Source organism: Heterodontus francisci, chromosome 19, assembly GCF_036365525.1.
Source record: "Heterodontus francisci isolate sHetFra1 chromosome 19, sHetFra1.hap1, whole genome shotgun sequence".
NCBI lineage: Eukaryota > Metazoa > Chordata > Chondrichthyes > Heterodontiformes > Heterodontidae > Heterodontus > Heterodontus francisci.
In genome coordinates, this window is record NC_090389.1 from 40,821,466 (window position 1) to 40,893,554 (window position 72,089).

Below are 72,089 nucleotides of genomic sequence, written 5' to 3' on the forward strand. Positions count from 1 at the left end.
CTGGATGTTGTTCAGGTCTTGCTGAATTTGGACACAGACTGCTTCAGTATCTGAGGAGTTGTAAATGGTACAGAACATTGTGCAATCATCAGCGAACATCCCCACTTCTGACCTTATGATGGAAGGAAGGACATTAATGAAGCAGCTGAAGATGGTTGAGCCTGGGAACCTGAGGAACTCCTGCAGTGATGTCCTGGGACTGAGATGATTGACCTCCAATATCTACAACTATCTTCCATTGTGATAGGTATGACTCCAACCAGCAGAGAGTTTATCCCCTGATTCCCATTGACTCCTGTTTTGCTAGGGCTCCTTGATGCCATATTTGGTCAAATGCTGCCTTGATGTCAAGGGCAGTCAATCTCACCTCACCTCAAAGCTCAAAGCACTTTTACTTCTCATCCTTTATCCCCTCTTCATTCAGAGACCTCATGCTGTCTCCTGTCTCGATGGCTGAGTTTGCCACTGCACAAGTGCAGATGGAGCATTCTTTGGCAGAGTCCTCACAGGCTCCAAGATCCAGAGGACATCCATCAAGAGTATCGGAGCAGTCACAGCAGGGACAGGAGCAGCCTGGCACCAGCTCTGCTGAAGCCACAGAGGTTGCGTCATATGTGAGTATTAGAAAACGGAAGAGAAAGGGTTTGTCGTTGCACAAGGGTATTCACTCGGATATTCAACACAGTGTTACATTATCACATTTTTGTTTTATGTTTATGAAACATTAAATCATCCGCTGACTTTACTCTCAGGTGTGAATATCTGTGAGTGCCTGGACTGGAGCAGGATTAACACATCGTGGCAGCTCCCTGGGAATCTTTCACAGACATGCATAATGATCTTTTGGTGTTTTCAGACCAGCTGAACATTGATGAAGACTCCTGGGTGATCTGGAGGTGCACATGCCGCATGTGTGCAGTCCATGACTCCCTGGCCCTGTGGGAAGCCAACCAGAGTGGCAAAGCCGAGCATCCACTCATACTAAGTGGCGTCATCAGGAGAAAAGTACACTTAAGTGCTGGCCCTGGCAAACATGGCAATTGTCACCTATGAGATGCACTTCTGGGCAGTACATTGCAAAACTCGACAAATCTCACCAGCAGATCCCTGGAAGAAGCCGCAGGTGAACAAATTAAGGGTTGTGGTAACCTTGACCACATTGGACAATGTGTGCCCACCTGGTCCACTTGGAAGGTGGTCCACTCTTCCAAGAGGCTGCAAATGTCAGCGACCACCTGATGGGAAATTCTGGGTCTGCAGAGGCACTGGTGCTCAGTCATGTCCAGAAAGCTTATCCTCTGCCTGTATACCCTGTGTTGGCGGAATCACCTCATGTGAGCTGGAGATCCGTGGTTATCCCCTCGGTCCTGTGGAGAAGCAGGTCGTTGGGAAGAAGGCTGCTGCTGAGGCTCCAGCTGGTGTTGCTCCTGCTGCTGTGATCCAAGGTACAGCCGCATAAGTGACTCCCTTACTGATCTGAAGGTTGGCAGCTGGGCAGTGCAGATAAAAGGCAAAAAACTCCTAGGTAGTAGAAATGACCTTCTTAGTATTGGGATTCTGCTCCAAAGCAGTGAAAGTACACTCTCAGAACAAATTCTGTGAGCACAAGCCTTTCACTTAGGCAAAGAAGTCGGTGTCAGATCTCATTATTTAAAGAGTTTCTTGCCTGTCAATTGCTCAGCCCCATCAACTCCACTTGTCCTCTCACCTTGATTTACCTGGTGAGTTCACACACTAGTAGGTTACAGCGTGGGGAAAGATAGATTGATTGAGTTAGAGTCCAAAAAAGAGCATACAATCTGTGGATTTTGGTGATTCAGCTGGCTTCTAGCTGAATTCATTGGTGCTGAGGCTTTTAGTTTAAAGAGGTAGATGACTGGTATGGCGAGTCGCTTGGAAACAGCAATGTGGATGATTTCCTGCAACGGGATTTCTGATTGTAGCCGGAGTATGCAAAGGTGCTCAGTCAACAAGTAGGATTTGAAAGCTTTCAAGCTGCAATGGAGAGAGAGAGAGAGGGAGAGGGACCCCCACTTAGGATCTGCTCATATCAGAGTCCAGTGGCTTTTCCTCTGCTGCAGAGAAAACACCAGCTTAAAATCACAGATGGGGAGAGGCTTGTCACAGGACAGTCACTCAATGATTCAAACATACCAGTTAGCAGTAATTCTCTCCTTGCTGAGAGAACAGGTAGTTCCTTTAAACTTCCTGGGTCTTGGTTCTTGCTGGAGACATTTAGTCTCTCTCCTCCCAGTCCTTTGCAATGTAGGGTACAGTGACTAGATGATCATCTTAAGCTTGTCTTTTTAAAATGTCTTTAAAAAAATATAAATTCAGATCTGCAGTCAGTGGACCAAAGAAAATGATCATTCAATAAAACACATTGGTGTAACACCTCTAATAAGCTCACAATGGTAGGCCCAATACAAGCCACGAGCTTGCCCACCATATTTAAATTAAGCTGACTTCATAGAAATCAGGTGGAGTCAGCACCCTAAGAGTGGAATATTTGTCTCAGCTCATCTGCTGGCGAAACCCTAAGTTATACCTTTGTTACCTCTAGTCTTGTCTATTTCCAATGCACACCTGGCTGGACTCCCACATTCTACCCTCTGTAAACTTGAGGTCATCCAAAAGCTCTGCTGCCCATGTCTTAACTTACACCAAGCCCCGTTCACCTATCACCTCTGTGCTTGATGATCAACGTTGACCCTGGTCAGGCAACATCTTGATTTTAAAATTCATATGTCTGCTTCAAACCCCTCCATGGCCTCGCCCCTCCCTATCTCTGTAATCTTGTCCAGCCCCACAACCATCTGAGACATCTGCGTTCATCTAATTGTGGCCTCTTGCGACTGATTTTAATCGCTCCACCATTGGTGGATGCGCCTTCGGTTCCCTAAGCTCTGGAATTCCCTCCCTACACCTCTCTGACTCTCTACCTCGCTTTCCTCCTTTAAGACACTCCTTAAAACATACCTCTTTGAGCAAGCATTTGATCATACGACCTAATATCTTCTTATGTAGCTCAGTGTCATATTTTCCTTTTATAGTGCTCCTTTGAAGCACCTTAGTACATTTTATAACGTTAAATGTGCTATATAAATATATGTTGTTGTTGTTGTAATAATGCCGCTCCTGACTAATACCTGATCAGAAATTACTCGTGTATGTGAAGAGATGCACAAGAGAGAGATAAACAAAGCTGATAAGAGAAGTATGATTTATTTATCTAGACAGGTCATTTGAACCAAATATAGTACATCATCTCTTCCCCAGTATGGACCCATTCTTCACACTCATAGAAATGAATTTTTTTACTAAAAATAAATTTCAATGCAATTAATGAAAAACAACAGCAAAATAGAAGCACAGCTTACATTTGTTACCTTATAGTGCATGTGTTGGTGAAAAATACAACTATAAATTCCAATTGTAGTATTCATGACCATGTGGTATTCAGAAATTTTCTTTACCAACTAAAATACTGTTTTGAAGTATAAGGACAAGCAATTACCATGCTTGTTTGGAATGGAACTTAAATTAGTTTGTCTTTATCCTTAACGTCTGCAGTCTGAGTCAAACTTCTTCCAGTGAGGTGAGCAAGCTCAAAACGTGTATAATAACAAAACAAAACACCAAATCCAAATCACAATAGCCTCCCCTGGGCAGCAGGTTAATGAAATTACCTGGGGTTTTCTGAATAGATTACTGAACATCTGGTATAGGGTGACGGCTAAATTGACCCAATTTACTTTCTGAATGGGCACCAATGAAGCTTGACACAATGGATAGTCCATGAACTTGAATTAGTAGTTCCAGCATGACAGTCCTTATCTTACAGTAATGCAGAAATAATATTTTTTAAACAAATACCAAAATACATTTGCATTCTCAACATTATGTGAATTAATTCACAATCAAGAAATATTTGGTGACATACCTATTTTTAAAACTAGTTGCTTGGCACCGTTAGTCCCTTTAAGTATATCATGTGATTCAGAATTCTGTGGAAATCTTATTTTATACAGCTATTATACTTTAATCTGTTCTGACAACAGTAATTTTATATATCAGTATAACAAGTTAAAAAAGGCACTTTAAAAGCCAAAGACATTTTATGAAGGTTATACAAGAATTCTGAGTTCAGGCCATACAAGGTTAAAAGGAGAATTGGACTTTTAAATGAAGAAATTTGCATATCAAACTATTTTACTGCTGTTTAGTCCTATTAGTTTTTATGTTCCCTATAGATTACTAATATTTAGGAGGGTTGTTCGGAATGTGGCCTGATCTGTTTTAATGTTACCTTATGCAAGGACACTAGAAGGACAGTAAAATGGTGGTTGTTTCAGTGCTGCAAAGACAAGCGTCACTTGTTAGGAGTGATAATCACTCATTTTGGTTTAAATATGTAACTTACGTCGAGGTATATTTCTCTTTAACAATGACTCTATATGCTTCAATGGATTTGCAATCTAGGTCTGTCTTGTCAATTATAAACATATTCCTATGTCGACTCTGTTTTGTTTTAATTCATTCATGGGATGTGGGCATCACTGGCTATGCCAGCATTTATTGCCCATCCCTAATTGCCCTTGAGAAGGTGGTGGTGAGCTGCCTTCTTGAACCGCTGCAGTCCATGTGAGGTAGGTACACCCACAGTGCTGTTAGGAAGGGAGTTCCAGGATTTTGACCCAGCGACAGTGAAGGAACGGCAATATAGTTCCAAGTCAGGATGATGTGTGACTTGGATGGGAACTTGCAGGTGGTGATGTTCCCATGCATCTGCTGCTCTTGTACTTCGAAGTGGTAGAGGTCGCAGGTTTGGAAGGCGCTGTTTGTGCAAGTATACCTCTTGTCATGTTCCTAGTGCTACTCCCTGTACAGTGTCTGCCTTTGCAATGAAAATGTCAAGTAAAGATGGATCATTCATACAGTCACCGTCACTTGCCCTCATTGGGCTGGATTTTGTTCACCCCCAGGTATTGGGTTCTCCCCCACGTGGGGTGGGGTGGGGTGAGGTGGGGTGGGGGGGCCTGAAGATGCCTCTGGGAGAGGCCCGCCATGCACCCCGATGCCGGGAGGGCCCGGCCCAATATTACCGGCAGCGGTGAGGCCTCGTGGCAGCCCCCCTCCCCCGGCGACGGGACCCCAATTAGAATATTCAAATAAATTAAAATGAATTAATTAATGAAATTCACATTGCCACCTGATGTCCCACTGCAATCTTTGGCCCAGTGGCCGGCACACCCACGTCTTCGGATCCCCATCCAGGGAAACAAGGCATCACACTGGTGGGGAGGGGGGCGGAGGTAAGTTTGTCAGTGCGGTGGGAGGGTGGTTGAGGGGGAATGGGGTCAAATTGACATCATGGGTGTAGGGGATGTTGGGAAAGGTTGGAGTTGAAAGTTTATGCAGTTTGTGGGGTAAGGTCATATGGTAAAGGTAAGTGTTTTGGAGAGGAAGGACAAATAATTAATTTAATTGTTATTGGGGGGTGGGAGAGGGGAAAAAGAGATAAATATATATATTTTAATTCCATTTCCCTTTAAATATTTACATTTCCCAGTAGGGCTGACAGCCCTTTAAAAATGGCGTCAGCGCCTGCGCACAGGCAGCTGACGCCATTGCCGGGGACGGACAGTCCGCCCCTTCCACATGATCTGTCGGGGAGGGGGCGGGTGGCCCACCCCGGCTATTTAAATGAGTCGCCGCACGGAAGATTGCGGTAGCTCCGCGACATGCCGTTTTGTTCATCCGCCACCAAAATCGGTGGCGGGTGCAGAAGATTCAGCCTATTGTCAATGTTGGACTTCAGCAATGCAGTGCTCATGTATTGTGCCAGAAAGTGGTAATTATAATGTATATTCTGAACTATAACAGTGCTCCCTGTTGAATACTATGAGTATGGCAACAAAAAGATGGTGCATTTATGTTAATAAGGGAAAATAAGATAGGGAGGTGGTGAATTTCAGGCTGGTAACTCTGGAATAGAATGTTACCATGACTACTGATATTTTAACAGTCACCACCTTATACTGTATGCTTATGTTATATACTGTACGCTGCTATCTGTATACCTTTTATTTTAATGAGTGGCGCTGAGTGAAGGTTTTCTCCAAATTACCATTGAACATCTTCTCCAAGTTAATCCCTCCTATCTACCTTTTATTTTTGAGGATGTATGAATGTCAAGTTTTAAACCACATTATCGCAGCACCATCTCAATGCTCCTTGGGGGTGACTCCACATCATACTGCATTTTTTCTATAGGTGCTGATCACCATTTATCTAGATTCCATAATATAGGAAAAGCAAATCTGGTCAGCATCTCAAACAGGACAATGTTAGGAGTGAGTTCCTGGGTTCTGACAAAAGTCTGCACCTGAAATATCAATCTGACTTTCCAGTATGCACACTTTTCCTTCTTATCCTTGAAACTGCACATTTTTATTTAAAAGAAGAAAGCAAGAATGTAGTATTTTAGTATAGTGGGCTCTCAGTCTGATTTAGACTACAATTAGACAATGCAGGAATTTAAGAAGTTTTCTTAAAAGAAAGCAAAGATTAACAACTGTAACTATTTGCATGCACCAAATTAACAAACTGGCTTCGTTATATGATTTTAATGAAATAATTTTAATTGCAGGGAGGAGAAGGTGTCTGTTGAGAATTCTGCTCAATTTCATTGCAGAGGAAGAAAGGGTGTTTTTGATAGAAGATAAAAGCGTTAAAAACATTTCTAATAAGCTGCCACAAACCACAGCAAAGCTATCCCATATACAATCTCTTGTGATTCATGCTAATGTTACTTAAAAGCAAACAGCAAGGGGCATTAATTGGTTTACTATTCGGGAGATATTTTAACTATGAGGAATGAATAAGCAAGTTCAAATGTACGCAGAAATTATTTTCTCAATCTGTCCGTCACAAACAACATGCAAATAATAATTATACAACAGATATAAACCATCAGACATGTTTTTCATTAGCTTTGTAGATTTCTTTTCAATTGCTTTTATTTAAAGGGTTGGGGGGATACTATCACATAAAATCACAATAAATAAACTTCTGATGCACTTAGGGTATAATAAAAATTTTTGGCATAAAACCCAGCTGCTAATACGCTTAGTTCACCACATGTGTAGGTGGTTATTTTTCAGTCAGAAGTTAGTTAGGTTATGTCACATAGCCTTGGGTAACCTGGATTATGAACATCACAACAATCATTATTTCGGTTGCTAAGTACTATAAATGAGGAAAACAATTTCCAGGCATGAATTTACTTAAACTCACTTTGTAGTCTTATGTTTCAAGTCCCAACAATCACCCGAACCCCAAATCCGTGGGGACAGGGTAATTTGCTTAAAAGAGACAGCTACCTGTGTCATTTATGGCATTTAAGAGCACAGATTCCATAGAATCAGCAGAATTTCAGATCGGTACCGACACTGGGGAGGAAATGCGAGTGGACTGAAGTCTGGTTAAAGCACCTGAAAATCTAAATTTTTCATTGGGGCTATTCTTCTCTTGATTTGCCGCATGCCTAATAACAATTAGGCCTGAACGTTTATAGCTCATTGCTGTTCTTGGCGGCAAGCTTCAAAAAGTGCACGGAGCACCTCCAAGACGTGCGCCGTGGAGCTGCCAACATATTTCGTGCAGCGGCTCATTAAGATGGAGGGGCAGACCACCGACCCCCGATGACGTAGAGGCCCTGACAGGTCATTTACATTTTTTAAGAAAACTGCACGTTGCATTTAAATTTAAAAAGTCAATGAAAGATCGAAGCCCCTCTTCCACCCGCCGCCTCCCCATGACCAAACAAGTTATTTATTTCCCTCTCCCCACCAAAAAAACTTTTTTGCCAGTTCCAAACTTTAATAACTTTGCCTTCAACCCCTTCCCACCATTCCCTCAGCCAATAGTAACAGTTTTCCCTGCTCTCCCCCGCACCCTGAAAATTTCACTCCTTCCCCCGCCCCACCAGTGCCACGCCTCGGATCTGCGAAAAGCGATCCCAAGGTGCGGGAGTTCCAGCCACCGGCTGGAATATCAGCGTGTTACGGCTGTCGGAACCAGGTGTTTATGCATTGATTTAAATTTATTTACATATTTAAATGAAGGCATTGCTGTTGAGCGGTGGGGGAGGCCACCATGAGGCCTCACTGCCACTGGTATAATGGGGTGGGGCCTTCCCAGGGTCGAGGCCCATGGCAGGCCTCTCCCGGAAGTATTTTCCGGGCCCCCCTGCCATGACCCCTGATGTCGGGAGTCTCTTTTAGATCATTGGGAAGTGGCATTGTGGGCCATAGTAATGGCATTTGTACAGCAAGCATATCAGCATTTTTCCTGTTGGTCATATGCTGGGCGGAAATGGCAGGATTTATGGTGGAGATCGTCATCTTGCTAGCTTAATGTCCAACTGTGACATCACGACAGTCAGGACAAGTGGGCAGGAGAAGTTCCTCCCTATCTTCTTTGGAATGTTGCAAAAATATGGAAACCCATTGGACACAAATTCCAACTCCTCTCCAATCCCACCCACACAGATTGCCCTATTTCATATGCACACGACAAGGGAATATACAATGGATGGTAAGACCCTAGGAAGTACAGAGGGTCAGAGGGATCTTGGTGTACGTGTCCATAGATCATTGAAGGCAGCAGCACAGGTAGATAAGGTGATTAGGAAAGCATATGGGATACTTGCCTTTATTAGCCGAGACATAGAATATAAGAACAGGGAGGTTATGATGGAGCTGTATAAAATGCTAGTTAGGCCACAGCTGGGGTACTGTGTACAGTTCTGGGCACCACACTATAGGAAGGATGTGATTGCACTGGAGACGGTGTTGAGGAGATTCACCAAGATGTTGCCTGGGCTGGAGCATTTCAGCTATGAAGAGAGACTGGAAAGGCTAGAGTTGTTTTCCTTAGAGCAGAGAAGGCTGAGGGGAGACCTGATTGAGATGTACAAAATTATGAGGGGTATTGATAGGTTAGATAGGAAGAAACTTTTTTCCTTAGCGGAGGGGTCAATAACCAGGGGGCATATATTTAAGGTAAGGGGCAGGAGATTTAGAGGGGATTTGAGGAAAAAATTTTCACCCAGAGGGTGGTTGGAATCTGAAACACACTGCCTGAAGAGGTGGTAGAGGCAGGAACCCTCACAACATTTAAGAAGTATTTAAATCAGCACTTGAAATGTCATAGCATATAAGGCTACGGGTCAAGTGCTGGAAAATGGGATTAGAATAGTTAGGTGCTTAATGGCAGGCACAGACATGATGGGCTGAAGGGCCTGTTTCTGTGCTGTATAAATCTATGACTCTACGACTATGACACAACAGGTCAGAATTTCAAGATGGTGGGCTGCATTTTAAGATTCTGCTGCCAAAATAGGCGGCGTGCATAAAAAAATGCGGCCCCCATGCGCGGGGACCACATCGCAGAGCCGCCGCGATTTCAAACATGGCGGCTCATTACCATGTCCTGAGCGGCCGCCCATCTGATCACCTGGAGGGAGCGGGACAGCTGTTGCCAGCAACGGTGTCCAGCGCCAATGCGCAGGTGTAGCGCCATTTTTAAAGGGCTTACAGCCCTCAATAAGCATTTGAAATTTAAAGGGCGAGTTACTGTAAAGTTTTGTAAACATGATTAAAATAACCTTTCCATGCACTCTTCCACCCCCCGCCCTCAGTAGGATATCACAACATTCCTGCCCTTTCCCCCCACCCCAGGAATACCGACCTCGACAATTTGGCCTTCCCCCATCCCCCCGCAAAGTTCAGAACCTTTGTCCTTTACCACTTCCCATCACCACCCCTCCCCCGACCAATCTGCATCATTGTAACCCTGATCCCTCCCACCGCACAGAGAAAGTCACCTCCTCCCCCCTCCCCACATGTGTCGCGCCTCGTTTCCCCAAATGGGGATTCAAGGGTGCGGGCATTGCCTGCTGCCACAATAAAGATTACAATACGGTGGTTGAAATGCTGTGGCCTACATGGTAAGCAGGCATTAACATATTTTAATGTGGGTCCTGTTTCCGAGTGGCAGGGCGGCCACCACTAGGCCTCGCTGCCACCGCCGAGATCGGTACGGGGCCTCATGCCGTAGGTGGGCCTCTTCCGTTGCAATCTTCATTGCCACCAACCACCCCCCACCCCCCCACCCCCGCCACCGGCAGTGGAGAGGCTGTAAAATCCAGCCCGGTACGTTTATATCAGTTTTGGGCACAATTTTGCACCATTTTATTAACCATTGTGACTAGAAATTATTTTTTCACTGTGATAGATACAGAAACTATCTGCAGCATGGGAGTTCACTCAGTGAGGCAGACATAACTTTTCTATTTTTCCTCCTAAAAATTAAACTAAAATAAACGACTTGTCAGAAACTGACCAGTTCTATATTTGCATTTACTTTAATTTCTCAAATCTTTCACCAGCTGAGTAAATCACAGATTTAAAAGTAATGTAACTTTCCTTTCTCAACCTTTCTGCTATCTTGAACCGCTTTAAATAATCCGATGTGAGGTGATAACTGCGATGATCAAAAATGGTTTTGAAAGGTGTTATAAACTGCAGGATATTGATGCAGAGTATGACTTGATATTCAGAAGGAGAATCTTGTCAACACTGGAGAATGAGCACAAACCTGAAAAGAAGCTCACTGGCCAAATCTACACACATTCTAAACCAGTGTAACACAGGAAGGATATGTTTCTAATTTTACTCAAGTAAACAACTGCTGGAAATGCATAACACATCAGTCAGCATCTAAAAGAGAATATTACTGCAGAGTTGGGGGAATCATTCCTGCTCCTCTTGGCTCCACATGAAATTTGTTGAAAGTTTTGAAGAAAAGTACATTCAGTTAACGACCACATGGCTACTGCAGGATTTTGAGCTAGGGAGGCCTGGTGCCCAGTGCTCATTCCTGACTACGCATCTAACTATCCCTTAGATAGCGTAGGTCTTTCAAACAGGAAACCATCAATGCTTAAGGTGGGAGGGAGTTCTTGTTAGTTTTTTTTTCATGCTCAATCTTCTTAGCAATAATCCTTTATAAGTATAGAATTGACAATAAAATGGCTGATTTAAAATAAATTAAGTAGCACGGAATTGAATCAAAATTAAAAATAGCAAATAATGGAAATATGAAAGAAAACTGAACTCCAGGAAATGCATGTGATAAAGGATGACATCAAAAATGCTAACTTAATTTTCTCTTTTAAATGATGACTGATCTGCATCTGAACTGGAGGGGCACCAATATCCTGGGCGGGAGGTTTGCTAGAGCTCTTCGGGAGGGTTTAAACTAGTTTGGCAGGGGGATGGGAACCGGAGCCACGGATCAGTGGATGGGGTAGCTGTTGAACAGGCAGATAAAGGGTGCAGAGAGTCTGTGAGGAAGGTTAGACAGTTGACAGGGCAAAGTTGCAGCCAGTATGATGGGTTGAAGTGTGTCTATTTTAACGCAAGAAGTGTCAGGAATAAGGGTGATGAACTTAGAGCATGGATCAGTACTTGGAGCTACGATGTTGTGGCCATTACGGAGACGTGGATATCACAAGGGCAGGAGTGGATGTTGGATGTTCCAGGGTTTAGATGTTTCAAAAGGAATAGGGAGGGAGGTAAAAGAGGTGGGGGAGTGGCATTGCTAATCAGGGATAGTATCACAGCTGCAGAAAGGGAGGTCGTCGAGGAGGGTTTGTCTACTGAGTCATTATGGGTGGAAGTCAGAAACAGGAAAGGAGCAGTCACTTTATTGGGAGTTCTCTATAGACCCCCCAATAGCAACAGAGACACGGAGGAACAGATTGGGAGGCAGATTTTGGAAAGGTGCAGAAGGAACAGGGTTGTTGTCATGGGTGACTTCAACTTCCCTAATATTGATTGGAACCTCCTTAGTGCAAATAGTTTGGATGGAGCAGTTTTTGTCAGGTGTGTCCAGGAAGCTTTTCTGACTCAATATGTAGATAGGCCGACTAGAGGGGAGACTATGTTGGACTTGGTGCTTGGCAACGAACCAGGCCAGGTGGCAGATCTCTCGGTGGGAGAGAATTTCGGTGATAGTGATCACAACTCCCTGACCTTTACTATAGTCATGGAGGGGGACAGGAGCAGACGGGATGGGAAAATATTTAATTGGGGGAGGGGGAATTACAATGCTATTAGGCAGGAACTGGGGAGCATAAATTGGGAACAGATGTTCTCAGGGAAATGCACGACAGAAATGTGGAGGTTGTTTAGGGAGCACTTGCTGCGACTGCTGGATAGGTTTGTCCCGATGAGGCTGGGAAGGGATGGTAGGGTGAAGGAACCTTGGATGACAAGAGATGTGGAACAGCTAGTCAAGAGGAATAAGGAAGCTTACTTAAGGTTGAGGAAGCAAGGATCAGACAGGGCTCTAGAGGGTTACGAGGTAGCCAGGAAGGAACTGAAGAATGGACTTAGGAGAGCTAGAAGGGGACATGAAAAAGTCTTGGTGGAGAGGATTAAGGAAAATCCCAAGGCGTTCTACACTTATGTGAGGAACAAGAAGATGGCCAGAGTGAGGGTAGGGCCGATCAGGGATAGTGGAGGGAACTTGTGCCTGGAGTCGGAGGAGGTAGGGGAGGTCCTAAATGAATATTTTGCTTCAGTATTCACTAGTGAGAGGGACCTGGTCGTTTGTGAGGACAGCGTGGAACAGGCTGATATGATCGAACAGGTTGAGGTTAAGAGGGAGGATGTGCTGGAAATTTTGAATGATTTGAGGACAGATAAGTCCCCGGGGCCAGACGGGATATACCCAAGGATATTACGGGAAGCGAGGGAAGAGATTGCCGCGCCTTTGGCGATGATCTTTGCGTCTTCACTGTCCACTGGAGTAGTACCAGATGATTGGAGGGTGGCAAATGTTGTTCCCTTGTTCAAGAAAGGGAATAGGGATAACCCTGGGAATTATAGACCAGTCAGTCTTATGTCGGTAATGGGCAAATTATTGGACAGGATTCTGAGAGACAGGATTTATGATTATTTGGAAAAGCATAGTTTGATTAGAGATAGTCAGCATGGCTTTGTGAGGGGCAGGTCATGCCTCACAAGCCTTATTGAATTCTTTGAAGATGTGACAAAACACATTGATGAAGGAAGAGCAGTGGATGTGGTGTATATGGATTTTAGCAAGGCGTTTGATAAGGTTCCCCATGGTAGGCTCATTCAGAAAGTAAGGAGGCATGGGATACAGGGAAAGTTGGCTGTCTGGATACAAAATTGGCTGGCCCATAGAAGTCAGAGGGTGGTAGTAGATGGAAAGTATTCAGCATGGAGCTCGGTGACCAGTGGTATTCCACAAGGATCTGTTCTGGGACCTCTGCTCTTTGTGATTTTTATAAATGACTTGGATGAGGAAGTGGAAGGCTGGGTTAGCAAGTTTGCCGATGACACAAAGGTTGCTGGAGTTGTGGATAGTGTGGAAGGCTGTTGTAGGTTGCAACGGGACATTGACAGGATGCAGAGCTGGGCTGAGAAGTGGCAGATGGAGTTCAACCTGGAAAAGTGTGAAGTGATTCATTTTGGAAGGTCGAATTTGAATGCGGAATACAGGCTTAAAGACATGATTCTTGGTAGTGTGGAAGAACAGAGGGATCTTGGGGTCCATGTCCATAGATTGCTCAAAGTTGCCACCCAAGTTGATAGGGTTGTTAAGAAGGCGTATAGTGTGTTGGCTTTCATTAACAGAGGGATTGAGTTTAAGAGCCGCGAGGTTATGCTGCAGCTCTATAAGGCCCTGGTTCGACCACACTTGGAATATTGTGTTCAGTTCTGGTCGCCTCATTATAGGAAGGATGTGGAAGCTTTAGAGAGGGTGCAGAGGAGATTTACCAGGATGCTGCCTGGACTGGAGGGCATGTCCTACAAAGAAAGATTGAGGGAGCTAGGGCTTTTCTCATTGGAGTGAAGAAGGATGAGAGGTGACTTGATAGAGGCGTACAAGATGATGAGAGGCATAGATAGAGTGGATAGTCAGAGACTTTTTCCCAGGGTGGAAAGGGCTATCACCAGGGGGCATAATTTTAGGGTGATTGGAGGAAGGTTTCGGGGAGATGTCAGAGGTAGGTTCTTTACACAGAGAATGGTGGGTGCGTGGAATGCACTGCCAGCGGTGGTAGTAGAAGCAGATACATTAGGGACATTTAAGCGACTCTTGGATAGGTACATGGATGATAGTAGAATGAAGGGAAGGTAGTTACTTAGATCTTAGAGTTGGTTAAAGGTTCGGCACAACATCGTGGGCCGAAGGGCCTGTACTGTGCTGTACTGTTCTATGTTCTATGTTCTATGATGTGTTATACATTTCCAGCAGTTGTTCTGTTTCCTTGAGTAAATTTGAATATGTCAATAAGGCCTAAGGGCCAAATGCTGGTGATCCTCAGGTCTCTTGATTTGGGTATTGCTGCCTCCATATTGCTGTATCTGGACCAGAAAACTGACCTGGATGAAAATCTACCCCACTGGTCCCAAATGAGTCTAAAGAACATAGGAACGGGGAAGGGTCATTCAGCTGCTCGAGCCTATTCTGCCATTCATTAATACCCTTACCCAACAAAAACCTCCCATCTCAGTTTTGAAATTTTCAATCGCCCGAGCTTCAACAGGTTTTGGAGTAGAAAGTTCCAGATTTCCACTACCCTTTTGTGTGAAGACGCTGTTCTGAACAGACCAGCTTCAATTTTAAGGTTATGCCTCCTTGTTATGGATTCCCTCACCAGAGGAATTAGTTTCTCTCTATCTACCTTATCAACTCCTTAAATCATCATAAATACCTCAGTTAAGTCACCTCAATCTTTTGTGGTGTAAGGAGCATGAATTCCTGGAGTATGGAATCCCTTTACCCTAGATTTGCCCCCTTTCCACCTTGCTTTGTAAAGGACAGATGGAGGTTCTTCCCCTTACAAGGCAAATAGAAGATGCCTATAAAAAGCAGAGAGCCAGTGAAATTCTGAAGAATTTTGGAGCCAGTATGTTTTTCTAAGATTCATGCTAAATATTTTTCTGACTCGATTCAGAGATTCCTATTGGAAAAGATGCATGTTTCAAGGTGACATATATCAAATTATTATAAAATTAATTATATTTTATGCAGATAGATCAATATTCTGATTCACCAACTTTGCAGTTTCCTGGTATTTAACAAATACTAGAAATAATATTAACAAAAGTCAGTCTAACTACTGCACAAAGACATTTCTTTCAAATTTAAGGGGAACAAGGCATTCATAACAGAACATAGCTCTGTCATGCTGCCTTTGACAACTCATGTCAACTAAGCAGCAATTAATAGCGCATTTATACTGTAGCTAATGTCTGAGAAAAGGCAAACAGGAAATGGCGGAGACCCAGCACAACCTCCGAGGAATTTCAGGGCCTGAGACTGTCTGAGACTGGTGGTTGCACTATAAGTTTCAGCCATATAGTACCTTGTTCATACTGTCTGATCTCTGCTCTCGACTCCCTGAATTTGAAGTGAATTCTTCTGGGCAAGACAGAGCATGGGAATATACAAACTCTCAATACATGCAGATTAGCTCTGGTTAAGTTTACAAAAGGCACTGAAAACTTCTTAAACTAATTTGATACTTGATTATATGCCAGTGTAGTGTCAAACCCATGTGAGATTGGTTCTCCCCTAAGTTCTCATGCTGCTCTTCTCTGGTTGGGACTTGACTCTTGTTACTTTTGAGTCACTTTGAAGTGGAACAGTGACAGTATAATTGTATTCTAAGGTTGCATTTCTAGATTAATTCATTCCTGATGACAAAGGTTAATTGCATTTCTGCATCTCATCTCATCTCATCTAACTCTGGACAAGCTGAAAAAGGCCATTGGGTCCTTCGAGACGAGTAAACCTCCTGGAAGAGATGAGACTGTGGGACTGGATTGGTCCAGACCAAGTGAAATGTACCAGAGTATGCTTCTGGCCAGCAGCATGCCAGAATCCATAAGGAAAAGCATCATCATTCACATCTACGTGGAAGGAGGAGAGGGAAGAAATCAGAAAATGGCGGCCCATCTCACTGTTTAATGTGGACCACAAAATTCTGTCCAAGATCATCACCAATCATGTCAAGACTGCTCTGGAATTGGTGATTCAACCCGATCAGACCTGCACTGTACCCGGCAGGAAAATCTCCGATAGCTTCATGCTACTCAGGGAGACGATCGCCTATGTACGGTGTTATATGATCGCTTTAAGAGTGATGTCCCTTTAAGAATTCAGTATGCTAATGAGCTAAGTACCAGGATGTAGCCATGTGACTAGAAGTGTTCCGAAGAAGGGTCACTGACCCGAAACGTTAACTCTGCTTCTCTTTCCACAGATGCTGCCAGCCCTGCTGAGTGATTCCAGCAATTCTTGTTTTTGTTTGTGACTAGAAGCCATAGTCACTCTGCACTGTAACACCCTGGACAAAGGTTCTGTATATAGTTTGCTCTCTATTGTGTGTTTTAGTTTAGCTGTCAATAAACCTTCTAGAGGTCTTCAAGGAACTGGAATCCATGTACCTCATTGTGTTGCTTAATATAACACAAAGAAACTCATGATATGGTGGCAGCCATGGTGAAAAGACATGATATAAGCTTGAAGACCCAGGGTAAAACAGCAAACAAAATTTAAAGCAGTACAGTAAACTGGACAGAAAATTTGAAGCAGCAGGTGAAGAAACTTTAAAATAAATAACTGAAAAGAGAGAAAGAAAGCTACAAATCTTAGAAGGCTGAGAAAAGCTCCATAGAATGGAAGCATGAATGAAAAGCATGTGAACGGATAAGTCATTATGCCGTCGATCGAGAAATCCTGGTTAAAAAAAAGCCTTTGAAAAGTTTTTAAAAATCATTCTCTAAAGGATCCGTGTGAGTGAGAGAAGAAAAAGGGGAAAACCCTGACAGCATGCAAACTAAAAAAAAAGTCCAATAGCGAAAAAAGCACGGAAAACCCCCCAACACAGCAGAGTTTCCATTAGTCAAATTGAAAAAAATCATTAAATCAGTCAAGCGTGAAGAAGATAAATAAAAAATCAAAGGGGAAAACCCTTGAACTGTCTATCGAACAGCTGTGCAAACATACAAGCATCATGCTGAAAGAGTAAAAAGCAGAGAATGCTGTCAAGCACCCGTTACACTCCATCAAAGCACTAGCCTGAAAAAATAATTTCTTAAACGGGGAACAGAGTTAATAGAAAAAGTTTTGAAACAAGTTTTAAGCAGATAGAAAACAGTGCTGAAGGTAATTACAGAGCTGAACAAAGTTAAATATAGAGCAGAAAGCAAAAGAATAGCAGAAGGATAGTGGCGCAGTGGTTAACACTGCAGCCTCACAGCTCCAGGGACCCGGGTTCGATTCTGGGTACTGCCTGTGCGGAGTTTGCAAGTTCTCCCTGTGTCTGCGTGGGTTTCCTCCGGGTGCTCCGGTTTCCTCCCACATGCCAAAGACTTGCAGGTTGGTAGGTTAATTGGCCATTATAAATTGCCCCTAGTACAGGTAGGTGGTAGGGAAATATATAGGGATAGGTGGGGATGTGATAGGAATACGGGATTAGTGCAGGATTAGTATAAATGGGTCGTTGATGGTCGGCACAGACTCGGTGGGCCGAAGGGCCTGTTTAAGTGCTGTATCTCTAAACTAAACTAAACCAAACTAAAGGATGGATATCAAATTTCCCAGCATGAAATGGAAGGCCATTGATATTCTATCCGAGTTCAAACTTTTTAAACAAAAAATGCAGTTATGCTTCATAGACCAAGTGGTTGCAGAACCAAAGAAGCAGGCTGTGAAAATACTGATAGCAGTTGGAAATGAGGGGTTATACAGAATCAATACCTCTGACTTATCTGAAGAGGACCAGAAAGATCCCACGAAGATATGGAAAGTGCTAGAAGATTAGCTTCAGGTAAGAGTGAATTTTCAAATTCATCACCTGGAGTAACAGCCACAGGAATCAATAGATCAGTAGATGCCATAGTAAAGGCAACGAATGTGATTTTTCAGAAATTGAGCTGTCAGAGCGAATAATGGAGCTGGTGATTGTCTCAACACCTATTGAGGCATTTCAAAAAGACCTCTTGGGGGAAAAAGAAAGGTCACAGAATTGATGCACTGCTAGAAGATGGCAGGAAATACAAAGTCATTGTCGCTGGACACCAGCATCTGCAAGCACTAGGTGCAGCCAACAGTATAAGCATGGTAACCAGGTCACAAAAAGCAAGAAAGCTGTGTGGTAAGTCTGGTTTGTCCCGTTCACTGCATAGTTGTCCTGAATTTCAATATCTGTGCAAGGCATGCGGTGCAAAAGGACACTGGGCCCACCTATGCCAGAAATCCATCTCCAAAGACACAGCCAGAAATCACAATAGGCCACAGACAAATGGAAGACAGGAGCAGCAACAGAGCAACAGCAACAAGGAGAGCGCCAGAGACCTGCATGAACGCAAGCCGATACACGATGTCCACAGCGAAATAGACCTGAGACAAGACTCAGATGGAGCAATTCTCAGCCACAAGATGAGCAGGCATTTCACATTGTGAACCTAACACATTGGGCTGAATTTTATGCTGCAAATTGCGGTGGTGCGCATTGAAGCCAGCTGCCTTCAGGCGCTGATGCGCCGCCGCTGATCCCACGTGATATTTCGCATGGGGGCCCATTTAAATAGAGGGGACGGAGTGGCCACCCCTGATGACGTAGAGGGGGCGGCCACTCTGTCCCCAGCAATGGTGTCCGGCGCCACCGCGCAGGCGCCAGTGCCATTTTTAAAGGGCTTCAAGCCCTTAACATAAATTTGAATTTTTAAAGTTACATTATTGTTCATTTTCTTAAAAAAATAATTAAAAGCTGGAGGCCGTTTCCCAACCACACCACCACCCCCCCACCACCCCACCAACCCAATGGTTTTTTTATTGGTCTATATATTGAAAATTTATTTTATTCCCAACCCGAACCTTCCCCACAACCTCGTCACATTTGCCCTTCAACTCCTTCCCACCATTCCCACAGCCAATAAGAAGTGTTTTTCCCGCTACACCCCTTCCCCCAACTGATTATTTTGGTCCTCCCCCCTCCCCATCAGTGTCTCGCCTTGAATCCCCAAATGGGGTTCGGAAGGCACGGGACTTTGGCCATTGCCCGCAATATTGGCGTGGGATGGTCGCCCGGTCCAGGTAAGTTCATTAACATTTTTTTGAAAACATTTGAGTAGGTAAATGAAGGCTCCGACTTGATCCAAAATCACCATTGATCTATTTACCAGGAATGGAGATGACTTTATCTTAGTCACTGACTATTTCCCCAAATTTCCAATTGTCAGACAGGTTAAAGACACTTCAGCGCGGTTGTCACAGACACATTGAGTGCCATATTCAGTGTGCTCGGTACACCTGAAGAAATTATTTCTGACAATGGACCACAGTATATGGGCAGACCTTTCGGGGATATGTGTGCCAAATCGGGCGTAAACCATATGATGTCCTCACCACATTACCCTAAATCTAACCGTTTGCTGAGTGAATGGTTTGCACAGTTAAATCACTTATCCTGGTGTAGGACAATGAGACAAGATTTTCATGTTGCTATGTTAGACCTCAGAGCTACACTTATGGATATGGGCTTACCATCACCAGCAGAGATCATGTTTGACAAACAACTGAGAACGATTCTGCCAAACCATCATTTGTCCAAATTCTCCGAGATGCAGGAGACACTGCCCGAAAAACAAGGGAGAGTGAAGATGGTGCATGACCGACATGCAGTGGCGGAACTACTTCAACTACACGTAGGATAAAAGATGACAGTCATACACCCCACAATGAGAACATGGTTACCCGCAGAGATATCCAAAGAATGCAGTGAGCCTCAGTCTTACGAGATTACAACATCTAACGGAGCAGTGTTGAGGAGGAACCGAAGCCAATTAAGAGAAGTGTGTAATACTCCAATTGCATTCAGCAGACTCGAAAAGAATACACTCCGACGATGAGCGTGTGACAGAACAACAGGACAACCAACACATTGACAACATGTCTGCAAACCAAAAACAGCCAAGAGTGAAATCCACATCCCCAGAAGGTTATATCATAACAAGATCTGGAAGAGTTGTCAAACCACTGAAACAATATATGGACTCTTAAGCTTCTGTATTTGTAAATTTCATCATCTCGATCTCTGTATAAATAATTTTGATATTGTCCAATCTTTTGTGTTTTTCCTTGTAGTGTACAAGACTTATCTTTGGAAAGAAAGGGGATGTTAAAGAGCTATGTACCAGGATGTAGTCATGTGATTAGAAGCCATAGTCACTCTGCACTGTAACACCCTGGACAAAGGTTTTGTATATTGTTTGCTCTGTATTGTGTGTATTAGTTTAGCTGTCAATAAACCTTCTAGAGATCTTCAAGGAACTGGAATCTATGTACCTCATTGTGTTGCTTAAGCTGGAGCAGCCTCACAGCTCCAGCGACCCGGGTTCAATTCTGGGTACTGCCTGTGTGGAGTTTGCAAGTTCTCCCTGTGTCTGCGTGGGTTTCCTCTGGGTGCTCCGGTTTCCTCCCACATGCCAAAGACTTGCAGGTTGATAGGTAAATTGGCCATTAGCAATTGCCCCTAGTATAGGTAGGTGGTCGGGAAAGATAGGGACAGGTGGGGATTATGATTAGAGATACAGCACTTGAACAGGCCCTTCGGCCCACCGAGTCTGTGCCGAACATCAACCACCCATTTATACTAATCCTACACTAATCCCATATTTCTACCAAACATCCCCACCTGTCCCTATATTTCCCTACCACCAACTTATACTAGTGACAATTTATAATGGCCAATTTACCTATCAACCTGCAAGTCTTTCGGCTTGTGGGAGGAAACCGGAGCACCCGGAGAAAACCCACGCAGACACAGGGAGAACTTGCAAACTCCACACAGGCAGTACCCGGAATCGAACCCGGGTCCCTGGAGCTGTGAGGCTGTGGTGCTAACCACTGCGCCACATGTAGTAGGAATATGGAATTAGTGTAGGATTAATATAGATGGGTGGTTGATGGTCGGCACAGACTCGGTGGGCCGAAGGGCCTGTTTCAGTGCTGTATCTCTAAACTAAACTAAACTAAACTAGATAAACTCGTGACACATGGGACAGCGAGTGGACACCTGCCTCATCAGCTTGGACCAGGAGAAGGCTTCTGACAGGATATCACACACATACATGATGGACGTGCTCTCCAGAATGGGGTTTGGGATCCAACTGCCCTACACAAACATCGGGTAGTGTTGTTTAATTCAATGATGGGGAATTGGAAAGTTTTCCAATTAAATCTGGAATCAGGCAGGGCTGCCCTTTCTTTCCCTGTCTTGTTCATGAGCTGTATCAAACCATTTGTCGAGTCCATCAGAAAGGAGGCGAGCATAAAAGAGGTAACAATCCCAGGCAGTGGAGGCATTCAGGTCAAAGCCTCCCTGTACATGGATGATGTCACCGTCTTCTGCTCGGATCAGCTGTTGGTACGCAGGCAGATGAGCATCTGCAACAAGTTTAGATTGGTGTTGGCAGCCAAAAGCGAGGCCATATTCATTGGGAACTGGGCCGACCAATCCTTCATCCCCTTCACCATCAGATCAGACTACTTAGAAGTGCTGGGGATATGGTTCGGAGGGGCTGTGGTGTATGCCAAAAACTGGAAGGAGTGAATAGCCATGGTGCAACAGAAACTGGGCATGTGGGAGCGATGCTCCCTTTACATTGCGGGTAAGATCCAGGTCATCAGGTGCGAGGCGCTCTCGTTGTTGCTCTAGGTGTCGCAGGTTTGGCCCATACCTCACCCTTGTGCTGTGGCAGTCACCCGAGCCATCTTCTGCTTTATCTGGAGATCGAAAATGTACCGTGTCCACAGGGACATGATGTTCAAACCTCAAATGAGGGCTAAAACATACCCAATATCGCCCTCATTCTAATGGCCACCTTTGTGTTCAGCTGCATTAAGTTGTGCATTGACCCTTGGTACGCAAACACCAAGTGTCACCATGCGCTGACGTTCTATCAGTCCCTGGTGTTGCAAAGGATGAGTCTGGCCACGTTACTGCAGAATGCTCCATTCAGTTGGTGCTGTACCACCTGTCCATCATGGAAAAATCTGAACAGAAAAACCCCTTTGACCACAGATTCATCAGGCAGTGGTCTGCACATATCATCCTTGAGGCCCTGCGCAAAAAAGAGATGATGGATTCTGCTGGATGGTTCCCCCAAGCAGACTGTTAAACTCATTTGTCAGAATGCCTCATAGTCAGAACTTTCAAACAAGCACCAAGATTTAGCTTGGCTGGTGATGAGAAGGGCCACCCGGCAGATCCTACCTGCACGTCTGGAGTCCAACCACCTCCGCACACTGCCCTCGAGGCAGCTCTGGTGAGGAAGAGACTGTCGCCCACCTCCTTCTGGAATGTGTCTTTGAAAAACAGGTCAGGAAAAAGATGCAGTGTTTTTTGTTGATCCCGGTTCATCCTGAGCAGCTCTGTAACACAGGACTCTGTGCTCTACGGGCTGTTCCTAGGGATGCACACCAAGATGAACATCAATTACTGCTGGAGAACCATCAACTCAGTGAAAGATGCACTTCGGTATGCCTGAAACTTGTTGGTCTTCCAGTGCAAAGAGCTGTTGCCTGACTAAGGTTTGCAGATTGGCACGTTCCAAGGTCCAGGACTACATGAAGGATGCACTAAAGCTTGGGGCAGCCACCACAAAGGCTCAATAAGGAAAGGCCACTGTCTAAGGCCTTCCCATCATAGTATACCAAGGGGCTAGAAACCGTGTAAAACCTCTAGGGCTATATGCACCAGAGAACGTTTGACATGAAATGTGAATGGACATTGTAAATATACCCTGTAATGGTAAGTGTAGTGAGGCATCTCATGTACTATATTGAAAGAAACTGATCTGTATTGCACTTTATGTAATATCAAATTTAAACTATGTAATGCACTTTTACAAATTTTATGCATAAAGTATATTCTTGAAAAAGAAATTCTGCATTTCAGTGAAATCCAGCATGTTAAGCCACTTCATAGAAACATAGAAAATAGGAGCAGGAGTAGGCCATTCAGCCCTTCAGGCCTGCTCCGCCATTCAAAAAAGATCATGGCTGTTCGCCTAATTCAGTACCCTGTTCCTGCTTTCTTCCCATATCCCTTGATCCCTTTGGCATTAAGAAATATATCTACCTCCTTCTTGAATATATTTAATGACTTGGCTTCCACTTCCATTTTGGTCTTTCCTTTAAGATCTACCAATAATCTGACACTAATAACACCAAGATTTGGTGAGGGCAGGAATGGGATTGCCTCTGATGCCAAGAATAAGAACATAACAGAAATGATTTTAACCCTGTCCATCTTGGCAGAAACCACGTGAGTGAGCAGTTAAAATGACCACAGCAAATTACCTCCTCTGATTCTGCTCTTTCAAATAGGCAAGAGACAACTGCAGGAAGACAATGAGGCCCTTTAAATATGCAAATTTGGCTCTGATGATGTTACTGGGGCTGGACTGCAATGTTAACTGAGGAACTATGCAGTGAAATTGTCATAGATTCCTCAGCAGGCCAACCTAGAGGCAAGAGGAGACAGGAGTCAGAAAGGGCTAGAAAGGTAGGTTCCTTTATTAGTTTGTTTGGTTTCTTTGTGGATGAGGAGGAGCAGGAGTGTTCTTGTGTACCCCACAACAAAACTTCCAACTTGGACTGCCTCGGCCTTCTCTCCTCCGACTGTAATGACCTCTCAGCCTTGACCAACCTGTCCCTACCCCCATCCCTTTACTTCTGTTCCCTTGGGTCCCCAACAGTGGCCTTTTGCTGTCTGAAATCCTGCTCGCGGTCTGCTAACACTTCCTGCCAGGTTTGGGCGGGAGACTGACAGGGTCTATGCAGCTGAGGCCCAGGAATGAAAATCTCCTCGACCTCACTCTGTGGAAGACTGGGCAGGTTGCCATCTGCCTTGGCCCCTGGCTGCATAATTCCTCCCAAAGAGTTAAATTTGAGGCATGTGGAAACAAAAAATCAACTGATCATCAAGTGGTGGTGATAGAAACTGAGAAATCGCAGCTGAAGGCAGACAAAGCTTATAACTTTCAGAGGCAGGAAAGCAAATTAATAAAGGGAGTTAACTTTGTACAGGGTACTTGTAATGCATAAGTTTCAATTTAAACCAATCGACTTAGCAAATTACCATGCATCTCTTACATGTGCACATTAAATAGTCCATTGATTTCAATAAGCATTATCAGTGACTTTATTAAATGCCCAGCTGCCTATCAGCTTGTAAATCATTAAAACCATATTAAAGATCTCATTGTGACTGCATTATAACCTAACTATTTATTTATTTCACTGTTAGTAACTGTTGCTGTGACTCCTCTGGGGCTGCAATGCTTTGATTTTTTCTATTAGATTAAAAATTTCAATATAATTGTATACATATATAAAGGCCTGACACAAGAAATGTTTTTTGTTTGACAAAGATTTCTTTTATCAATTGAAGGTCATTTCCTTGGTGAGAAATGAAAAATTAAACTGCTCTTGATGAAACAATGTTCAACAAGATACATTAAAACAGATTGGGTGATGCTGACTACTTACTGAATGTAAAGGCGCAATAACTGCAGGGGGAGGAGTTAAGGGAAATAAGCTACCCCCAAAATACTTTTAGTATGGGTCATTTCTCCACAACCCTCCAAAGCTCAGAACTACCCTGATATCCCCCAACTGTTTAAATGTGGTTTCTTCTCTGAATGGTATATGCTATTTATATTTGCTAATTCATCCCTATATGTTTTGCACAGATACTTTAACATCAAACCCATGATGTAGCCACCATCAAGGCTGCCTCAGGTTAGGTGTGCCTCCAGAATTGCATCTTTATATACAAATTCCACTTGAGACTGTCCTCAGTGAGGTTTCTTGTAAGAAAAAAGATGGTGGAATTTACTTTACAATACTGCATGTGCAGTTGTTGAAATGTTGCATTTACAAATGTAATTTTCTGGTGCAGTCCTGTTCTCAGAGCTCAAATAAGTCATGAGCAGAAATGATGGCAGCAATCAGCATGCAGTGATGCTGAATTTCCTACTGGCAGCACCTCACTTAATTGTTTAAGGTTTATAAAGGTTTACTGCTTTGTAAAACTGTAGCCCACAGTGGTATTTTGTGATGGTATGATGGACATGTGTCTGTGTTGTGTTCTTCCAGGTTTCAGGGGCACCTGCCAAAGATCCATAACACTTTGATGAAGTTTGGAGAGAGTGGGGAGGGGGCTGGGGGTGCCGAGTGGTGATCGATTGCTGGAATCTAATTGGTGTTCTGTTGTTGTGGAAGTTGGGGACATATCTGTTCAAGATATTTGTTTCTGTTGTTATCTAGAAAGTCTTTATGAAATGCGTACATTTCCCTGTTGACCTCAAGTGGTGGAACTCATCTTATTGATTTCCTTCAGTTAAGTTGAGTTAATTTTGTTTATAGTTTCATCTTCAAATTCTGATTCAGACTTTGATCTGCATGCAAATTTTCTGAATTTCAGATGGTCGAAGCTGATTCTGAAACCAAAGTTCACATTGATCCAGATACTGATCACAGGCTATCAATAAAACATTTGACTTAAGTTAAATAGTTTATGGACTTGAAGGTGATGGTTGTTCATCAGCTTTGTATGAATAGGAATAATGATTTGCTATGGCAATTGAATTACTATCAGAAAAGGGTATCAACATCATGGAAATAGCAGCACCTACAAATTCCCTCCCAATCACATACACTATGCTTATTTCAGCATATACTGCTCTTCCTTTATTGTCATTGGGTTAAGCGCCTAGACTTCCCTATCTAACGGCATCATGGGAGTATCATCACCACAAGGACTGCAGCAGTTTGAGCAGCATTCCCACCAAAGTTCCCTCTAAGCTGCATGGCCACACAGCAATCTGGACGTTCCCACGTAGGCCACACACAAGTCAGCCCCTTTAAGTTACTGCACTGTGCACAATGAAAAAATTTAGAGGGGCATTAATGCCTACCACTATCTTCAGAAAATAGCATGTTTGCTACAGCCTAGACTTTTTATGTAAATTGTGATACTTGGATAGCTACATGCAGAACATTGTGGGATGTCTCACTTCAGCAAACCACATACCTGAGGTATGAATGTAAATGCACAAAGTTGGGTGATTTATTTTTTGTTCTGTCCAATATTTATCATCAATCATCAATAAAACAGATTATCTGGTCATTATCACATTGCTGTTTGTGGGAACTTGCTTTGAGCAAATTGGCTGCTGCATTTCCTACATTACAACAGTGACTGCACTTCAAAATACTTCATTGGCTGTAAAGCACTTTGGGACATCCTGTGGTCATGAAAGGTGCTATATAAATGCAAGTCTTTTTCTCTTTCTTGTTTTTGGCAAATGGAGAAAGCAAAGGTTCCTGAGCCAGAAATTCATGGGGTTTAAAGGCCTCATTCATCACTGGTAGAAAAGCTGTTGCAGAAAATGAGGACCAAGGGATTGATTAAGAAGGGGAAAAAAAGAGTATGAGAGCAAGCTTGCGGGGATCATAAAAACTGACTGTCAAAATTTCTATAGGTATGTGAAGAGAAAAAGATTGGTGAAGACAAATGTAGGTCCCTTACAGTCAGAAACAGGGGAATTTACTATCAGGAACAAAGAAATGGCTGACCAACTAAATGCATATTTTGGTTCTGTCTTCACAAAGGAGGACACAAATATCATACCAGAAATGTTGGGGAACACATGACTTAGTGAGAAATAGGAAATGAAGGAAATCAGTATTAGTAGAGACATGGTGTTGGGAAAATTGATGGGATTGAAGGCCGATAAATCCCCAGGGCCTGATGGTATGCATCCCAGAGTACTTAAGGTAGTGGCCCTAGAAATAGTGGATGCATTGATGGTCATTTTCCAAGATTCTATAGACTCTGGAACAGTTCCTACAGATTGGAGGGTAGCTAATGTAACCCCACTATTTAAGAATGGAGGTAGAAAGAAAGCAGGGAATTATAGACCAGTCAGCCTGATGTCGGTAGTGGGGAAAATTCTAGAGTCCATTGTCAAAGATTTCATAGCAGAACACTTAGAGAACACTGGTAGAATCGGGCAGAGTCAGCATGGATTTACGAAAGGGAAATCATGCTTGACAAATCTATAGAATTTTTCGAGGATGCAATGAGTAGAGTTGATGAGGGGGAGCCAGTGGATGTGGTTTATTCGGACTTTCAGAAGGCTTTCGACAAAGTCCCACATAAGAGATTAGCATGTAAAATTAAAGCGCATGGGATTGGGGGTAGTGTATTACGATGGATAGAAAATTGGTTGGCAGACAGGAAACAAAGGGTAGGGATAAATGGGTCTTTTTCTGAATGGCAGGCAGTGACTAGTGGGGTACCGCAGGGATCGGTGCCAGGACCCCAGCTATTCACAATATATATTAACGATTTAGGTGAGGGAATTAAATGTAATATTTCCAAATTTGCAGATGACACAAAACTGGGTGGGAGGGTGAGTTGTGAGGAGGATGCAAAGAAGCTTCAGGGTGATTTGGACAAGTTGAGTGAGTGGGCTAATGCATGGCAGATGCAGTATAATGTGGATAAATGTGAGGTTATCCACTTTGGTAGCAAAAACAGGAAGGCAGATTATTATCTGTACGGCTATAAACTGAGAGAGGGGAATATGCAGCGAGACCTGGGTGTTCTCGCACACCAGTCGCTGAAGGTAAGCATGCAGGCGCAACAGGCGGTAAAAAAGGCAAATGGTCTTCATAGCGAGAGGATTCGAGTACAGGAGCAGGGATGTCTTGCTGCAATTATACAGGGCCTTGGTGAGGCCACACCTGGAATACTGTGTGCAGTTTAGGTTTCCTTATCTGAGGAAGGATATTCTTGCTATAGAGGGAGTGCAGCGAAGGTTTACCAGACTGATACCTGGGATGGTGGGACTGACGTATGAGGAGAGATTGAGTCAGTTGGGATTATATTCGCTGGAGTTCAGAAGAGTGAGGGGGGGGGAATCTCATAGAAACCTGTAAAATTCTAACAGGACTTGACAGGGTAGATGCAGGAAGGATGTTCCCGGTGGTGGGGGAGTCCAGAACCAGGGGTCATGGTCTAAGGATACGGGGTAAACCTTTCAGGACTTAGATGAGGAGAAATTTCTTCACCCAGAGAGAGTGATGAGCCTGTGGAATTTGCTACCACAGAAAGCAGTTGAGGCCAAAACATTGTATGTTTTCAAGAAGAAGTTAGACATAGCTCTTGGGGCGAAAGGGATCAAAGGGTATGGGGCGAAAGTGGGAACAGGCTACTGAATTGAATGATCAGCCATGATCATAATGAATGATGGAGCAGGCTCGCAGGACTGAATGGCCTATTCCTGCTCCTCTTGTCTATGTTTCTGTGTTTCTCCTGCTGGGAAGTGGGTAAAGTTAATCTGACTAGTACTAATAGCGATGGAAACGTAATTTTTTTATTATTCTTGGGATGTGGGCATTGCTGACAAGGCCAGCATTTATTGCCCATCTCTAATTGTCATTGAGAAGGTGGTAGTGAGCTGCCTTCTTGAACTGCTGCAAACTTTGTGGTGTAGGTACACCCACAGTGCTGTTAGGGATTTGACTTTTCTGCAACTGTTTGATACAACTGAGCGACTTGCTAGTCCATTTCAGAGGGCAGTTAAGAGTCAACAACATTGCTGTTAGTCTGGAGTGACATATAGGCCAGACCAGGGAAGGATGGCAGATTTTCTTTCCTAAAGGACATAAGTGAAGCAAGTGGGTTCTTATGACAATCTGGTAATTTCATGGTCACCATTAATAAGACTAGCTTTTAATTCCAGAATTACATAACTAATTGAACTTAAACTCCCAGCTGTGGTGGTGGAATTTGAACACGTTGTTAGAGCTTTGGTCCAGTTCTCTGGATTATTAGTCCAATAACATTACCACTGCATTACCATTCCCATTTGACAACCAACAGCAAGAGTACAACACCAGTTGTTAGTTACACTATGAGTAGACAACTGAAGATATTTGCCTCTGGCTTCCTTTCTTTTAATAAGTTGAATTTAATAGAGGCAAGTTTTACTGTATGTTCTCATCTGTGACAAAATTATGCCATTCACACTGTTTATTAATATTTTAATACATTTAAAGGAATCCACACATGACAATTATAAAGTATAATTCTGTTGATGCTACTGTAGTAATGGTGAATATAGAACTTGTGGCACAGAGTTGAACCATGAGCACCATCTTTCATTGTCCAAAAAAATGCAACTGAACCATTCAATTCTCAAGCATGAGCCTGAGTTCCCAACCACTTGCCATTTTACTTCTCCCTCCAACTCCCACTCTGACCTCTCTGTCTTCAGCCTCCTACACTGTTACAATGAAGCTTAACAGGAGTTAAGGAACAGCACCCGATCTTTCCATTTGGCACTTTACAACCTTCCAAACTTACCATTAAGTTCAACAGTTTTCAGATCATAACCACTACCCCTATTTCTTCTGGGCAGCGGGTGTTAGTCATGATTCTACTGTTTATTTTAGCACTCCTGCCTTCCACCCTATCACTGGCCTTCCCTTTTGTTTTTTGCTCCCCAGCCCCCTTTTTCTGCATGGTTAAAACTTGTCTTTCAGTTCTGACGAAAGATTATCAGCCTGAAATGTTAACTGTTTTTCTCTCTCCACACATGCTGCTTGACCTGCTGAATATTTCCAGCATTTTCTGTTTATATTTCATATGTGGCTCTTGTATTCCTTTCAGTGTATTGTTGGATTTTTGCTTATGTATATTGTTTTGTCTGTAAATAAATAAATTTGACTAAGTAGTATTAACCTGTATGAATTGTCCTGATATGGGTTATTTTCCACTTTTAAAGGTGACAGGAGAATGTGGTGGCCATCTCACGTAGTCTTCAATATGTACTCTACTAGAATTAGGGGCCAATTATTAAAGCTGTGTACCACTATCCCATACATGGTAGAATATAAAGACATGGGCTCCAGTTCATATGAGACTCAGTCTGCCTAAATAAACTGTAGTATAGCCATGAACACAAAAGCAAATGTTGGAAAAAAAGGCCTAATTACTAGAATAATATATAAAATATTGTATGCAAAGATTATTACTTTTAGGGACGGGTAAAAAGAATTTCAATGGAGTGTGTTTTGTCATTGTACATGAATATTTTATTATTTCTTAAGTTAATTAATTGTCCACCCACAAAAAATAATTGACTGGAAGCTGTCTAATAGTTCAAGACATTTTACAAATAATTTTAGGGACCCAATAGTAAAAGATAATTTCCTCGGGGAAATTAATTTGCACAAATATGTATAATAATATGCAAATGGTGGCATGTATTAACTACAGGGGTATTTTAGTACAGAAAACTCAAGAAAGGAGGTAAAATGAAAACAAGCCACCTGATCCCTCACATTATATACCAAGCACACTTTAACTGCCACCTGAGCATTGGATGAGTAAGATCACAGGACCTTCATGGAAAAATCAAAATAGTGTTTTATAATAAATGTCAATGTCTAGTCACAAATAATTTAGTTTTCTATTGCATAGCTTGGGCTCGTGCCAAATTTCCCCTGGGACAGGAAATTAGTACTTGACTGGTCCTTACTGTTCAACTCATTGTCACATACTCCTTTAATGCTATTTGAATCGATCTATGTATGCAAGTGATTAGAAACAAGGAAATGCAGCAAGACAAAAAAGACAGAGCGTTAAGATAAAAGACAGAGTCAAGACAAAAGATGAGGATAAGGTGAAACAAGGAGAAAAAGAAAAAGAGACAAGAAGTAACTAAGGAAAAAGACAGAAAATGAAGAAAAAAGCTGTAGTCACACTGTCTATGACACCACAACATTTCTGCAGCTACTGATTTACTCAACCTCTTCCTCGCCTCCATCTTTGATGCCGTAGTCTCCACTAAAACCATCACTTTATCTCAGCCTGGCCATTTCCCCAGGTACAGCCCTCACCTCCACTACCTTCAGTCCAAGTGATGCAGATTTGAATGGATATGGTGGATAAATGATTTAGCCATTCACTGCCAAATCTAGCTGGATGATGTAAAACACTATTGGGCCCTGCTCTCATCTGCCAATCTGTTCACTCTTTCAGAATCATCCTGGAATGCATAGATAACCCATGGCTTCTTTTTGTACTGCAAACCTTCTTCTTAAACCCTTGAACCCTGTCTCCTCCATCCTCACCTCCAACAAGTGCGAGGAGCTCATGGATTTGTGTGTTACTAAGATTGAGAACATATGAGCAGCTATCTCTGCCATTTCCCTCTGTTCCCCTGGCCCACTGGGCCAAATTTCCTCTAAAGTTCTCTGTGCCCCAGGCTAAACTAGCAGCATTCTCTAGTTTCTATCCTATCTCCCCTCATGCCCTCTCCAAGCCCAGCTTGTCCATGAGACTCTGCTCCCGCTCACTCAACCCTGTTCTCACTAAACTGCTGACCACCCAACTTCCCTTCCTGGTTCCCATGTTAGCTGATATGGTAATTGGTTTTTCAGGTGTTGTCCTGCTCTCCTTTAAACCTAATGTCATCAACTGTCTCCTCAAAATAACAACCCTTGTGACAACTTCCTTGCAAACTATGGCCCCATCTTCAACCTCCCTTTCCTCTCCAAAGGCCTTGACTTGAGGTCATCCAAATTCCTGCTGTCCGTGTCCTTACTTGTACTAAGTCTGGTTCATCCATCACCTCTGTGCTCTCTGACTTACATTGGCTCCTGATTAAACAGTGCCTCATGTTACAAACAGAATCGAGAGAGATCTGAAACTCCAGTTCTTTTCCCTTTTCTGTCTGTGATCAGTGTGTTTTTGAAAAGGAAGATGTGTATGTTTTTTTAACTCCTGAGTGTGTGGCCAATTTGAATAACCAGCAGCACGCTTTCCGTGGGTTTAAATAAAGAGCATTATTTTTATTTGAACTTTCACCCCAAAAATCTACCGCTATGTCACACACTCACCACTCACGTTTGCGCGCACACACACACACACACACACACAAATACGAGAAAGAAAGCTGTTAAAAGGGTAGTGCTTGTAACAAATTACAAGCGTAGGAATAGTGCATAAGTCACATGATTTGGTTCATTTTGGGGAAAAAGGAATGCGTTGCTGGCCTGGTGAAGAAGGTGTTTTCATTCCTGTGGTGTACTTAGGTGGATTCAATAGCCTGAGTCATACATCAAAGTCGTTGCAGGATTCTCTCGAAGAGGTGGATTTTCAGCAGGTCATGAAGTTAGTTGCTTGTAGATTCATTAATAGGAGGTTGGTTTTCTGTATTGATGGACTTGAAAAGGAACAGGTTTGGAGACTCTCAGATGTTCTAGTCTCCGGTTCCTTTAAGGCACGATGGTGCTGCCTTGTCTGTTTGCTGCTTTTTTTGCAGTCTGTATTTTAAAACTTTTAAAAGGAGATCAACATGGATGCCCCACCATGTGTCTTCTCAAAGTTCCTTTTCCAAATATGGTGGGGGTCTGGGTTGATTCGCCTCATCCTGTTCATTGCTCTAAGACATTCCTCATGAAGATGGTTAAGACAATCACCTTCTTTGTTTCAGGAGAAAACTATTCAATTCAAGAATGTCTCCCCATGGTTTCAGGATGGGCGTTGATGACACCTCTTAGTCCGGAAGGTATTCTTCTATCCTCTCAGGCAGTGAGTCAGTTCTTGAATACACAAGTCAAAGACATCTGACCTTCAGTGGCCATTTTTGCAGCCCATGTCCACTTTTAATGTCCATTGTAGTTCATATAAAACAAAGGGAAAATTCAGTTCCAGAAGATGCCACGCTGAATATAGTCCATGTTTCAAGTTATGAGTAGGACATGCCTGTACTGGGCATGGCACTCAATTTTTAAATTTTCCTCCTTGTTTTCAAATCCCTCCATGGCCTTGCCCCTCCTTATCTCTGTAACCTCCTCCAACCTCACAACCCTTTGTGATATCTGTGCTCCTCTCATTCTGGCCTCTTGAGCATCCTCAATTTTATAAGCTACACTATTGGTGTCAGTGTCTTCAGCTGCCAAGGTCCTATGCTCTCCAATTCTCCCGCTAAACTTATCTGTCACTCTACCTCTCTTTCTTCCTTAAAGATGTTTCTTAAAACCTACCTCTTTGACCAAGCTTTTGGTGATCTGCCCTAATGTTTTCTAATGCAATTTGGTGTCAAATTTTGCTTTACAATGCTCATGTGAAGCATCTTGGGATTTTTTATTACGTTAAAGATGCTATATAAATACAAGTTGTTGTTGTTATTAGTAGTAATAGGAAAGGGTTGAGGGAGTGCATTTGGCTAGATCTGCTCTTTCATTTCTAGGCCTTGGATTTAACTTCAGCTCAGAATGGTGAGGTGAAAGTTTTAGGATAAATTTTGTCAGTCTCTGCTTCAAATGCGAACCTTGCTTGACAGAAACATACATCAGGGAATCAAGTGCAGAAGTTAGCATGCTTGATTTGTGGAACTAACCATTTCTGCTGATCAATTTAATCTGATCACGGAAAAATTGGGAGCTTTGTGAATCAAGCCTGCTGATCATTACCCCTGGTTCTCTGCTTCACGACTTCATCAAGCAAGGCTCTGTATTGGAAGTCTCACTTGGAAAATTTCACCTTCTTATTTGAGAGATCCCTAAAAGTTCTAGTGAAATAGACTTAACCAATTTCAACTCAGTTCCCATTGGCCTTAAGCCACATTATAAAGCAATCCCTAATTTGGTACTATTTAGCATGAAATTGGCAGGTTCATGCATACTGCCGTAAAATATAGTGCTGCTACCAGAGGCAGTCACCAACTCCACCGATAGCACTGGAAGATGAATGAGATAGAGACAACCTCAGATGGGTTTTCTCTGTGCTATTTGATGCACCCTACTACTAGCAACAAACATGAAGCAGCAGTGGTGCTGGTTGGTTCAAGCTGTCATTCTTTTTCTGAACACAAGCTGGCTGAAGACTCAAAACAGGTCTGCAGCCTGAAAATTAAATTCACTTTCATCAACTGTGTGTGTACACAGTTATTTCCTTTTTTCCTCCATTGCTCTGAATTCTGTAGTGCAATGTAAAGGGGATGAATCGGGAGCACTAGAAGCCATACCTCTGTTCACAACTTAAATACTACCCTATTAAGCTGACAGGCCCTGCAAATATTCTTTTCATACAGCTGGATAGCATTCAAGAAATAAGCTCATCATCTGATTGGCAGTTTCACTCTCACCTCTTGCCTCCAATTTCACTCTCTATTGCAAACTTTCTGTCTCTATGTTATCAGTTCTACTATAATTATTACTCCTCTGAGCTTACCTTTCTTGTTCCTCATTTCATTTCATTTAGGCTGTATTCTTCCACTGTCGGATGTAGCCCTGCTCATGTTTTTTCCATTTAACACTATCCTCTGCTGTTCTCACCCAGAATAGTTGCAAGGTATGATATGTCCTCTCTCCATCTTCTTCTCGGTCTCCCCTTTCTTTCTCCTGTTCTCGGCTGCCACTCCATTAGCCTTTTTATCCACTTATCATTTCTTTGAGCAACATGCCCAGCCCATCTCCATTTGGCTTCTTTTATTTTTTGAATGATGTCCTTAACTCCGGGTTATACCTGATTTTATCACAAGTGGAGATGTGTAACATTTGCCTTTCCATTGCTCTCTGAGCGGCACACAGTTTTTGTTCTATATATTTTCTTGTTGTCCATGATTCCATCCCTTATGTAATGGTCAGTAGCACCCACACTCTGCTCCTTAATGACAGTGGTATTTTCTTATCAGACCGAATATCTCGGTATCTCCTGAAACAACTCCATCCTGCCCTAATCCCACTCAGTACCTCTTCATTTCTACAATCCTCCACCCTTAATGTTTGGCCCTGATATTTGTATTCAATCACTTTTTCAATTTCTTGGTCTTCAATTTGTATGGTATCTTCTGTCTTAAAGTTGCTCATATACTTTGTTTTTCCTTTGTGCATTTTCAGTTCAATATTTTTACTCCCTTTGTTTAAGTTATTTAGTTGTACTTCCAAGTCTTCAACAGATGATGTAACTAGTGCAACATCATCTGCAAAGCCTAAGTCTGTTAGTTTTTCTCCCTCTAAATGCCCTCTCTGATCTTCATACATTCTTCATTTATTCCTGTTTTCCTTAAAGCTATCAATAAATCTCTGTGTTCCACTGAATCGAATGCCTTCTCATTGTCAATAAATCAATATGTGAAGATTTTGTTCCTCCCAAGCTGTAAATATGCTATTCCTACATTTTCACTGTAATGAAGCTTGGACTATGGTTATTTGGGTACTCATTAATTTTCAAATGGGTAATTACCCACCCTGTAAAAAAGAATCCAATTTTAAGAAGCTGCATCAGTTTAATGATGAAGGTGAAAAGTAAAACAGGCAAAAGCAGACAAGAGCAATGCTTACCCATTGTTTGCCTTCATTAATCAAGTTATATTTTCAGTTCAACAGTTCACTAGATATATCAGTACAAGTAACTTTGCACAAGACCATAATGTCACATCCTTTTGAAAGCACTAGAAACGTTGTGGGCTTCTAACTTAATATCATGCTGGGCACAAAACAATGGCCCCATTTCTGAAACTTGAGACTGAGAACATCACTAGTTATCACTGGTTTGCTTAGAGCTGATCAGGCATCTAGAAAGCAGCTTGTTGTAACTGAAATATTGTAATAGATTCCAATTCATTTGATTTCCATAACACTGGCATCATTTTAAGAGTTTTGATTAAAGATTTCTTGGAGATAGCCTAGATGTTTGCTGCTTTGCACTGAATTTATACAACACTGTTTCTCACAAATGGTTGAAATGAATAAAGAATGCAGATAATCTCTAAACTCTTTACAGCCCAAGATTGAATTGTTGTATTTTGATGTAATTAATAGTGCCGGATCTTAATAGTGCATTTATGCTGCAGCTAACAGTCGGTGAGGCACCCAGTAGCTGCAGTATCAGTTCTAGCCAACCAGAGCCCTGTTTATACTGGTATTGAACTCCAAGAGCCCTGCCCTGGTGATTGCTTTGGGCATCTGTGCTTATTCATCGATACAAAGTTCCTCTCTCAGTGGTTAAAATTTAGATGTTTTTAACAGGGCAGTTGGAAACATCTGCATTTTCACTAAACATTTAAATCAACTAGAGGACTGACCTCTAAGCATTTTTTAAAGTAGGTTTAACACCATACTGGGTTTACATTGCATGTGATGTCAAATCCAAGAGGTGTAAAATTACCCTCTCCAATGAATCTCACAATGCTTCTCTCTGGACTAATGCTATAACTTCAGTGTCCTGTTGAAACAGAAAATGACAGAATGGTGGTGAGATGGAGATCACTAGATAAATATTGCCAAAGCAGGTTATTAAGCCCATCCAAAAATATTATCCCATCAAACTATCTACCCAATTTTAAATGAACATATGATTTCAGCCTTCAGTACCTGACATGGAAGACCATTTCAAGTATTGATCCCACTTCATAGTCCTTTCACCAGTTTTACCCGAAACCTCTTGTTCTGAGGGAAAGATTTTCCTAAGCTTACTGATGCAGCGAATATTAGATAATCGAGTGGATTGGTGTGCACTCCTGTATGTTCCAGCCACGGCTCAGTGGGTAGCACTCTCATCTCTGCATCAGAAAGTGGTGAGTTCAAGTTCTACTCCAGAGACCTGAGCACACAAATCTATGCTGATGCTCCAGTGCAGTACTGAGGGAGTGCTGCACTGTCAGAGGTGCTGTCTTTCAGATGAAAATGAGGCGCCTGTCTACTCTCTCGGGTGTCACAAGATCTCATGGTACAAGAAACAATGGCATTATTTCAAGAGAAGCAGAGGATTTATCCTCAGTGTTCTGGACTATATTTATCCCTCAATCAACATAACTTTAAAAAATGAGATTATCTGCTTATTATCACATTGGTGGTTTTGAGAGTTTGATGTGTGTGAATTGGCTGCCTAGCGTGTCCTACAATACAACAAGGACTACACTTCTAAAGTACTTCATCAGCTGTAAAGTACTTTGGGACATCCTGAGCTTGTGAAAGGCATTATTTAAATACAAGTCTTTATTTCTTGTAAAGGAAAATGCTTGATTTTCCGATATTTAATTATGGGTACAGACCCAGTAAATCTCTCTTCTTATGTCTTGTCTTACCTTGAAGTAAAGTTTTGGATTAATAATGTGAGATATTACTCGTTCTTTTGATATGCAAACTATTGTAAGACTCACAAGACAACAAGTAATATCCAAAAAAAAACATGCATTTTATTATAACTTAACGAGAACATATATATACAAATAGTTATTGCAAGAGCCACATCAAAACATATCTAACTCTGTTGTGCTACATTCACAACTCCCTGGCTATGTGTGACACAAAATCACTTCCTCTTAGTGACCTTCACTTACAGCTTGTTAAGGTGGCCCACTCTTAAGGTTGTCCCACAATGTATACACTTGCACTTCTACAAGGTCTTCTCTCAATCATCCGTTTTCAAGGATAAAAGCTCTCTAGTCTTTTCTTGTAACTCATCTGTTGATACGAGGGATCAGTCTCATAGCTACTTTCAGCATTGCCTCCATGACTTCAATGTTTCCTTAAGACATTGGTACCAATGGCATAGGCAGAAAGAGGGATGAGGTCCTGCAAAAAGAGTTTAGGGAGCTAGGTAGCAGATTAAAGAGTAGGACCTCAAAGGTTGTAATCTCTGGGTTTCTCCTGGTGCCACCGGCTAGTGAGTATAGGAATAGGAGGTTAGAGCAGATGAATGTGTGGCTGAAGAGATAGTGCAGGAGGGAGGGCTTTAGTTTCCTGGATCACTGGGCCTGTTTCTGGCGAAGGTGGAATCTGTACAAGTTGGACGGGTTGCACCTGAACTGGAATGGGACCAACATCCTTGCTGGGAGGTTTGCGAGTGCTGTTGAGGGGTGAGGGGGGTTTAAACTAATTTGGCAGGAGGATGGGATGCAGAGTGGAGGTACAGTAGGGGGTGATGTTCAATCAAATATAGAAGAAAAACTAAGTCAGTCTGGAGGGCAGAGTAAATATAGATCTGTTAAGGCTCAAACAAATAATGCAAGGCTGGATTGTATCTATTTTAATGCAAGGAGTCTTACTAGTGAGGCAGATGAATTGAGGGTGTTGATTAACGCATGGAAATATGATATTATTGCTATCACTGAGACATGGTTGAGGGAAGGGCAGGACTGGCAGCTCAATATCCTCGGGTATAGAATCTTCAGGCGTGATGGGGAGGGGGTAAAAGAGGAGGTGACATTGCACTGTTGATTAAGGAGTCAATTACTGCAGTAAGGAGGGATGATATCTTAGAAGGTTCCTCTAATGAGGCCATATAGATAGAACAAAAACAAAAAGGGGGCAATCACTTGGCTGGGAGTGTCCTACAGGCCTCCAAACAGTCAGGGAGAGATAGAGGAGCAGATATGTAGGCAAATCTCAGAGAGGTGCAAAAATAATAGGGTAATAATAGTAGGGGATTTCAACTGCCCCCATATTAGAAGAGATAGTATTAGTGCAAACAGCTTAAAGGGGGCAGAATTCTTAAAGTGCATTCAGGAGAGCTTTTTGAGCCAGCAAGTAGAGAGTCCGACAAGAGGAGGGGCAGTACTGGACTTAATCCTAGGGAATGAAGCTGGACAAGTGGTAGAAGTGGCAGTGGGGGACATTTCGGGGATAGCGACCATAACTCTGTAAGATTTAAGGTAGTTATGGAAAAGGACATAGAGGGACCGGAAATAAAAGTACTGAATTGGGGGAAGGCAGATTTCAATATGATGAAACAGGATCTGGGAGCAGCTTCTTGCAAGAAAGTCTACATCAGACCAGTGGGAGTCTTTCAGAAAGGAAATAGTGAGAGTTCAGGTCCAACATGTTCCTGTAAAGGTGAAGAGTAGGACCAAAAAGTTCAGGGAGCCCTGGATGTCAAGGCATTTAGAGGATTGGATAAGGAAAAAAAAGGAGGCTTCTGGCAGATTCAGAGCGCTGAAAACAGTGGAGGCCCTAGAGGAGTATAGAAAGTGCAGGGGGGTACTTAAAAAAGTAATTAGGACAGTGAAGAGGGGGCATGAAAAAACACTGGCAGACAAGATAGAGGAAAATTCCAAGGCATTTTATAAGTATATTAAGGGCAAGAGGATAACCAGGGAAAGAGTAGGGCCCATTAGGGACCAAAGTGGAAATCTGTGTGTGGAGCCGGAGGACATAGGTGAGGTTTTGAATGATTACTTTTCATCTGTGTTCACTATGGAGAAGGACATTGTAGTTGTAGAGATCAGGGAGGGGGATTGTTATATACTCGAAAAATTAGCATTGAAAAGGAGGAAGTATTAGCTGTATTAGCAGGCTTAAAGGTGGATCAATCCCCAGGCCCAGATGATATGTATCCCAGGATGCTATGTGAGGCAAGGGAAGAGATAGCAGGGGGTCTGACGCAAATTTTCAAATCTTCTCTGGCCACAGGAGAGGAACCAGAGGAATGGAGGACAGCGAATGTGGTACCATCATTCAAGAAGGGTAGCAGGGATGAACCAGGTAATTATAGGCCATTGAGTCTAATGTCAGTGGTAGGGAAACTATTGGAAAAAATTCTGAGGGACAGGATTAATCTCTACTTAGAGAGGCAGGGATTGATCAGGGATAGTCAGCATGGCTCTGTCAGGGGGAGGTCGTGTCTAACAAATTTGATTGAATTTTTCGAGGAAGTGACTAGATGTGTAGATGAGGGTAGGGCAGTTGATGTGGTCTACATGGACTTCAGTAAGACTTTTGATAAGGTCCCACATGGGAGATTGATTAAGAAGGTAAGAGCCCATGGGATCCAAGGCAATTTGGCAAATTGGATCCAAAATTGGCTGAGTGGAAGGAGGCAGAGGGTGATGGTCAAGGGTTGTTTTTGTGAATGGAGTACCTCAGGGATCAGTGATGGGACCCTTACTGTTTGTAGTGTACATTACTGATTTAGACGTGAATATAGGAGGTATGATCAGTAAGTTCGCAGATGACATGAAAATCAGTGGTGTCATGGATAGTGAGGAGGAAAGCTTAGATTACAGGATGATATAGATGGGCTGGTAAGATGGGCGGAGCAGTGGCAGATGGAACTTAATCCTGAGAAGTGTGAGGTGATGCACTTTGGGAGGACTAACAAGGCAAGAGAATATACAATGGATGGTAGGACCCTAGGGAGTACAAGGGTCAGAGGGACCTTGGTGTACTTGTCCATCGATCAGCAGCAGCAGCACAGGTAGATAAGGTGGTTAGGAAGGCATATGGGATACTTGCCTTTATTAGCTGAGGCATAGAATACAAGAGCAGGGAGGTTATGTTAGAGCTGTATAAAACGTTGGTCAGGCCACAGCTGGAGTACTGTGTACAGTTCTGCTCACACATTATAGGAAGGATGTGATTGCACTGGAGAGGGTTCAGAGGAGATTCACCAGGATGTTGCCTGGACTGAAGCATTTCAGCTATGAGGAGAGACTGGATAGGCTCGGGTTGTTTTCCTTGGAGCGGAGAAGGCTGAGGGGGAACCTGATTGAGGTGTACAAAATTATGAGGGGCATTGATAGGATAGATAGGAAGAACCTTTTTCCCTTAGCGGAGGGGTCAATAACCAGGGGGCATAGATTTAAGGTAAGGAGCAGGAGATTTAGAAGGGAGTTGAGGAAAAACTTTTCACCCAGAAGGTGGCTGGAATCTGGAACACACTGCCTGAAGGGGTAGTAGAGGCAGGAACCCTCACACATTTATGAAGTTTAGATGAGCATTTAAAACGCCATAGCCTACAAGGCTATGGGCCAAGTGCTGGAAAACAGGATTAGATTGGACGGGTGCTTGATGGTCGTCGCAGACGGGTTGGGCCGAAGGGCCTGTTTCTGTGCTGTATAAATCTAAGACTCTATGACTTGGTGGCCAAAAGTGAATATAATATTCAATATCAGAGCACTCTTTTGCAGTGGTACCTTTCATTTCATTATGCTGATCTAGCAATATAATTACACATTCTTTGTATTCCTGCTCTACAATGATTTGACATGTTAAGTGCCAAAACTGCTCTCAGAACAGACCTTTTCACATTCACTATTAGCTATTAGCTAAGTGTGAAAATAGATAAGTCCCCTGGGCCAGATGGGATTTATCCTAGGATTCTCTGGGAAGCCAGGGAGGAGATTGCAGAGCCTTTGTCCTTGATCTTTATGTCGTCATTGTCGACAGGAATAGCGCCGGAAGACTGGAGGATAGCAAATGTTGTCCCCTTGTTCAAGAAGGGGAGTAGAGACAGCCCTGGTAATTATAGACCTGTGAGCCTTACTTCGGTTGTGGGTAAAATGTTGGAAAAGGTTATAAGAGACAGGATTTATAATCATCTTGAAAAGAATAAGTTCATTAGCGATAGTCAGCACGGTTTTGTGACGGGTAGGTCGTGCCTCACAAACCTTATTGAGTTTTTTGAGAAGGTGACCAAACAGGTGGATGAGGGTAAAGCAGTGGATGTGGTGTATATGGATTTCAGTAAGGCGTTTGATAAGGTTCCCCACGGTAGGCTATTGCAGAAAATACGGAAGTATGGGGTTGAAGGTGATTTAGAGCTTTGGATCAGAAATTGGCTAGCTGAAAGAAGACAGAGGGTGGTGGTTGAGGGCAAATGTTCATCCTGGAGTTTAGTTACTAGTGGTGTACCGCAAGGATCTGTTTTGGGGCCACTGCTGTTTGTCATTTTTATAAATGACCTGGAAGAGGGTGTAGAAGGGTGGGTTAGTAAATTTGCGGATGACACGAAGGTCGGTGGAGTTGTGGATAGTGCCGAAGGATGTTGTAGGGTACAGAGGGACATAGATAGGCTGCAGAGCTGGGCTGAGAGATGGCAAATGGAGTTTAATGCGGAAAAGTGCGTGGTGATTCACTTTGGAAGGAGTAACAGTAATGCAGAGTACTGGGCTAATGGGAAGATTCTTGGTAGTGTAGATGAACAGAGAGATCTTGGTGTCCAGGTGCATAAATCCCTGAAGGTTGCTACCCAGGTTAATAGGGCTGTTAAGAAGGCATATGGTGTGTTAGCTTTTATTAGTAGGGGGATCGAGTTTCGGAGCCATGAGGTCATGCTGCAGCTGTACAAAACTCTGGTGAGACCGCACCTGGAGTATTGCGTGCAGTTCTGGTCACCGCATTATAGGAAGGATGTGGAAGCTATGGAAAGGGTGCAGAGGAGATTTACTAGGATGTTGCCTGGTATGGAGGGAAGGTCTTACGAGGAAAGGCTGAGGGACTTGAGGTTGTTTTCGTTGGAGAGAAGGAGGAGGAGAGGTGACTTAATAGTGACATATAAGATAATCAGAGGGTTAGATAGGGTGGATAGTGAGAGTCTTTTTCCTCGGATGGTGATGGCAAACACGAGGGGACATAGCTTTAAGTTGAGGGGTGATAGATATAGGACAGATGTGAGAGGTAGTTTCTTTACTCAGAGAGTAGTAGGGGCGTGGAACGCCCTGCCTGCAACAGTAGTAGACTCGCCAACTTTAAGGGCATTTAAGTGGTCATTGGGTAGACATATGGATGAAAATGGAATAGTGTAGGTCAGATGGTTTCACAGGTCGGCGCAACATCGAGGGCCGAAGGGCCTGTACTGCGCTGTAATGTTCTAATTCTAATTCTAATTCTATTTCTGCACCAGCCATTGTATAAGTGACACCTATGTTTTCTTTCCAGTGTATGGCCCTTTGCAATTGTCCATATTGAATTCCATCTACCAGTGTTCTGTCCATTTGCAGATTTTACCGAACACTTTTTCCAGGTGCCTGGCTGCCTCTACTGACTCTAATGCACCCATTTTCCATCCTGTCGTCCGCCCCCTGCATTTTAACATCTGTGAATTTGATGATTTTGCATTCTCTTTCTTAATCTCAGCTGTTAATGTACATTGGGAAAATAGAGAGCCCAACATTCATTCCTGGGCACTTCACACAGTAATTACCCCTACCTGACATCAGTAACAAGTGCCCATTGTTTCCTTTATTTCTCCACATGTACATTTTACCTTTACCACTGCTTTCAGTTAGAGTTGAAGAAACAGCTAGTCCAGTCGCTGTCACAAAACCAGAAGATGAATATTCCGTTTCTTCTTTAAAAAAAATACTTTTTTTAAAGAAAGAGAAATAACAAATCCTACATCACTATCATCTCCAGTGCCTGCAGCATTTTGAGGCCCAGCAAGCCCTCCACAAGTTTGATTAACCTGCCTTGCTGCCAACAACTTAATTTTCTTGTCTATTCTGGTGACACTGGGTCAAAACCGCAGACGCACAGTCATTAACAGATGTGATGATTACAACTCCCAGCGTCTAATGCTTGCATGGGCAAACATCAGGAATGTCTCGACTTGACACATCACTTTTAAAAGTTACAAATTCCAACATCTTCAGGATGAATGGATTTTTAGCAGTCACAATTAATGTTCATCTTCAGCTTTGATTGGAAGCATTTCCTGCAGTTAAAACTTTCCCCACAAGCACGGGAACCCAAAGAAAATGTGGATTTGACAAGAAAATCAAAGACAAATGCAATAACCAGGAGATTAAAAAATGACTTCCTTAGTGTAAAAAATTGAACATTTACAAGCATAATGACACCATACAGAACAATGGTATGCAGTCCCTAAACTGAGACTGAGGTTTGACGTTCTACTGAACACTATTTTTAATGTACTGGTTAATTTGCTGTTTAGTAATCGTATGTGCACTATATAACAAAATTGCTAACTTGAATCTCAATCCACTATTGCTCAACATTGGGAAGGGTAAATTAGAGTTTAAAGTAACAGATGTATCATTTGCCTCTGTGACCGCAGAGTTGACATTGACAAAGGTCTGGGAGCAGGTACTTGCTTATTTTTACTGTAGTAATGCTGGAATAGGTCCTCTAAAGAGGGCAAGAAGGTAAATAACTTTAAAATGGAGACAAAAAAAGTTAAGATAAATATTAGCATTCTTTTGTATATTTTACATTATTTTTGTTAAAATAGTGTTGATGATATTATCAGATAATGTCATTGGAATAGTAATGGAGTTTGAGAATATGATGTATTTAAACTAATATTTGTAGATTTAATCTGTAATCCAATGATTGCCATTTCATGTTAACTCTGATCCACCACACTGTTAGGGTCATAGTGTCATAGAGTCATAAGGTTTTACAGCACAGAAACAGGCCCTTCGGCCCAACGTGCCTGCACCGACCATCAAGCACTTGGCCCGTAGCCTTGTATGTTATGGCGTTTCAAGTGCTCATCTAAATACTTCTTGAATGTTGTGGATGTTCCTGCCTCTACCACCCCTTCAGGCAGTGTGTTTCAGATTCCAACCGCCCTCTGGTTGAAAAAATTCCTCCTCAACTCCTCTCTAAACCTCCTGCCCCTTACCTTAAATCTATGTTCCATAGTTATTGACCTCTCTGCTAAGGGAAAAAGTTTCTTCCTATCTATCCTATCAATGCCCCTCATAATTTTGTACACCTCAATCAGGTCCCCCCTCAGCCTTCTCCGCATCAAGGAAAACAACCCTAGCCTATCCTGTCTGTCTTCATAACTGAAATGCTCCAGCCCAGGCAACATCCTGGTGAATCTCCTCTGAACCCACTCCATTGCAATCACATCCTTCCTATAGTGTGGTGCCCAGAACTGTACACAGTACTCCAGCTGTGGCCTAACCAGCGTTTTATACAGCCAAATCATAACCTCGCTTCTCTGACATTCTATGCCTCGGCTAATAAAGGCAAATATCCCATATGCCTTCCTAACCACCTGTGCTGCTGTCTTCAGTGATCAATGGACAAGCGCCCCAAGGTCCCTCTGACCCTCTGTACTCCCTAGGGTCCTACCATCCATTGTATATTCCATTGCCTTATTAGTCCTCCCAAAATGCATCACCTCACACTTCTCAGGATTAAACTCCATTTGCCACTATAATTCCTCTAAGTTTTGTCATCAAAGCTGACTTTTTAAGCAAAATGATACATAATTTTAAATCAACTGAATTTAAAACAAACACAAAAGGATGTTAATTCTGTTTGTTTTTACTATGGCATAGAGAATGTATCTTGACTGGCAGCAATCAAGTTCCAGGAGACATCAGTGAGACAACTTGTCCAGTTGCAGTTCTTCTTGGTTTGATCTGTCTTTATACTGTAAAGGTTGACTTTGCCAAGTCTGCGACATAACCAGGTTAATCATTATGCTTTTAGCATTCTACTGCCTAAAAACTAGCTCCAATTTTTTTTGCCAATCAAATTACAACTTATGGCAGTGGCGTTTACTTCCAAAATAGAATGGTAGAAGCTAGGAAAAGAATAAAGGAAAACAGAACTTGCATTTATATAGCACTTTTTCATGTTCTCAGTATGTCCCAAAGCACTTCATGGCTAATTCAATATTTTTGAAGTGTAATCATTGTTGTCATGTAGGGAAACACAGCAGCTAAATTGCACACAGCGTATTTGCATACAGTAATACGATCAAATTATCACATAATCTGTTTTGGTGGATTAGGTTGAGGGATAAATGTTAGCTGGAACACCAGGAGAATCCCCCTTTTCATTTTTGAATAGTTCCATTGGATGTTTTACACCAACCCAAGACAGCAGATAGACCTCGGTTTAACATCGCATCCAACATAAACCACTTTTGAAAGTGCAGCACTCCATCAGTACTGCCCTAAAGTGTCAGCTGAGATTATGTGCTCTAGTTTCTGGAGTGGAGCTTGAACCTATGACCTTATAACTAAGAGGCTAGGGGGCTACTACTTAGTCAAGGCTGATATGTACAACAACCAGAAAAAGAATTTTCAAGCACTTTTTTTAGACGGTAAGGATTGGACTAAGTGGATTAGGTTTATTAGATAGTGAAAGAAGTAAAAATGTTAAAATGATAACTATAGGAGCAAAAATAGGTAAAAGATAAGACAAGAAGAAGTAGTTTTTAAATTGTTTTTTTAAATGTTTATAATTTAGGATTAATAATTAAAGTTATAAAGCTACTCCTGATGTTTGAGTGGCTTTCATTATTGTAGTAGTGGAGTTTGCCTCACAATTAAAATCTTTAGAAAATGGCTGGCTCAGAAATCCCAGAACTCCCTTTGTCTTGTCAAAAATCAAAGGGCTAAAATTTGTGCTTTTCCTCCAATTTCCTCCTCTGTTCTCGTGAAGATGCTGATTCGTGCTGGTGCATGGTTCCATGGTAATCTGTAGAACTGTGTTGCTTACCAAGGTAACCCTTATTGCATAAGAGCCTAGACAATGTGTACTCACAGGATATTTAACTGTGGGGGACACCACAGTTGAACCCAAGCTTGTCCTTTCCTGATTTCCACCTACAGGCACTTTCATTACAGGTCACTAGGAAGCAGTCAAGATTAGGAATGCTGGCTGATTCTAGCCCTCCCAACAAATGCACACTGAGGTTTTCCTGGATAAGATCCATTAATTCAGTTTAGAGGGAGGATTTATCCTAAGACATTCCTAGACAGTAATGTTCAGTATCACATCTGGTGGTGTATGCATCCACAGTGCCATATGGGAGATTAGATTAGATTAGAGATACAGCACTGAAACAGGCCCTTCGGCCCACCGAGTCTGTGCCGAACATCAACCACCCATTTATACTAATCCTACACTAATCCCATATTCCTACCAAACATCCCCACCTGTCCCTATATTTCCCTACCACCTACCTATACTAGTGACAATTTATAATGGCCAATTTACCTATCAACCTGCAAGTCTTTTGGCTTGTGGGAGAAAACCGGAGCACCCGGAGAAAACCCACGCAGACACAGGGAGAACTTGCAAACTCCACACAGGCAGTACCCGGAATCGAACTCGGGTCCCTGGAGCTGTGAGGCTGCGGTGCTAACCACTGCGCCACTGTGCCGCCCTTTGAAAGTTGTACTATCAGTGAAACTTCATTTTACAAACAGGGTTACATTGACCAAATTATAGATATTAACAATGACTGATAAAGTTTGCAATTGGTTATTAAATATTTAAATAACTAAGATTAAGAATGTTTTGGAAACAAAAGTGGGAAGAATAAACAAATAAATAAAAGTGTCTGTATCTAATGCAAATACTATAATTTCACCATGGAAGGTAGGGGTTAAAAAAAACATATTAAATGCCTTACATGTAGGGCTGGATTTTATGCAGCCAGGGGGGTTCCTAATGCCAGGCCCAAAAGGTGAGGGAACCCCGCCTCGGCACTTTGGGGGATCCCCACCTGCATTTTAAGATGCTTGGGCAATTAACTGCCCTGTGCTGGGGTCCCTGTTCCTTTAAAGACGGGGATCCCACCTCCAAGAGCTACTGGCCAATTAGAGGGCCAGTAACTCAGCAGTCCCAGCAGTGCCATTGGGAACAGTAGCCACTGCTAGAATTGCCGCAGTCATCGGAACAAAAGCCACCATGGCGCCTGGAGTGCAGGTAAGTTGGGGCAGGCTCACCAAGGCTGCTCAAGCAGGCCTCGGCAAGAGATTGCAGGGGCGAGGGGGGATGGTGTTTATGAGGACAGGGGTGTGGGTGATGGTATGCCACTGGGGCCTTCTGTGAGCCTTAGATTGCCTTCGGAGGAGGGCCGCTACCCCAAGTCCACAGGGAGGCAGCATGGAGTTATTGGGCAGTCTCCACAGTGGCGGTGGGAAGAGGCTGTTAATTGGTGTCTTAAGGGCCTCAATTGGCCTCTGAGCAGAATCCCCATTCTGGACTAAATTTGAAGACATCGGGAACGTGACAGGCACTCCACACAGACCCCCATACACCCCCTCACCCGCCCAAGCAATTTTATGGGACTCCACGCCTCTATATCCATCCATAGGGTGCCCATAAAATTCAATGTGCACTTCCAGTAGACATTACACTTACTTCCTGTCACACTTTATCAGTCGCACTTCCATTGTCACACTTTAGTGTTTCCTCTGATTCACCATGAACCATGCCCCAGGAGAACTGTTAGTTTTATATATAATGAGGTTGAAAATCCATATTCCCATTATGAGAATGCAGTGGAGTGGTTGGTTATTGTGTTGAGATCTGGGCTGCACCCAATTTTCTGTCAGAGCCTGTTTGAGGCAGGGCTGGCGGGGGAATTCCCAACGAGGGAACTTCCTTGCCCATCCGGCCTGAGTTAGGCTTACTGGTTGTTAAAATGAGCTTAACCAGACTTTCTGGTACTCAACCTGGTGGCCTGGACCCCCAAAAGAAATTGCCAGCTTCTTGTAAAGGAAGCCATTTTGCAGTTCCAAGGTTACTACTGTGCCAGCAGCTTGACCGGGCCAAGGACAGCTGCCTAATGCCCTTTGACATGACCCGCTTTCTTCTGGTGGGCATTAAAAATGCATCTACCATGGTATGGATGTTTGCCACCATTATTTGAATCAGATAGCCTCCCCTGACCCTGGACACTTCAGTATAATCAGAAATGGAGGCCACCAGTGAGTGATGCTCCAGCACTTACTAGATGCTTTCACATGTACCAGAATTTTAAAAGACCACCAGAAAAAAAATGGCTCATTTCTTCCCCTGTTACATGCTTGAAAACAATTTTTAAAACATCCCTACTTGTGGCCCAGAAGAACTTACCTACAAAGCCACAGGAGACTACGTTAAACTTTTTAATTATCATTATTGTTAGATCAACTCTGCTGTGTTGCCACATTTTGTACCATTGCTATGGGAAATAAAAATGTGGCATTCATACTGTACATTGTGCCACTGATGTTGTATGGAAAGAAAAGAAAGACTTGCATTTATGTTGTCTTTTCATGACAACAGGATGCTCCAAAGTGCTTTACAGCCAGTAAAGTATTCTTGTAGTCATTGTTGTAATGTGGGGAAGACAGCAGCCACTTTGCACGCAGCAAGTTCCCACAAACAGCAATGTGATAATGACCATATAATCTATTTTTATGATGTTGATTGAAGGATAAATATTGGCCAAGACACTATGGATAACTCTTCTTCAAAATAGTTTCATGGGATGTTTTATGTCCTCCTGGGACCTCAGTTTAATGATTCATCCAAAAGGCAGCACTCCCTCAGTACAGTACTAGAGTATCAGCCTAGATTTTTGTGCTCAGGTGCTGGACCAGGACTTGAGCCCACAGTCTTCTGACTCACAGTTGAGAGTGCGACCCACTGATCTACAGCTGATGCTCCAGAAGTGCAAAGTTAATACAATTTAGCCATGTACTTTCCCGTAGCATACTCATGCATTGAGGAAAACAATCTTATTTTATTTAATGATTAAATTACAGAATGAACACGTCACGAAATCTTCCATATTTTTAGAAGTCCATCCCCTACCTTATTGTAAGGATTTCAGTTGCACTTTAACACATCTGTTCTAATACTTCTGGGACTTGGCATCTAGCTATTTCATGTAACATTTATCCTGTGTTATGGAATATTTACAATACCAAGCATGATACGTCTCATTATAATGCACAAAGTGTTCGGCTTCCAGGTACTACATCACAATGCAGTTGGGGAATAACAAGGGCACTTCAGTGCTTTTTATGCATTTCACTCTTACTGGCCTACTAATAGATTACACCCATTTTTAATTATGTCAGAAGCAGTGCAGCAAATCTGCTAAAATTGACTCTTCCATAATTTTCTGTTAGAACAGAGATCAAATGTTATGTTTGGTCATTGTATTTCATTTCTTTAAAATTCTGCTATATATGGTCTTGCTGTACGTTTACTACAGAGCTTTGCCCTGTGGTATAGAGAATTCCTGTAGAGGGCAGTCACACAAGCATCATTACAATCACATCCAGTTAATGACAGAAAAACACAGATAATGGAGTACCAGATCAATACTGAACAATAGTTGCTATAAGTGATTGTCATAGAGTTATAGAGTCATAATGGCACAGAAGGAGACCATTCAGCCCATCGAGTCCATGCTGACTCTCTGTAGAGCAGTCCCATTCCCCAGCTCTATCCCCATATCCCTGCAAGGTTATTTCCCTCAAGTGCCCATCTAATTTCTTTTTGAAATCATTCATTGTCTCTGCTTCCACCACCGTCGTTAGCAGCGAGTTCCAGGTCATCACCACTCGCTGAATAAAAAAGTTCATCCTCACATCCCCCTGCATCTATTGCTCAAAATCTTAAATCTGTAACCCAGTCCTTATACCATCAGCTAATGGGAACAGCTTTTCTTTGTCTACCCTATCTAAACCTGTCATAATCTTGTACACCTCTATCAAATCGCCCCTCAATCTCCTTTGCTCCAAGGAGAACAACCCCAGTTTCTCCAGCCTACCTTGGTAGCTAAAATGCCTCATACCTTGGCTGGATTTTACATTGGACGAGAGGCCCCATCCACCGGCCAAATAATCGGGGGCAACCTCGCCTCCCCCGGGCCTGGGGAGACAGGCCAGGATTTTACGCTCCCCAGGTGCTTAATTGGACTTCCACTTCCTTGAGGCAGGAAGCCCCGCCTCCAAGAGCTGCTGGCCAATCAGCGGGCTGGCAGCTCCTAGTCCCAGCAGTGCCACTGGGAGCAGTGGTCACTGCTGGGACTGCATCCATCCAACAGCGGCAAGAGGGACATCAGACCTGGAAGACAGTTAAGTTTTGAGGCCTCACCAGGGATAATCGGCCGGGCCCTGGCGAGGCAAGTTGGGGGTCAGTTGGGGGGGTGGTGGGGGGGGGGGCTTCATTTTAGTGCAGGCAGTTGGGGCTTCGGTGGGGCCCTTCATGGGGCACAGATTGCCCGATCAGGTTACTCACCCACTCCTCAGCCCACAAGGAGGCCACCAGGTTTTACTTGGCGGCCTCCGGGAGGACCTGAGCCACCTACCGGCCACTGGTAAAATAGCAGCGACGGTGGGAGGAGGCCCTTAAGTGGCAGTTAATTGGCCACTTAAGGGCCTTGATTGGCCTGGGATGGGCGGGCCTTTCTCGCTGCCGTCACCCCTGGTAAAATTGCAGTGGGGGAGAGGGGAAGGCGTCGGGAATGGTTCCCCCCCCACCTCCCACTCAATTTTATGCCCCCTATGGCCACCAGCCCGCTCCTGGATCCATTCTGGTAAATATCCTCTTCATCCTCTCAAGGACCCTCAAATCCTTCCTAAAATATGGTGAGCAGAACTGGATGCAATACTCTAGTTGTGGCCTAACCAGAGCTTTATAAATGTTTAATATAACTTCTGCTTTTGTACTTAATACCTCTATTCATGGAGCCCATATGCTTTGTTGACTCTCTCTCAATATGTCCCTGCTGTCTTCAAAGATCTATGCACATAAACCTCCAGGTCCCTCTGTCCCTGAATACTCTTTAGAACAGTGCCATTAAATATATATTGCCTCTCCCTATGCTTTCAGCCAAAATGCATCACCTCACACTTCTCTGTATCAAATTCTATCTGCCACTTGTCTGCCCATTCTGCTAGCCTATCTATGTCCTGTTGCAGTCGATTAGTATCATCTTCACCGTTTGCCACACCTCCAAGTTTGGTATAATAAAAGCAAAATACTGCGGATGCTGGAAATCTGAAATAAAAACAAGAAATGCTGGAACCACTCAGCAGGTCTGGCAGCATCTGTGAAAAGAGAAGCAGAGTTAACGTTTCGGGTCAGTGACCCTTCTTCGGAATCCGAGTGGTTCCAGCATTTCTTGTTTTTATTCCAAGTTTGGTATCATTGGCAGTTTTTGAAATTTTACTCCATATTCAAATATCCAAGTCATTTATTTTTATATATATATATATATATATATATATCAAAAAAAGCAAACTAAAAGGCTTCAGGTTATGGATCATTAAACTGCAAGTTTCTGAATAGAGTTCTGAACCTGGTTCAGTGATTTTATAAAGTTTGAAAAGTAAATATTTACTTGGTATAAATAATTCTAATCTTTTTCTTTTTTAGCGTTCCAGAAAAATTGGATATATTAAAACCATCAGTTCAAGGTGAGTCTAGAAGCTGCTACATGCTATTTGAATTAATGTCCTGTTTCTAGGTGTTATGATTAGAAGAAGCTGGAAAGGTACTGGCATGTTTATTCAGGGTCTTCACTTTAGGTACTGGAGGGTCCTGTACCATCAATGCAAACAGTATTCAGAACACACACACACAAACATGGAAAGTATACAAGAAAGTTACCCCTAAGAGAAAATATGCGACAAAGTTTATTTAAAGTTAATGGGGCTGAAAATTCATAGAAGCCACATTTTGACATAAGTGCCAGGATTCACCTACCGGGAACCTAAACTAGTGATACCGTTAGATATTCAGATTCGGAGAAAGCTCCCACACTTAATTCCCAATGGTAGATCAGAAAAATTGGTGTTTCACTGCTGATTTACGTAGCTGCCAGGGCCCCAACCCACAAAGAAAGCCAAAGTGCCCCCATTAGTACTATTACATAGAAACATACAAATTAGGAGCAGGAGTAGGCCATTCGGCCCCTCAATCCTGCTCCACAATTTGATAAGATCATGGCTGATCTGAATGTGGCCTCAACTCCACTTTCCTGTCTGCTCCCCATAACACTTGACTCCCTTGTCTATCAAGAATCTATCCAACTCAGCCTTGAATATATTCAATGACCCAGCCTCTACTCCTCGCAAAGGAAGCAAATTGCACAGACTAATGACGCTCTGAGAGAAAAAAAATATTGATGAAGTAGATGAATTTAAAACACTTTTGAAAAAAAAGTATCTTTTTCTTACAGGGGTCCTGGTCCTAACTCCCAAAATGGGGCCTAAAACCACCATTTGGCAGCCTGGTATTTGGTTTACCAACCACCAATGATCTACCCAGCTAAGAGGCTGAGGCGTTATAACTTCCATAGTTGGGAGTCCCTGTTCTTTGATTCCATCGCCTCCCACACCGCTTGCCTTGTTTAGGATGGCCCAATGGAACCACACTGTAAGCACAGGTCCTGCATACCTCTTGCACATTTAACTACAAGAACTATCTCACCAAGGTAGCTAAGAAGACCAAAAGCAGGAATAGCCTCTTCGCAGGGACTACCAAACACCAGCCTTCTCAAATATATGGCGTGATATTGAAGCAAAGAACCCCCTCGAGAAAATCCAGGAGATGCCACAACTGCCACTTTTCAAAGATAAATTGGAAGTGCCTCGCTATCAATTCATCAGCAGATCAATCATCAATATGCTAACTAACATCTTCATGTTGGACACTGTCTCATATGGTAAACAACATGGAGACAAGCTGCTCATGTTGCAAGGAACTCCTTCCTCATCACCCAGCCAGGAAACAGAGAGTGCCTGGCTTTAAGTTGCCATCGTAGCTCAACAATGTTAGATGTGTAGTGGTAAGGTGTGCAGCAAATAATGACACCTGGGGGTGCAGGAATAGCCCCCTATATTGCTGTGGTGCAGTTGAGAACACAGGACCTCGACTGAATGACTGGACATTTCAAGTTGGTCCACCTGGATGACTTTCCAGATTCCAAAATACTGACCCCAAGTCTATATTTACAAACTATTTACAATCTATATTAATGATTTGGATGGAGAGACCAAGTGTATTGTAGCCAAATTTGCTGATGATACAAAGATGGGTAGAAGAGCAAATTGTGAGGAGGAAACAAAGAGTCTGCAAAGGGATATAGAAAGGTTAAGTGAGCGGGCAAAAATTTGGCAGATAGAGTATAATGTGGGAAAATGTGTGGTTGTCCACTTTGGTGGGAAGAATAGAAAAGCAGAATATTATTTAAAATAGAGAGAGACAGCAGAATGCTGAGGTACAGAGGGATCTGAATGTCTGTACATGAATCACAAAAGGTTAGCATTCAGGTGCAACAAGTAATTAGGAAATCAAATGTAATGTTGGCCTTTGTTGGTCTTATGAAGAAAGGTTGAGCAGGTTGAGCCTTCACTTATTGGAGTTTAGAAGAATGAGAGGTGACCTTATTGAAACATATAAGATTCCCCTTCGTTGGGGAATTTAGAACTTGTGGGCACAGTTTCAAAATCAGGGATCTCCAATTTAAGACGAGGAGGTGAGGAGGAATTTCTTCTCAGAGGGTCATTAATCTTAGGAATTCTCTACCCCAGAGAGCAGAGGAGGTTGGGTCATTGAATATTTTTAAAGCTGAGTTAGACAGATTTTTGATCTACAAGGGAGTAAAGAGTTATGTGGGGGGAAAGCAGGAAAGTGGAGTTAAGGCCACAATCAGACCAGCCACAATCTTATTGAATGGCGGAGCAGGCTCAAGGGGCTAAATGGCCTACTCCTGCGCCTATTTCTTATGTTCTTATGTTATGATCCTATGACTGTGACTATTCCAGCTAACAAATCCTGCAGTTCTCACGTTTGCAACTTCAGCATTTCAGATAAGTAAGCGATGATACTGTCATTTCTTGAGTTGAACTGCTTTGACCACGTATCCCCCCGACCCCCCAAGAAACCTTGGGTAACATAGATTTAACCACTTATGTTACAATCCTAGCAGTACAGAAATATTATGTTAGAACATTTAACACAAGCATAAAGCCAATTTGTCATATATAGGTAGAGGAGACTTATGGAAGTTCTAGGTCGATTAATATTTAGACAAAGCAACACTGAATTGTAAAAATTATCCTCGCATTATGATCGCATTACGAATGGAAAACATGTAATTTGAGAAAGGAGGCTACTACACCTGCCCATGAGGGACTTAATACATATAATTAGCTGGAGTGTCTCACTGCAGTCTGTACTAATCTTACTATCATAGCAGCCTGTATCTCCCAGACCAAAATCCCAGCAGCTAATACTGCTTGTAGGAGGTGAAATTCAACTGCAGCAGGGATATAAGGCGGGCAGTAGTAGTTCGACAGCCCATCATACCTGCCACCCCACTTAATGTTTGAGCAGGGTGTCTGGCACGGACACGATGGACTGAACGGCCCCCTTCCATGCTGTTTATTGCACCTACTGTAGTTGTATTTCAGCTTTGTAAATATAAATAGAAACTGGCCACTTTCTGATTCCTTACCTCTCCAGCTTGAGTTAAATCTGCGTTGGTGTCCCAGCTTTGGCAGTTTTTCCATTTAGCATTAAATATGGAGCAATAGAAATTTTGGTACAGGAGGAGGTCATTTAATTCATTGTGTATGTGTCAGTACTAGCTGTCTAATAACATTTCTCTCTTTCCTCTCACCCTTTAATACTTAATACTTTCCGAAGGTGTTTATCTCATTTTTTAAATGCCATTTTTTATGGGTGATCTTGGCTTCAATAACCTCTTATGGTAAAGCATTGCATGTTGTAATAACCATCTGTGAAAAAAATCTTTATAACCTTCCACTTAAAACGAATACAACATGTTGGTGTATTGTATAAATTATTAGGCCGTTTTTCAAATTTGTATATAAGACAGATTAAAGTAGCTCTTCAAATAAGCAACATTTAGCAGAGAAAACAGGAATGTGCTGAGTCAGGAAAATAAAGCACTGAATGGTATACATTAAAGAAAAAAGACTAGCATTTACATAGGACCTTTCAAGTCACACGCCATCCTGAGATGGAATTATATCGCCATTCCTTCACTGTTGCTAACAGCACCATGGACATGCAAACAGCAGTTGAAGAAGGCAACTCACCACCACCTTCTCAAGGGCAATTATGGATAGGCAACAAATGTTGGCCTAGCCAGTGACACTCCTATCCCATGAAAGAATAAAAAAAAGACACCCCAAAGTGCTTTACAGACAAAAAAGTACTTTTGAAATGTAGTTACTGCTGTAACGTAGCAGTCATTTTGCACACAGCAAGCTCCCACAAACAGCAATGAGATAATAACTAGAGAATCTGTTTTACTGATATTGGTTGAGGGATAAATCTTGGTCACGGCACCACCAGGTAGAATTTCTCTGCTCTTCCTGGAAATAGTGCTGTGGGATATTTTATATCTGCTAGAGCAGGCAGGCAGGGTCTTAGCTTAACATCGCATCTGGAAGATGGCACCGCCAATAATACTGCACTAAATTGTCAGCCTAGATCTATGTGCTAAGTCTCTGGAGAAGGGCTTGAATCCACAACAGTCTGCCTCAGAGGCAGGAGTGCTACCAAATGAGCCACCGCTGACACTGACATTCAAAATTCAGGTTATGGCATTCTGAGTGCCATTACCCTGATGAATGACCACATCCCCTGTCATTTTAATTTTAAAATCTTTACTATTATTGCACAGAGGATGGGCACGGATTCTATTAGTGTTTCAGTGTGTTTGGGGAGCTCACCCGGTTATTAGAGGTCCCAATATTCAAGCTAAGAAGTTTCAGAAAAGGTAAACCAAACAAAGGTAAAATTTGAAGAAAGACTGATGGATTCAGGAGAGACACAAGCTGAGAGAAGGACTGTAGAGAACCACAGGGGAAAAAAAAGCAACTGGTTTTGGCATGGCTCATAATGTTCTATAATAGCACCAGCATTGGTATGTGAATTACTGCTGCAAACACTTGCATGGCATAAATTATAAAGCCACCATTCATGTAGCAAATTACAGTCTTTTGTCTATTTTACAGTTCTATATTCATGGCTTCTTCATTGGGATAGAGTGAAAAAAATCAATTTGATGGCAGCCGCTAAAATATTAAATCAGCACAATTAAAACTGCTGTTTGGATATTCAAAAGATTGTTAAAGCCTGCCATGATGATTATGCAAGCTGTAGTTTATAGTCCATGATTCATTACTGCTGCATGGAGAGACAACAAGAAAAATATGTTTCAAGGTTATTTTCCATTGAACAAATCAAGCACCACTTTCTTAATGTTATTTGTGGCGTGTTGTATATTATTGCTGCATATTGCAGTCAAATCAGATAAGACAAATTCGTTATGGAGCAAATTGAGATCTAAAGCAATTTTTGACTCCAGCTGCTTAATCCTAATGTCAGACCATCCCTCTACAATTAACCTTGGAGGGTTTTGTGTAACTTTAAAAAAAAAGTTTTACAGAATCACAGCAATATGGCTTTTACTTTGCCGTAGCAAAAACAACACATAAACAGCTGTGAGTTATGAAAGGCACAATTTTTATTTTTTTTAAATCAAGCATTAAAGGGGGTATCTGGGGGAAAGGGTGAAAAATGCACTAAGTGGATACTGTGCTAATATGACATGCCTGATTAAAGGTCTGATTTTAGCCCACAATTTTGGGGTTAATTGGTGAATGACCATGATTTAAACATGCCTGGAGGTGCAGAACCAGAGACCTGTACAGTTAGAACTCAAGCGCTGATCAGGAGCAATTTTCGTTAAGAGGTATATGTAGTCTTGTATCAAGGTGGCTCAGGGACTGAGGGCGAGGGCTCACAGCTTCTCAGATGTGGCACTGCAGGTCCTGGCAGAGGAGAAAAGCCCCAAACCTGCAGGGGGAAGGAGGCCATAGAGGCAAATAATGCTGCAGATGTGGGACCAGATCAACGGGGAGGTGAAAGCCAGGAGCCCTGTCCCCAGTGCCGCAAGAAATTTAACAATTTGACACAAGTGGTCAAGGTAAGATCCTATCTCACAAATACACTTTTCAATAACTGCAACAGCATCACCACCTCAACATACTTCATCCACCATCTAACTGCACGCTGCTATTCACACATGCTAAGCTATTGCATCCTTTAGAAGCACTACTCACACCTTAGACGCATCTCAGCTCTTCAACCATGTGAGGCATCACACACACACACACACGCACACACGCACACACACACACAGAGCAGGGAGCATCTCGCCTAGAGATATGTGGCCACTCCAGCTTCCTTAAATATCCACAAATAATCTCCCAAAGTTATCTTCACTCACAAACTCTATACGGTCTGATCACACATATCCTCCGATAGTGACCACACATGTTGCATCCTAACCCTTCTAGTTTTATCATTGCAGTCTCCCACCAGCAAGCTACACCTCACCTCCTAGAGGAACTGGAAGAGTCACCTCACCACCAGAGGAGCAGCAGGAGAACCAGGAAAAAAGCAATTCATCAATCATTGCCACTATCATAGGCACCAGCTCAGAGACTAGAACCACATGTAACTTCAAGGCTAGTGTCCAACACGTATCCTCACATTGCGATACATTAGGCACTAGTAGGCAGCAGCAGTTCTAGGTAGAAGGAACATCACAGGCGGCACCTTGTTGAGGGGCAACTAGTTCTGCTAGTTGGAGTCAGATGAGACCTCGCAGGGCCAAGCTTCAGATCGGTTTAACAAAGCAAAATGCCTGGTGCAATGGACTGTTTGCCAGAAAGCATCTGGTTCATAGTTAGTAGGATGGAGGAGTCTGCCTCCAGCTTGGCCGTGGCTTGGCGCACAGCCTGGGACCCATTCTCTCCAGCATGAAGAAGCTGACCAATTCCATCCAGCAATATGCAGAGGCTGGCATCATGCACGTGATGGCTGAGATCACAGTCGTCAGACGGTAGTCTTTGCAAATTCCATGGAACAGCAAAGTGTTGTCATGGTGGCTTTGGGATCCATTAGTTGAAAGCGTCATGCAGAGTGTCTCAGCTATCCATAGATCTGTCCTCCTGAGGTAGTGACATGGAATTATGGAGCAGAAAGCTACTGGTCTCTCTCCGAATGGCAGAATTCCTGCTTCCTCCCCCAGCACTCCACCTAAAGTAAAATCATCCCTTATTCTCCTTTTTAGTTACTTTTCCAACAAGCACAATTCTGCAACCCTGGGCCTCTGTCAATGCTGTGATTAGACTGCCAGTGTGCAAGAGCAACCTTGGTGCATCACTTCCTCTCGAGAGGAAAGCACCACTCAGCCAAAGGTGCCATCTAAATTCGAGACCATAGTATATGATTTATGGGCACATGCAGTACTGTTTGAGGCCTCCAATTTGCTCAATATTCTAAGAAAATAAAAATGTACTGATAAAATTTGTGCTGCACAGTTGGACCTCTTTTATCCACCTTAATAGATGTGATCATCCTGGTGGATAATGAAAGCTCAGAGATAATCAAGAGTTACTAATTTGGTCTCGTATATGTAGTGAGTATAATACAATATAATACAAAAAACAAAATAACAAATATTCCTGCCCCTCCCCTGCCAGTTTTGTTCTGCAGCCAGCTAAGCCCAGCTGTGGCCAATGTGGTGTACTACTTTCACATGTTCCCTGTGCCACAAAACAACAGTGAAAAATGGATCCTAATTGCAAGCTTGACAGGCCTGTCTAGACGGCCTTCTTGCTGCTGATGGGTGAGAGGAAGAAATTGTTCCGAAATACTTTGAGGCTCCTCATTGGTTTCCTACCTTCAGATCCCTTTCTCCTTCTTTCCTCTCTCTCCCTCTTTCCTCCACCCTATCTCTCCTTCTGTTCTTCTTTTCCTCCTTTCTCCCTCTCATCCACCATTCAAAGTAGAAATGCTCTTTGTGGGGTTGAGGATGGGCAATGGTGAATGCCTGCTCTGTAGCAGAAGTCATAAAGGTGCAGGTGTCTGAAAGGTGCTTAATGGTGGCCTTGCTCTAAATAAATGTTTATGCCCCCTTTTTCTGGATTCCCCAGTAAGGGAAATAGTTTCACTGTATCATACCATTGGAGTCACACCTAGCACAAAGGAAGATGGTTGTGGTTGTTGGAGGTCAATCATCTCAGTCCCAGGACATTACTGCAGGAATTTGTCAGGTAGTGTCCTGGGCCCAACCATCTTCAGCTGCTTCATCAATGACCTTGCCTCCATTATAGGTCAGAAGTGGGGATGTTTGCTGATGATTGCACAGTGTTCAGTACCATTTGTGACTCCTCAGATACTGAAGCAGCCTGTGTCCAGATGCAGCAAGACCTGGATAACATCCAGGCTTGGGCTGATAAGTGGCAAGTAACATTCATGCCACACAAGTGCCAGGGAACGACCATTTCAAACAAGAGAGAATCTAACCACGTCTCCTTGATCTTCAATGGCATGACCATCGCTGAATCCCCCACAATCAACATCCTGGGGGTTACCATCGACCAGAAACTGAACTGAACCAGCCACATAAATGCTGTGGCTACAAGAACAGCTCAGAGGCTAGGAATTCTGTGGCGAGTAACTCACCTCCTGTCTCCCCAATGCCTGTCCACCATCTACATGGCACGTCAGGAATGTGATGGAATACTCTGCACTTGCCTGGATGGGTGCAACTCCAGCAACACTCAAGAAGCTCGACACCATCCAGGAGAAAACAGCCTGCTTGATTGGCACCCCATCCACAAACATTCACTCCCTCCACCACCAACACACAGTGGTAGCAGTGTGTACCATCTACAAGATGCACTGCAGCAACACACCAAGGCTCCATAGAAAGCACCTTCCAAACATGCGACCTCTACCAACTAGAAGGACAAGGGCAGCAGATGCATGGGAACACCACCACCTGCAAGTTCCCCTCCAAGCCACACACCATCCTGACTTGGAACTATATTGGTGTTCCTTCACTGTCACTGGGTCAAAATCCTGGAACTCCCTTCCTAATAACACTGTAGGTGTACCTACCCCACATGGACTGCAGCGGTTCAAGAAGGTGACGCACCACCACCTTCTCAAGGGCAATTAGGGATGGGCAATAAATGCTGGCCTAACCAGCGATGCCCACATCCCATGAACGAATAAAAAAATCTACCCTCTCAAATCTTATCATCATTGAAAACAGCTCACTATCTAACCTCGTTTATGCAAACTAACCTCATAATTTAACCCGTTATATCCTGATGTTCTGGTGAATCTGCATTCTACCTCCTCTGAGGCAAATCTATCTTTCCTGCATGTGACATGTGGCAGTCATTTATCGTCTATGACATGATTTTCTTAATTAGCCTCTGTTGAAAGTAATTTGCCTGGTGGCAATTAGGAAAATTACGTTGTGAAATGTTTCATTTTGATAACATTGTTTCAGCACCATTTTAACAAATGTGTCACAAAATGTTATCAAAATATTTGTTTTTATCCAAGATAAGACAGTTTAATAAATTAAAACGCACCAATATTAAACTACTGTGAAACTCTGTTTTTAAAGTTATTTCCCCTGTTTTCCATCTACTTGTCCGAGAATTTAATATTCAGCTTGGAGTATAAGGGTTAACCCACCAATCCCGCAATCTTGTGGAGCATGGGTTTCTCTCTGATTCACGATCCCTTCAAGTGCAGCTTTCCACTGGAAGCACATACCTTTTAAGCTGAAAATGGCACTGCCACCACCCCCTTCTTCATATGTAAGTCTAGATAGTGAAATGGTGGCAGCCTATTTGAACTTGAGGAGGCATCACAGTAATGGCTGATTCTCTCCACATCCAGCAGGGGTCACTGAATAACAATTAAATGTGAACACCATTGCCGCTTTCTTCCGCTTCCACACTTGGGGACACTGAGGCCAAATTCTAGTGGCTCTACTGTGACCCTGACTGAGATTAGCAAGCTCAGCGCTAATTGAAAATCAAACCTAGGATCTTCCTGATATTTGTCATTCAGTGCCACATCACACAGTATATTACTACAACGTATTTAAACATCACCTTTAATGCAATAAGAAGTACTAAGGAGCTTCAAAGGATCATTATGAAGCAGAATTTGACACCAAGCCACACAGGGGCATATTAGGGCAGATGACTAAAAACTTGATGAGGTAGGTTTTAAGAAGTGTCTTGTAGGAGGAAAGAGAGGTAGAGAAGAGGAGAGGTTTAGGGGCGGAGTTCCAGAGAAAGGCACAGAAAATGAATATTTATGGAAAAACATATATATTTAAGCACATCAATGAAGGGTATTAAACTTGATTTATAAAGTGTATTTAACAACATGTGTTTAATACCTCAAGACAATTTAACAACATTAGTCTGAATTATTCAAACAAGATCTGCACTTTACTAATTATCATAATTAGTATTTCAGTTAACTTCTATTCAATTATAGCTGTGTTTAATATTATATGGACATTGTGAGTAATACTGATTACTGTAAGTGCTTGATTACTGCCAATAGTAAGATACCAAAACTGGCAGTAAATTTGTGCTAACATTATTCACATAGGTTGATCCAGTAAAAGCTTGTTTTCATAGAGTGAGTAATGATATTTACATTATTGATTAGATTGAAAGGATCACTGATGTAATTTAAACAACTTCATTAACTGTAACTTTCAGAATTTTCAGGGAAGTATTCAACACTAGGATATTTTCGATAATGTGGCCCAAGATGCAAGGGCAAGCGACACTGATCAAAACTTCTCAATATTTTGATAAAAATGAGTAACTTGCATCTTTACTATCTGGATCATTAGTACATACATACATACATACGAACATATGAATTAGGAGCAGGAGTAGGCCACTCGGCCCTTCGAGCCTACTCTGCCAATCAATAAATTAATGGCTGAACTGATTTCTCCACATTTCCACCAACCTTCCACCCCCTTGCTTATCAAGAATCTATCTACCTCTGCCTTAAAAATATTCAGAGACTCTGCTTCCACTGCCTTTTGAGGAAGAGAATTCCAAAGACTCATGACCCTCTGAGAGAAAAAACATATCTCCTCATCTCTGTTCTAAATGGGCAACCCATTATTTTTAAACAGTGACCCCTAGTTCTAGATTCTCCCAAAAGGGGAAACATCCTTTCCACATCCGCCCTGTCAAGACCCCTCAGGATCTTATATGTTTCAATCAAGTCGCCTCTTACTCTTCTAAATTCCAGCGGATCCAAGCCTAGCCTGTCCAATCTTTCCTCACGAGACAGCCCGCCCATTCCAGGTATTAGTCTAGTAAACCTTCTCTGTACTGCCTCCAACGCATTTACATCCTTCCTTAAATAAGGAGACCAGTACCATACACAGTACTCCAGATGTGGTCTTACCAATGCCTTGTATAGCTGAAGCACAACCTCCCTACTTTTGTATTCAATTCCCCTCACAATAAACGATAACATTCTATTATATATTATTATATTTAGTAGAATACAAAGAATCTGCTGATGTATTTAGCTTACTGTACTTGTCCTATCACCGGTACTCATGGAATCTGCTGAACACAATATAAAGATGTTTGATGAGAAGAAAGTGCAAGACACATTTTCTGTTTTCATGCTCCATAATTAATCTATGTTGTAGATGACAGGCACATTCTCAGAAACTCTGTTAGACCAGAGACTTCAAGAAGTTTACAAACAAGGTTGACAACTTTGTTAAAGTGGTCCACACAGGAACTTGGTGCACAGGCTTTTACTCGTGTGCTAAACATAACACGGAGACCAATGTCAACCCCAATGCGTTGTAAGCAATAATGGATGACCAAATAATGTCCATGTTTTAGTATTTTTAGCATATAATTACTTTAAAGAATTAAACACTTGTGATTTGTGAATAGATTCAGTAACGAGTTTCCATATGTTGTGATGCTGCTGCAGAGCTTTAGCACTGACCTGATTCCCCTAGGTATGCAACAATTCCCTCCGTACTTGTATATGTAATGATAATCTGTGTTCCTGTAATGCAGGTGCGTTGCATATGATTAATTTAAACCAGAATTTACCTTCCAGGCACCCAGAAAACTACATGGGGGTTTCTGACCCTCATTAACTCCTTCATGATTTGACCTATACTCTCCTGCCATAAAAATTGAAAGTATTTCCTGGGGGTTCCTTACCTTGTACTAAAGATTCATTCAAAAGTCATCACCATGAGGGTCTGTGTTGTTGTATATATGACCTTTGGATGCCTCAAGGCACATTGAATTTTATTTAAGTGCATTGAGCTGTGCTATTTATTTGTGCAATTTGTTGTAGGCTCTTGCGCTGTCCTCTGCGGTCTTTAAGAGTAAAGTAGGGATGTGCTCCATCGAGAATGGATTGATGTTGTGCATTATGTGAATGTGAATATTGAATATACACAAGCAGCTGCTCATCAGAAACAATGATGAAATGTGCAGGCAGCAAAAACATGGAATATTATTTTTCAGTTTTTGGCGGAAGCACAGAACAGTATTTTATGGTAAGGACCACCTTTTACCATCAAAAAAGTGCACAAATGTTGGTTTCTAACTTATTAATATGTTTATTCTGTGCTATATTTACATCATTGTGCTTTGATTCATTCAGGTTGCAGACCATATAAGGGCATTTTAAAGGCCCCTTACTCTCTCGATCATACAAATAACTCATAGAGTTAAGGAAAATGCTGTTACTATTTACATGTTAATATACATTTCATACATGGCAGCACAAACCTAACATTCTTCTAATCATCTGGAGAGGTTTTTGAAAGACTTACATGAAAAATGGTTAAGAAAATAAAAGAAAAAAAATTGTGGAGTAACAAGGAAAACATAAAATTAAAAAGCAAAATCCTCCCATGGTCATAAAGAATATGGCAATCTTGAGAGAGAGGGCACAAAATTAGTATCATTCTGAAGCCGAATGTCCTCCTAGGGATGTATGCGGAGCCGCCAGTTACTTCTGGCGTGGCCCGCATGGTGCACCATCTTGAGAAGGCCACTTGTGTAAGCATCCCTTGCAAGTGCTGGAAGCAACTGAATGCATGCTATCATGATAGCACACAGCCCAACCAGCTGATGTAATACCCATTTACCAAACAGCAGATCCATTCAACTAATTTGCATGTCACTCAAAAAATATCAAGTGTTCAGCTGCAAGATGGGCCCTGCATGAGCGTTAATTAAAGGGCCATGCACCAATTTGCAGGAAAGGTGATTTTGAAGAAGTTCTGTTATTGCAAAGCATCTGAAAGTACTCTGGAGTGTTTCTGGAGGTGTTATGGTGAGTTCCTGGATTTGGCAGTGACTGTTGATACCTTCTCACAGGGAGAGCACAGAGTAGGCAACCTGTCCACACAAAGGCTGCAGCACGACAGTGAGATGAAGCAGAGGATGCAGGGAGGACAAGCTCTGCGCAATGCTCTCTACCAACTTGGACCAGACTCCTCCATGCTCCTTGACAGTGATAGGAAACTTTCTGGCAGGCCAGCCAATATACCCAGCATCTCAGTATTTATGCCCATCAGCACTCTCCTATGTGCTGCCGATCAAGGTCCTCATCTGAGTCCCTTATAGCAGAAACTGTCTGCGACCTCACCCTCTGATAAGTTTGCAGAAAAACCATCCATTACCCATGACCTGGCTGCAGCCCACTCGTGCCCGGTGACTCACCACATGCCGATCCTGATGCTATACTAGCCTCTAACGTACGTGCAGTGCCAATATCTAAGCTGGTGGCTGCAAGTGTCTGATCAAGTGATGGGGCCTCTTCATCAATGATATGGTGTTCCTCGCTCCTCCTGGGGCTGCTGTGGCTGGTCAGGTGGAAGTTCTTGGGTGTCTGAAAGCATAAAATCAGAAAATCAGAAGGGGGATGTTGGTGTGAGGGAAGGGGGACTGGGATGAAAAGCAAGAGATCCATGGTTACACCATTTGCTGCTTGTTCAACATGCCAGATAGCAGGATGAAGGTGAGCTGGGCATTGAGAAGGGGCATAAGGCAGAAACATAGCATCATCCTCAATGTTCTCCATGTAGCTGGATGCCATGGGCTCTGTCGCAGTCGGCCCCAGGATGCGGAGAACCATCTACTTCATAGGACTCAGGAGATGCTGGCGTCCTTGTCCCCCACTGGCTTTTCTCTTCTCCATTCTATTGTGCACCACCTTGTCCTGCAAGAGAGGGGGAAGAATGTCAGTGATTGTGTTACACTGTGTTTGAATGATATGCCTGCCAGAGCTGAATAGTCAGAGGTATGGGGACACAGCAAGAGACAGAGGGGAGGCTGGCAGCATTGGTAGGCATGTAAGGTTAAGGTGGTGTATCTGGATGTTATTTGCTGCAGATGATTAAGTGATGGGGGTGTGGTGCATTGAGCAGTGTGAGAGGATTGTGGAGTGATGCGTAGGAGATGTCATATGCATGTCAATGATACTTTCAGTGACCTTAACCACCTGCATGCGGTGTTTACACTTCTTCTGGCACTGCTGCAGGTCCTTGGGTCCAACATTGACCTCCCTGGACACCTACTCCCAATCCCTTCTGAGGGTTGTCCTTGAGGACCTCCTGACCTTCTGTGAAACGATGGCATCAATCCTTCTGTCCACCACTAAAGCCTCCAGCACCACATCCGTGACCCTTGAGCCCTCTCTCTACTTGGGTGTTCCATTTTCCTTATTTAGAATTGTAGCAATAGTTTTCAGCAGCAGCCTCCTGTAATTCAGTGCAGCTTCCCTTTAAGAGGGACAGACTGCCTTTAAGAACAGAAGGCTGGCTGAACCACATGCTATCAGCAAACACTGCTCGGTTCCCTGCTATGTGTGCCAACAGCATGGCAGATACTCAGCCCGGTACTACAATCTTATAAATGAAGTGGAAGCATAAAGTTTGCATGCTGGCTCCCTCCACAGGAATTAGCATGGGTAGGTTGAGAATCATACGCCCCACATCCGAATAATGGCGCAAAACAATTTTTAGCCCAAAGTTTTGTTCAAATCTGTGGATTTTTTTTTTAGAGATACAGCACTGAAACAGGCCCTTCAGCCCACCGAGTCTGTGCCGACTATCAACCACCCATTTATACTAATCCTACACTAATCCCATATCCCTACCACATCCCCACCTGTCCCTATATTTCCCTACCACCTACTTATACTAGGGGCAATTTATAATGGCCAATTAACCTATCAACCTGCAAGTCTTTGGCATGTGGGAGGAAACCAGAGCACCCGGAGGAAACCCACGCAGACACAGGGAGAACTTGCAAACTCCACACAGGCAGTACCCAGAATTGAACCCGGGTTGCTGGAGCTGTGAGGCTGCGGTGCTAACCACTGCGCCACTGTGCCGCCCTGTTCATAGGATTAATTTCTTAAATCCAACTCTCTCCCTTTTGCATCCCTCTTCTCCTTAAAGCTGTGGGCTGAATTTTAACAGTCCCCAGGTGGGGGGAACAGAGGTGGGGGGTTAGAATTGTGAGGAGCTATGTTGGGATGGCTTCCTTTCACTGTCCCGCCGCCAAGGAACTTTCCCAGCAGCGGACTGCGAGGCAGATTGACTGCCCACTCTACAGTGATGGGCAACCGAATTGTAAAATGAACTGCCTAATTACCGGCCATTTTATGGTACCAACGGTGGGACAGCCTCCTGTTGTGTGGAGAAGCTGCCAGCTTCATGGACATGGCTTCCCAGTGGCAGCCCAGGGAGCCATCAGAACCGGAGACTCCATGGCCCAAAAAGGGTGCCAAGGGCACGAAAGGCAGCCCCATAGCCCCAACAATCCCCCCAGAGGGGTTTTCCCTCCCTCTAACACCCTCAGCCCCCTAAATTTTAATTTTTACTTACCTGTCCAAGGGTGTCAGATCTCCTGCCTGCCTCAGCAGCGCCCACCTCTCATGTTGGGGCCACTGAGACATCAGAGCTGCCAGCCCTGTCAGTCGGCTAGCAGCACCAGGAGCCCACCCCACCGTCCTTAATTGGATGTGAGCCTGCAGGCAGCCAATTAGGAGGCCGTCTGTGGTAAAGTGGTTGAGTTGCTCCCACAGCCAGCAAGTGCGGGATTGGGACGCGCTTTCCGGCCCAACATCGGAGTCCTGAATTCCACGATAAAATTTAGCCCTGTGATTCTTGTTGGACTATACCTTGCCCATGTAGCTATTATTTGCATATGTCTCTAGTAAATGAATATTAGCAGCTGATCAATAAGTGGTAGTGATGTGCAGCCGAGCCCAATTCTCTCATTATCAAGGTCTATACCTATACTAATTACTAGAGTTTTCTGGTCCAAGGATACTGAGACCACAATGTTCCATGACTGAGATCAACCAAATCAGCACATTGAGCTTGCATGGCTCAGTTACCAATCCAAATGTATGCTAAACAATGAGCCTTTAGTGGTGCCTCATGTACATATGCTCTTAACTTAAAACAGAAAAACTATTGTTCATGGATATTATGACAATACTTAAGGTAATATTAAAATAAAATAATCAACATCCATTCATCTACATATTTTTTAACACAAAAAATTTTATACTAAGTTAAAATGTACAGTAAAATCATAATTGTATTTATCTAAAACCTTTTCCCTCATTAAAAAGATCTTTAATTGAATATTTTGAACACCATCTCTTTGATATGTCGAGTTTGGTGAATTGATGTGTATCTCAGGATACTCATTCACAACTTCATTTACCAATCTTTGATCCCTATTCCTTTATACCCTTACCTAATAAAAATCTGTTGATTGCTGTCTTGAAATTTTCAATTAACACAGCATCCATAACTTTAGAAGGAAGAGTATTCTAGATTTTCATTACCCTTTGTGTGAAAAAGAGCTACCTGATTTCACTCCTGAATGCTGTTACGACCAGGTGAGAAAAGGGTCTAGGGTCTCCCTCTCAGCTTTTTTTCTGGTTTGGCCATAACAGGGTTTAATTTTTAAAACACCGTGTTTTTAGCTTCCCTTCAGTGAATCCTTGTTCACTGCTCTCCAATTGCAATGGCAAAGAAATCAATCAGACAGGTTTTCTTAGATTTAAACAAGAAATGTATAAGTTTATTAATCTTAAAACTTTAACTCAGTTATGAATACGTGACGCAACCACGCTAGCATGCATACACAAGAAATACAAATGCAAAGAGACAGAAAAGGAGAAAGAATCAAGGGCAAAGGTTCGAAGCAATAGCTGGAGTTAATTTACAATCTTTTGAGATTGATGTAAAGTCCTTGATTGCAGTTCAATCTTGCCGTCTCGTTGGGGCCCAGTACAGTCTTTCAAACTTGTTTTGATGGTTTTCTTCTTCTTGAAATCCAGTTGCAGTTTCTTCTTTTCGTGAGAGAGTGAGAGAGAGACAGTGAGACGGGGAGATGCTGTCTTCCTTCAAGTTCAGGTGTAGCCTGACCCAAATTGTTCTGTGAACGCAATTCAAACCAAACCTGGGCCAGCAGGTCAGTCATGTGACTAGCTTTTTTCCCCTGAAAAAACCTGCCTGGTGAGTTTTGTGGATTCTTTCAATCTTAGTCGACATCCTCAGTAGAGTTAGAGAGTTTTACAGCACAGAAACAGGCCCTACGGCCCAGCCTGTCTGCAGCTACCATCAAGCACCCGTCCAATTTAATCCCATTTTCCCACACTTGGCCCGTAGCCTTGTATGCTATGGCATTTAAAGTGTTCATCTAAATACTTCTTAAATGTTGTGAGGGCTCCTGCCTCTACCACCCATTCAGGCAGTGTGTTCCAGATACCAACCACCCTCTGGGTGAAAAGATTTTTCCTCAACTCCCCTCTAAACCACCTGCTCCTTACCTTAAATCTATGCCCCCGGTTATTGACCCCTCCACTAAGGGAAAAAGTTCCTACCTATCTATCCTATCAATGCCCCTCATAATTTTTTATACTTCAATCAGGTCCCCCTCAGCCTTCTCCACTCCAAGGAAAACAACCCCAGCCTATCCAGTCTCTCTTCATAATTGAAATGCTCCAGCCCAGGCAACATCCTGGTGAATCCCCTCTGCACCCTCTCCAGTGCAATCACATCCTTCCTATAGTGTGATGACCAGAACTATACACAATACTCCAGCTGTGGCCTAACCAGCCTTTTATACAGCTCTAACATAACCTCCCTGCTCTTATATTCTATACCTCGGCTAATAAAGGCAAGTATCCCGTATGCCTTCCTAACCACCTTATCTACCTGTGCTGCTGTCTTCAGTGATCTATGGACAAGCACCCCAACGTCCTTCTGACCCTCTGTACTCCCTAGGGTCCATTGCATATTCCCTTGCCTTGTTAGGCCTCCCAAAGTGTATCACCTCACACTTCTCAGGATTAAACTCCATCTGCCACTGCTCTGCCCATCTTACCAGCCCATCGTCCTGTAATCTAAGGCTTTCCTCCTCACTATTTACGACACCACCAATTTTCGTGTCATCTGCGAACCTACTGATCATACCTACTATATTCACGTCTAAATCATTAATGTACACTACAGTAAGGGTCCCAGCACTGATCCCTGTGGTACCCCACTGCTCACAGGCCTCCATTCAGAAAAACAACCCTCGACCATCACCCTCTGCCCCCTTCCACTAAGCCAATTTTGGATCCAATTTGCCAAATTACCCTGGATCCCATGGGCTCTTACCTTCTTAATCAATCTCCCATGCGGGACCTTATCAAAAGCCTTACTGAAGTCCATGTAGACTACATCAACTGCCCTACCCTCATCTACACATCTAGTGACTTCCTCGAAAAATTCAATCAAATTTGTTAGACACGACCTCCCCCTGACAGAGCCATGCTATCCCTGATTAATCCCTGTCTCTCCAAGTGGAGATTAATCCTGTCTCTCAGAATTTTTTAAAATAATTTTCATATCACTGACGTTAGACTTACAGGCCTATAATTACCTGGTTTATCCCTGCTCCCCTTCTTGAATAATGGTACCACATTCGCTGTCCTCCAGTCCTCTGGTACCTCTCCTGTGGCAAGAGAGGATTTGAAAATTTGTGTCCAAACCCCTGCTATCTCCTCCCTTGCCTCACATAACAGCCCAGGATACATCTCATATAATAAAAGCAAAATACTGCGGATGCTGGAAATCTGAAATAAAAACAAGAAATGCTGGAAATACTCAGCAGGTCTGGCAGCATCTGTGGAGAGAGAAGCAGAGTAAACGTTCAGGTCAGTGACCCTTCCTCAGAACTACGTGGCCTGTAGTTTCCTGATTTATCCCTCTCCCCTTTCTGGAATAGTGGTATAACAATCATCTGAGCTCCAGGACATCACTGCAGGAGTTCCTACGGGTAGTGTCCTCGGCTCAACCATCTTCAGCTGCTTCATCAATGACCTTCCTTCAATCTTAAGGTCAGAAGTGGGGATGTTCGCGGATGATCGCATAATGTTCAGCACCATTTGTGACTCCTCAGATACTGAAGCACTCCGTGTAGAAATGCAGCAAGACCTGGACAATATCCAGGCTTGGGCTGATAAGTGGCAAGTAACATTCACGCCACACAAGTGCCAGGCAATGACCATCTCCAACAAGTGAGAATCTAACCATCTCCCCTTGACATTCAACAGCATTACCATCGCTGAATCCCCCACTACCAACATCCTAGGGGTTACCATTGACCAGAAACTGAACTGGAGTAGCCATATAAATACCGTGGCTACAAGAACAGCTCAGAGGCTAGGGATCCTGAGGCGAGTAACTCACTTCCTGACTCCCCAAAGCCTGTCCCCCATCTACAAGGCACAAGTCAGGAGTGTGATGGAATACTCTCCACTTGCCTGGATGGGTGCAGCTCTATCAACACTCAAGAAGTTCGACACCATCCAGGACAAAGCAGCCCGCTTGATTGGCACCCCATCTACAAAGATTCACTCCTCCCACCACCGACGCACAGTGGCAGCAGTGTGTACCATCTACAAGATGCACAGCAGCAATGCACCAAGGCTCCTTAGACAGCAACTTCCAAACCCGCGACCTCTACCAACTAGAAGGACAAGGGCAGCAAATACATGGGAACACCACCACCTGCAAGTTCCCCTCCAAGTCACACACCATCCTGACTTGGAACTACATCGGCGTTCCTTCACTGTCGCTGGGTCAAAATCCTGGAACTCCCTTCCTAACAGCACTGTGGGTATACCTACCCCAAATGGACTGCAGCGGTTCAAGAAGGCAGCTCACCACCACCTTCTCAAGGGCAATTAGGGATGGGCAATAAATGCTGGCCTGGCCAGCATCGCCCACATCCCATGAATGAATAAAAAAAAAGAATTTGCTGGATTGGATTTGTCCTACCCCTGGAAACATCCTGGTGAACCTTTGCTGTACCCTTTCTAAGGCAATTACATATTTTCCTGAAGTGTGGAGCCCAGAATTTTCCGCAGTAGTCCAGATGAGGCCTAGCCAATGACTTGTGAAGTTCTAGCATCATCTC

The 72,089-nt window shown here is 43.0% G+C and overlaps 1 long non-coding RNA gene across 3 annotated transcripts; it reads left to right on the top strand.

The window, feature by feature from the left end:
• Nucleotides 1–44,000: 44,000 nt before the first annotated feature.
• On the top strand, nt 44,001–56,738 carry LOC137380379 (uncharacterized). 3 transcript variants are annotated; one of them, XR_010977010.1, is made up of 3 exons: nt 44,001–44,034; nt 52,084–52,124; nt 52,889–56,738. It is a non-coding gene; the product is annotated as an uncharacterized lncRNA (long non-coding RNA). The 3 variants fall into 3 exon arrangements; XR_010977009.1 differs by lacking the exon at nt 44,001–44,034 and adding an exon at nt 45,266–45,376; XR_010977011.1 differs by lacking the exon at nt 44,001–44,034 and adding an exon at nt 46,355–46,417.
• Nucleotides 56,739–72,089: the final 15,351 nt, after the last annotated feature.